At 39.6% G+C, this 72,089-nt stretch overlaps 4 protein-coding genes across 6 annotated transcripts; 1 reads left to right on the plus strand and 3 right to left on the minus strand.

The window, feature by feature from the left end:
* Positions 1 to 9,404: 9,404 nt before the first annotated feature.
* larp6b (La ribonucleoprotein 6, translational regulator b) lies at positions 9,405 to 34,388 on the minus strand. Of its 3 annotated transcripts, none has more exons than XM_039767052.1 (4): positions 34,102 to 34,388; positions 27,364 to 27,516; positions 21,446 to 21,656; positions 9,405 to 11,235 (listed from the first exon to the last, which is right to left on the minus strand). In XM_039767052.1, coding segments are annotated over exons 1-4 (1,482 nt in total). In that variant the 5' UTR covers positions 34,104 to 34,388; the 3' UTR covers positions 9,405 to 10,119. The 3 variants fall into 3 exon arrangements, with proteins under 3 accessions (XP_039622986.1, XP_039622985.1, XP_039622987.1); XM_039767051.1 differs by having other exon boundaries at positions 9,408 to 11,235; positions 21,446 to 21,659; positions 34,102 to 34,382; XM_039767053.1 differs by having other exon boundaries at positions 9,410 to 11,235; positions 21,446 to 21,659; positions 34,150 to 34,380.
* A 2,038-nt stretch (positions 34,389 to 36,426) lies between these two features.
* LOC120536297 lies at positions 36,427 to 39,013 on the plus strand. Its single transcript, XM_039764626.1, has 3 exons — positions 36,427 to 36,807; positions 36,932 to 37,150; positions 38,704 to 39,013. Exons 1-3 carry the CDS (start codon positions 36,605 to 36,607, stop codon positions 38,909 to 38,911), a joined length of 630 nt encoding a protein of 209 aa, XP_039620560.1. The 5' UTR covers positions 36,427 to 36,604; the 3' UTR covers positions 38,912 to 39,013.
* Positions 39,014 to 39,854: 841 nt separating this feature from the next.
* Positions 39,855 to 41,550, minus strand: LOC120538275 (G2/M phase-specific E3 ubiquitin-protein ligase-like). Its single transcript, XM_039767737.1, has 3 exons — positions 41,323 to 41,550; positions 40,708 to 40,922; positions 39,855 to 40,099 (listed from the first exon to the last, which is right to left on the minus strand). The coding sequence occupies exons 1-3, from the start codon at positions 41,379 to 41,381 to the stop codon at positions 39,855 to 39,857; spliced, it is 519 nt and encodes a 172-aa protein (XP_039623671.1). The 5' UTR covers positions 41,382 to 41,550.
* Positions 41,551 to 43,641: 2,091 nt separating this feature from the next.
* Positions 43,642 to 48,986, minus strand: LOC120538277. The gene is made up of 7 exons (XM_039767738.1): positions 48,909 to 48,986; positions 46,290 to 46,596; positions 46,012 to 46,091; positions 45,748 to 45,798; positions 44,807 to 44,898; positions 44,622 to 44,702; positions 43,642 to 43,984 (listed from the first exon to the last, which is right to left on the minus strand). The coding sequence occupies exons 2-7, from the start codon at positions 46,579 to 46,581 to the stop codon at positions 43,642 to 43,644; spliced, it is 939 nt and encodes a 312-aa protein (XP_039623672.1). The 5' UTR covers positions 46,582 to 46,596; positions 48,909 to 48,986.
* Positions 48,987 to 72,089: the final 23,103 nt, after the last annotated feature.

Genomic DNA, 72,089 nt, shown 5'->3' on the forward strand with positions numbered 1-72,089 from the left:
TCCGGAAAACTAGAGCGATGCACACAGAGAAAATCCTGTCGTGTGGGAATGAACTTTTGAATTAGACACTGCTCTTGACCAGTGAATGAGGAGAAGAGACAGGTGTTCAGCTCAAAAACTCATTCCCATGTGATCGTATTTCCTCTGCATGCACTTATTTAACAGTACTTTTAGCAAGAAATGCATGTACATCGCCTGTTGTAGAGCATACAAATGAATAACTTCATACATGGAGTATGCAACACAATTAGTGCAAGATTCACTCATGGATGTTTTTAAGCTGTTGCAGCTGTTGGTCTTCATAGATGCCTGTTCTATCAGAAAGTTGATGTCCATTTTCTATGAAAACAGGACAGTTAATGTTTTTTTTCTTAGTCAACTCTACAACCCACGTAGGATAGGTAACAATACCATTTTTTGGTTGAAGTATTCCTTTAATTTCCTTTTTGAGTGCAGTTTCAAGTTATCCTGGCTTATACAGCGGGGAAAATAAGTATTGAACGCGTCAACATTTTTCTTAGTAAATATATTTCTAATGGGGCTATTGACATGAAATTTTCACCAGATGTCAGTAACAACCGAAGTAATCCACACATACAAAGAAATCAAAATAAATAAGTCCATAAATTAAGTTGTGTGTAATAAAGTTTAATGACAGAAATTTACTGAAATGTATTTAATTCTTAGTAGAAAAGCCTTTGTTGGTAATGACAGCTTCAAGACGCCTCCTGTATGGAGAAACCAGTTGCATGTATTGCTCAGGTGTGATTTGGGTCCATTCTTCCACACAAACTGTCTTCAAATCTTGAAGGTTCCAGGGGCCTCGTCTATGAACTCTGATCTTCAGTTCTTTCCATAGATTTTCAGTTGGATTCAAGTCGGGTGATTGACTCAGCCAGTCAAGCAGCTTTATTTTCCTTCACTGAAACCAATTGAGAGTTTCCTTTGCTGTGTGTTTGGGATCCTTGTCTTGCTGAAATGTCCCCCTCATTTCATCTTCAGCATCCTGGGAGATAGCAGCAGATTCTTTTTGAGAAAGTCCATCCCGGTAGATTTCTCCATTCATCCTTCAATTCTGTGAAGTCTTGCCAGTACCATATGCTGACAATCAGCCTCCCACCATGATGTTCCCACCACCAGACTTCACTGTTGGTGTTTTTGGGGTGATGTGCAGTGTCATTTCTCGTCCAAACATGGTGTGTGCAATGACATCCAAAGAGTTCAATTTTACTCTCGTCTGACCCGACTCTACTCTCCCAGTCTGTCATTGGCTTTTTCCAAATGTTGTGCAGCAAACTTTACACGAGCTTCAACATGCATTTTCTTCAGCAGTGGAGTCTTGAGCGGTGAGCATGCATAGAGGTCATGGCGGTTGAGTGCATTACTTATTGTTTTCTTTGAAAGAACTGAACCTGCTAATTCCAGGTGTTTTTGAAGCTCTCGGTGAGTGGTCCTTGGCTCTTGGACAACTTTTTTGACTCCTCTGTCAGAAATGTTGTGATCGGTTTATGGTGAAATGATGTTCTTTCCACTTCCGAATTAATGCACCAATGGTGCTCACTGGAACATTCAGAAGCTTAGAAATACATCTGTCACCAATGCCATTGGTATGTTTTGCAACAATAAGGTTGTGAAGGTCTTGAGAAAGCTCTGTGCTTTTACCCATCATGAGATGTTTCTTGTGTGACATCTTGGTAATCTTCTTTTTCTTCTTTTGGTTGCTCCCCTTAGGGTTTGCCACAGCAGACCATATCTTTCTGTCCTCTACATCTTGTTCTGTCACACCCATCACCTGCATGTCTTCACTCATCTCATCCATAAACATTTTCTTAGGCCTTCCTCTTTTCCCCTTACCTAGCAGCTCTACCTTTTAACATCCTTCTCCCAATATACCCAGCATCTCTCCTCAGCACATGTCCCAACCAACGCAATCTCGCCTCTCTGACTTTGTCTCCCAGCCATTCAACTTGAGCTGACCCTCTAATGTACCTCATTTCTCATCCTGTCCATCCTCATCACACCCAATGCAAATCTTAGCATCTTTAGCTGTGCCACCTGCAGCTCTGTCTCCTGCTTTCTGTTCAGTGCCACCATCTCCAACCCATATAACATAGCTGGTCTCACTACTGTCCTGTAGACCTTCCCTTTCACTCTTGCTGACACCTGTCTGTCATAAATCACTCCTGACACTCTTCTCCACCCATTCCATCCTGCCTGCACTCACTTTTTCACCTCTCTTGCACAATCCCCATTACTCTGTACTGTTGATCCCAAGTATTTAAACTCATCCACCTTCGCCAACTCTACTCCCTGCATCCTCACCATTCCTCTGACCTCCCTCTCATTCACACACGTGTATTCTGTCGTGATGGTCCTATTGACTTTCATTCCTCTCCTCTCTAGAGCAGATCTCCACCTCTCCAGGGTCTCCACAACCTGCTCCCTACTATCGCTACAGATCACAATGTCATCAACAAACGTCATAGTCCACCGGGACTCCTGTCTAATCTCATCTGTCAACCTCTCCATCACCATTGCAACCTTTTTATAGGCCATTAATTAGGACTAAACCGGCTGATATTCATTTGCACTGATAGGGTGCTATCAGGATTGCTTTCTGAAAACTGACAGTTTTCAGTCTTTTTCTTGGCTTTCTAGGCATTTTTGCACCTCCTTTTCTTCATGTGTGCAATACTTTTTCCCTGTGTCATTCCACTTTATTATACATAACTTTAATTTATGAACTTATTTGTTTGGATTTCTTTGTATGTGTGGATTACTTGGGTTGTTACCGACATCTGGTGAAAATTTCATGTCAGTAACCTCATTAGAAATATATTATTGAGGAAAAACGTTGATGTGTTCAATACTTATTTCCCCACTGTATTTCCACATAGCCTGTGCCAGGACCCCAAATTTAGACTGCAGCTCTCTGAAACTGGGATATGTGCAAATGAAAGTGAGCTGGGGACATAAAAATTGAGCAAGCAAAACAAGTGGTAGTATACAGTAGAAGCAAGAACATTCCACCCCCAAAGTGAAATTACTAGCCATCTCCCCCTAAATCTGCTGATACTTGTCAATCGTTTTTCATGTCTTCGTCTACTTTAGGCACAAACTGATATCAATGGAAAACTCTGTGGCCCTGAACATGCTGTTGCAGTTGACATGGCATCGTAAATATCAATCAGAATGTACCTTCTGACCAGGTAGGAGAGATCCATGACAAGTGCAGTGACATTTAATCCTCCTCAGATGCCACTATATGTGGGGCTGAATTTAGACTGGTTATGACTTAGAATAATCCTGTAGAAACAATTGTGGTCATGACTTAGAAACAATCAAGCACATAAAACCCCTAATTTTTTTTCTTTTTGGGACCACATGATAAGAAGGAGATTATGGGGAAAAATGGGACTCGTAGGGGAGTAGCAAGTCAGAAACATCTGCTGTCTCAGAGTAACATCAGTACTTGTCTCTCCTGGATGATCTCCAAGCCTTTTTGTAGTAATTATCTATGGCCAGATGAGGAAAAAGTTGAACTGTTTGGATGACATAGGCCCATCATATCTGGCATTGGACAAGAAGAACGCCATACCTGCAATAAAACATGGCAGTCATAGTGTAATAATGTGGACAAGCTTTACCGCCACAGTACCTGGAAGACTTTCCATAGTCAAAGAAATCATCAGTTCTGCACTTTACCAGAATATCCATAAGAAAAAAGTCCATTCATCTGAACCTGATGCAGCAGGACAATGCCCCAAATATACAAAAGCAAATCTACAACAGAATGGCTCAGGGGATACAAAATTCGACTTTTGGAGTGGCCAATTCAAACTCCTGACATGAAACCAATAGAGGTGCTATGGCAGGGCCTAAAAACAAGCTTACACTCACAAACCTAACAAAGTGAATTTAAACAATTCTGTGAAGTGGGCTAAAATTCCTCTAAAGACAGATATCAAATGTGTTATATCGTGGAATTTTGCCTTCATACATCTGCTTTTTGGCTCCCCATGTGTACAGTCTTATTTACACGGGGACAGCTGCTTTAAGCAAAGAGACTTGGCATAAGCAGACCAAACAGTTACGTTATACCTGTGCCCTTTACCAAAGCAGGTGTCCGCTGTCTATTGAAGACATTTCTTCTCGGCTGCTAACCGCTGTGGGAATATGGCAGTCACCTACACCAGATGCTCTTATCACTATACCTTGAATATATTTTTATAAAGATTCCCGTGTTTGTTAGTTTGGGTCGCCTACCCTACAGTTACAGTTAACTATATTGTTTTATATGAGTGTTAAGTGTCACCCGTGTACAGCCTTACCTTCATGTGGACAGCTGCCTCAAGCAAAGAGACTTGCTAGCGCCTTCAACACCATCCAACCTCTGCTCCTTAGGGACAGGCTGACAGAGATGGGAGTAGATTCACACCTGGTGCCATGGATCGTGGACTATCTTACAGACAGACCTCAGTATGTGCGTCTCGGGAACTGCAGGTCTGACATTGTGGTCAGCAGCACAGGAGTGCCGTAGGGGACTGTACTTTCTCTGGTCCTGTTCAGCCAACATACATCGGACTTCCAATACAACTCGGAGTCCTGCCACGTGCAAAATATCGCTGGCGACACTGGTATCATGGGCTGCATCAGGAGTGGGCAGGAGGAGGAGGAGTACAGGAAGCTAATCAAGGACTTTGTTAAATGGTGCGACTCAAACCACCTACAACTGAACACCAGCAAACCAAAGAGCTGTTGGTGGATTTTAGGAGGACCAGGCCCCTCATGGACCCTGTGATCATCAGATATGACTGTGCAGAGGATGCAGACCTATAAATACCTGGGAGTGCAGCTGGATGATAAATTTGACTGCACTGCCAATACTGATGCTCTGTGCAAGAAAGGACAGAGCTGATTATATTTCCTTAGAAGACTGGCATCCTTCAGCATCTGCAATAAGATTCTGCAGATGTTCTATCAGATGGTTGTGGCGAGCGCCCTCTTCTACGTGGTGGTGTGCTGGGGAGGCAGCATAAAGAAGATGGACGCCTCACGCCTGGACAAACTGGTGAGGAAGGCAGGCTCTACTGTAGCCACGGAGCTGGACAGTTTGACATCCGTGGCAGAGCGACGGGCGCTGAACAGGCTCCTGTCAATCATGGAGAATCCACTGCATCCACTGAACAGGATCATCTCCAGACAGAGGAGCAGCTTCAACGACAGACTGCTGTCACCGCCCTGCTCCACTGACAGACTGAGGCGACCCCACACTATGCGACTCTTCAATTCCACCCGGGGGCTAAACGTTAACATTATACAAAGTTGTCTGTTATACCTGCATTGTTATCACTCTTTAATTTAATATTGTTCTTTATCAGTATGCTGCTGCTGCTGGAGTATGGGAATTTCCCCTTGGAATTAATAAAGTATCTATCTATCTATCTAGCTGTGCACAAGCAGACCAAACGCTTCTCTGGAGACCTGAGCTACACCTGTGCCCATCCCCAAAGCGAGTGCCCACTGTCTCTTCTCAGCAGCTAACCCCTGTGGGAATGTGGCCGTCACCCACACCAAGTGCTCTTATCACTATAACTTGACCCAATCAAACAATATTAAATTAGTATTGTAAGACATTAGTAAAAATGGTGGCAGCAAAAGTAGGAACAATATTTGAAAAGAGACTTTTAAGTTTAAGTAATGTATTTGATAAAGAGTCTTATTGAAAGTACTTATGCAGAAAATGAAGGTGACGGAAGACGAGCCTTAAAGTCTGGGTGCAGAATGGCGCTTCAGTCTGCAGAGGTCTTTGTCAATTTCTCTGGGCTCTTCTTGCTTTTCTCTCTGCTGCCTTCCTCACCTGCCCAGCATGCGCCTACAGTCGAAAAAGTCTCACTTCATCTCAAATTAACAAGGATTATAAGAATAATCAACCAGAGTTTGCCTTTCTCAGGCTTTTTGTCCATTCTGATTTTAATTACCTCAGGTCTAATAAATTAACAAGCTGTTTAAGATTCTGAAGGGATGATCTAAAAGATACAAGTCCATAAAAGTCTAGAATTTAAAATCTGTAGAAGTTGTTTAAAAATATACACAGTATGTGTCTAGCATGGGATACAAGAATCCAGAATTTAAAAGGCCAAGGAGACTCCATTGAAATAAAGTCAGAAGGTGCAGCTTTTCTAATGGTTGGCTGTTTCTTCAGGTGTCCTTATTGCTGGCAGCTTAATCAGGGGTTCACTCACACCGAGTGTTTTTTTCAGTACATTTTTTTTTTTATTTTAAACTAACCATCCCCTGCGACTTTGCCCACGTGGTAGTAAAACAGGACAGTGAGGAGGGCCCCACCTGGCTCCCCACTCCTTACGTCCCGTGTCTCGGATTAGTGCGAATATATCGCTCTTGCAAGCGAACTGTGATTCTTAGCCTGATGATAGAACTCGCAAAATCAAGCAGAACATTTTAGCAACTTAGAAAAAAAAACCCAATCTAACTCTGTTAAGTAGTTCTCTCGTTCACTAGATAAGCGGAGGTAAGGTACACGCTCTGAGGCTGGAGTGTGAGTCAGGAAGGCTCTGCCCACCTCCCCTCGGTCTTCTGCTTGTCTCTCAGATTTGCGCAAATAAATTGGTATCGCAAGCAAACTATGATACACCGCGCAATGAGAGAAGTCGCAAAACCAATCAGAACGTTCAAGCAAATTATAGAAGAAAACCCGATCTAAATCTGTTAAGTAGTACATGAAAAGCGAACAGACAGACATACAGAAGTTGAATTTTATATAGAGAGATTTAGATTAAAGAGCAGTTCAGTATTGAGACTTGAACATTAAAATGCCTTATTTTTATACTAACTCAAAATTATAGGAAATATTTAATTTTGACTATTAATGCTAAAGGTTCTGCAACCAAGTATTGAGAGTTTGGGGGCTATTACTTTTTCACAGTAGTGATATTAATGTTGCTGTGTGTTCACTTAGGTTTCCTTTCTTTAATAGTGCATTTTGTCCAAATGTCTGAGGCCATTCATTTTGTGAAGAGGGCAATAGAGGTAGGAGATGGCACTGTGCACTATCACCCAACCCTTCAACCTAATGCCCCTGTGCATGCACACGACAATACACTTTATTAAGCCCACAGGAAAATTCAGATGCATACAGCTGCAAAAAAAGCCACAGGACAAATGCAATCACCCAAAATAAACTTAAGTACAGCAGATAGAAGCATTGAATTGCTTGACATCAGTGGACAGAAAAGACCCCCTAGTGGCACTTGTTACAACACCATGGTGAAATGAGCCTGTGGCTAAAAGTGCTCCAAGTGAGTGCCTCCTGGTGAGGATAGAGGGAATTATGCCACCAACATCTTTTCCAGAGCAGCTTTGAGTGTCTAAGGTTTTCCCTGTGATGGCACAGGCTTTCCCGGATACATTTCTGCTTCTTCTGAGGTCAAGTCGCTTCCCTAGGAGACTGCAGTGTAGAACCCCACACTGGCTACTATGGACTGCTAGAACATTTCCAGCAGCTTGCTACGTACATCAAGAGACCCGAGTCTCCTTAGCAAGTCCATGCTGCCTTGTCCCTTCTTGTCGAGCACCACGGTGTTGTCAGACCAGCCCAGTTTCTTGTTCATAATGGAGGAGTCCTCGGACAACTGGCAAGAACTGGTGTTGTGCAGAGGGGTAAGCAGGGAGGGAGACGGGACAGTTCACAGAGGTGCTCTAATATTACACACCACCATTTCTGACACATACACGCTCAGCCTCACAAACTGCTCTCTGTTGGTCAGGTGGTCCATAATGGGACTCTGGTACCCATTAGCTCCATTATAAAATTTTGAGAGCAGGCTCATTATCTCTCTCATATATATATTTTTTTAAATGAGACTGTGTGCCAAGAGATTTAACTATGCCCAGGGCCGGAAATATCAGACAAAGAGTAGATGACAAAGTAGAACAGGGGTGGTGAACTCCAGGCCTCGAGTGCTACAGTGGCTTCAGGTTTTCATTCTTGCCATCTTAATTAGTGACCAGTTTTTGCTGTGGATTACATCTTTTAATTAAACTTGACTCTGGCCCCATAGTTGTTTCTTTTTCTTTAATTAGTAGCCAAACAATAAATGAGACACAAAACAAGCCAGCACATGGTGGCTCCCCTGTGCCCATCACACAATATATGATGTTAAAGAGAGGCGATGGTCTCGGTAAGGTTGATCTCTCAGGTCACCAAAACATTTTGACATTGGCGCTCTTAGAAAGATCAGAAAAACAAGTTTTCGAAATGTGTGCTGTGGCAGAATGAGAGCAGCAACAAGTTATGGGATTAAATAACAGTTTTAATTAACCACCAGAATTGGCTTCTCATTAAGAAAGTGGAGTGAAATCGGTTGGAGCTTGAAGCCCCAGTTTAGCTGGTCGTCTGTCAGCTCGTTTCACATCTCATTTCTGCTTGGCTGTCTTTTAATGAAGAAAAGAATCAATTCAGAGTGCTGAACTCTAAACAGGGCTATTAAAGTGATGCAGTGAAAACTGGTCACTGATTAGGAAAAGGGTTAGAATGAAAACCTGCAGCCACTGCAGCACTCCAGGCCTGGAGTTCACCACCCCTGAAGTAGAACGTCATAAAAAGAGGTTTAAAAACGTTACAGCAGGTTGGAGATAATAAAAAAAAAAAATACTAAAATTCGAAAGTCTCAAACAAATAGTAAAGATTGCATTAGCGCTGACAAATGGAAATTACTCTGTGAAATAATGGAACAGCAAAAAGATTGAATATATTGTTTCAGATTTTAAGTCAGAGACTTGTAGATCGTCTAATTCATGTCACCATCAGGGAAAAGTAGGGTTTCTTCCCAATGAAGAGGCCTATTCGAGAATTAAAAGATTTGTTTGGTGAAAGTGAAATCCACATATGTGAGCATAGTGCAGGCTGGATGGATGGTGAGCAAAGCCCCCTAGTTCAAAATAAATATGAAACATCAGCTACATTACGCATTGAAGAACAAACTTCCATGTACTTGCGTGTACCCTCACCCTTCAGTCTTTTCTGGAATCCTTGAGTGCGAGTCCACCTCTCTTTGCTCTTTTGATCGTGTGGCTGTAAAGCCGGCTTCTTTGACTCATTTTGAGGAGTCTCGCTCCTTTTTTTTTTTGTACCACCAAAATGGTAGACAGTCCCCAAATACCCACAGTTAAAACAATTTGTACTCTTGCAAATAATGCCTGTGTTTGAAAGACCCTCTGCTTTCCTGCTGTATCCTTGTGTGTCAACCTCCCTCGCCAGGCACTTCCTTTCGATTGTATTTAACTGTGCAACCATCCTGAAACTAAATGAATCCAATCTCTCAGAGAGAGACCCGACGCACACAGAAATTAGAATTTTATTATATAGACGCTTCACTTTAGAACACATTTTCACATGGCAAATTTATATAGGACCCAAGATTGTGAACAAACAACTTCAGCATGAATTCCAAGCATATCCATTAAGTCAGTTGCCAAAAATTAATGTAAATTTATAGAAATTCTTATTTCTCATTAATTCACACCAAAAAAACTATAAACATCCATGTTCTTTATTTAATACTTAACTTTAAATTCCACATTAATGCACAGAACATTCAGTGCAAGTCTCCTAAGCACAAAGTGATGGTCACCCCACTGCACCTCCCCTTTCATCGGACAACGCGGATGCTCATACTACACATTTTTAGATAAGTTATTTTAAAACAATCTAGAAACCACCAGTGCCAATAGTTTTACAGTAGGTGCCAGCCCCAAGATGGCAGTGTCAAGAAAAATCATTTACAATCAATTTATGCACAAGAAAATGTCACATCAGAAGTGCAACGGATTGGCAATTTTCGGCCATTTTGTGAAGCCGATTTTACTTGTTTCAGGTACTTAAAACAGTCAAACGTTAGCATGAATTTGTGCCCTTTTAAGCTGGTATACAGACAAATCTTAAATATTGTTCAGGCTACAGATTCAAATGGGCACAAATTTAAAAAGATTCAGTCCATTACGTTCAAGGTGCATTATCAATCAATCGATCAATTGCAACTCAGTCATAACACCAGTTTTCTGGGAACTCCGAGTGGACATCTTTTTCAGTATATGGACTTAATGTCTCAGCACTAATTTCCCTCTACCGATGCAGTTATAGAAGCCTTTAGTTCCATCAGGGCCAAGAGGCTGGCGAATCAGTTTGGTTGGCAGCCCAGTTGAAAGTGGCAACTTCCTTGCAAGAGTGGACGTACAAGCCAGTTTTTCTGAACTGGCTTGGAAAGCAGCCATCTTGCGCCTTTGCACCCAGGGACTACCAACCAGAATGCCGCTATCACAGGAGAAGTCTTCGGATTTCTTGAGCCCCTCAGGGCTGGAGCCAGATGTTGGCCATTGTGACAAGCCAGGGCTGCTACTTAAATCCATAGTAGCAAGGGGTGAAGGACAGACTCCACTTGCAAAGAGCTTGCGGGGCAGGACTGGGCTAGCTAGAGGGCTGCTGAAGGAATTTGGTCGGAAAGAAGATACCATCCTGGGACTAGCAAGAGGACTGCCATACAGGGCCTGTGGGCGGGTTATTGTGCGGATTGGCACCGGAGATCCAGGAGTGAAGTCTGACTCCGAAGAGCTGTACACCGAAGAATCCTCCAAAGGAAATGGGAATCTCTTGGATCGGGAAACTGGCTTCTTGGGTTGCTTGAGGACTTCTAGGGTTTCCTCAAGATCTTCAGATTCCTCTGCCTCCAGGCTACTATTCTTTCGGCGAGTTCCCCGGCCACCTACGAGGACTACCTTAATGTCCTCTCCACTGTTTGCATGCTGCTGGACTTTGAGACCTTCATAGGCTTTTCGAGCTCCTTCAAGGAACTCGTACTCCACTAAGGCACACACTTTGGTGCCCAGCTCAGGGTACTTAAATGCATACTTCTTCAGCTCCATTGGCAATTCTTTACCAGGTCGAAGGATGCGCAATGAGCCGATATTGCCATATTTGCCAAACACAGCCATGGTCTTCTCCATTGTACAGATCTGGCCAGAACCAGATGGCTTATTCACTTGAGAATCATCCTGCAGGTTCCAAGCCAACAGGATTTTGCTAGGAGGAATGGCGAGAAGGGATTCGGGAACAGGCTCTTTTCGCCTCACTTTTGTACCTTCTTCATTGACTTCCAAGATTCTGGAATAACTGAGGGCATGTCTAGTAGCTTGCCAGTCTCTGGTCAAGTACTTCACCTACAGAAGAGCCGAAAAACAAATAGTCAGCGTTACGAACATTAGACTGCAATCGCCTTCATTCTGCCATATCAGGTTATTCCTAAATATTCCTTTTCTAGGGTATCATCCGAAAGAGTAGAGGCCCAGAGCGGATTCATATTCAGTTCTTTACTTTTACAACCCCAAATCAGAAAAAGTTGGGAAGGCATGGAAAATGCAAATACAGTGATCCCCCGCCTATTGCGGAAGTTACGTTCCAGACCCATCAGCAAAAGATGAAAATCTGCGATATATGATGATGATGATGCAGGACACTTGGGAGCTTAAAACAAAACGAAAAGTTCACAAAAAGTTTGCTCACAACAAATCGGACCACAAGCAAGAGAACCGAGATGCGTCGGGGACCCATGCTGGCGGTTATTATATTATAAATTATAATACGTATTGTTCTAACGAACTCTTGTCTAGCACGCGTAGCGACAAATGAAAAGCATATGTACATTTCGTTATGAATTGCAACTGTCTACGTATTTATGTAGCAGTACATTTTATGATTTACTAGTGTATTGCTTAAATGTTATGTATTAGTTATTAAATTGTTATCAAGTGTCAGTAATTATATTATTCTAACGAAATTTTGTCTAGCACATGTAGCGATTGCTGAAAACCATATGCTTTGTTATGAATTGCCTGCAAAGTACACTACAGGTAGGATGTACTAATTTAATTTTTCCGCGATATAGTGGAATTCTTAAAATTTCCTTTGACTTGCAGGCAGTATGAACCCAAGATTTTTCTTGTTTCGTCTGGTCAACTTCATTTCATTTGTTAATAGACATCCATTCTTACCTTTTAGGCCTGAAACACATTTCCCCACCAAAAAAAGGTTGGAACAGTAAAACATTTAGCACTTTGTAACGTCACCATTCCTGCGCACAACACTTAAGACGTATTTGCAGGAAGAATGGGACAAAACACCTTCATTGCGTGGTATCTTCTGTGCAAAAACGTCTGTGTGCAGCAGTATGGGATCATCGTCGTTGCATTTTTTATTTCAAAAATTCTCCACACATTCTCCATTGGGGATGGGTGAGGACTGTAGGCAGGCCAGTCAAGTCCAGCCCCCGGACCCTCTTCTTCCACAGCCATGCCTTTGTAACGTGTGCACGAAGTTGTTTTTGCATTGTCGCGTTAAAAAATTCATGGACATCCATGGAAAAGATGTTGTGTTTAAGGACACGTGTTACTCTGAGATCTCAGTGTACAGTAAAACCTTGAAATTTGTGAGTAACTTGGTCTGCAAGTGTTTTGCAAGACGAACAAAAATTTTTAATTGATAAAACGAGCAAGGTTTTGCAATACGAGTAGTACGTATACACTTTGCCTGCCAAGCATCACGTGATCATAGCTGAGCCAACAGTAGTTCCCTCTCCGTGGGATTGTGGGTAATCATCTCCCATGCTCGGTCTCAGTCGATGTGCCCTACTCATATACACTCACCTAAAGGATTATTATGAACACCATACTAATACGGTGTTTGACCCCCTTTCGCCTTCAGAACTGCCTTAATTCTACGTGGCATTGATTCAACAAGGTGCTGAAAGCATTCTTTAGAAATGTTGGCCCATATTGATAGGATAGCATCTTGCAGTTGATGGAGATTTGTGGGCTGCACATCCAGGGCACGAAGCTCCCGTTCCACCACATCCCAAAGATGCTCTATTGGGTTGAGATCTGGAGACTGTGGGGGCCATTTTAGTACAGTGAACTCATTGTCATGTTCAAGAAACCAATTTGAAAGGATTCGAGCTTTGTGACATGGTGCATTATCCTGCTGGAAGTAGCCATCAGAGGATGGGTACATGGTGGTCATGAAGGGATGGACATGGTCAGAAACAATGCTCAGGTAGCCCGTGGTATTTAAACGATGCCCAACTGGCACTAAGGGGCCTAAAGTGTGCCAAGAAAACATCCCCCACACCATTACACCACCACCACCAGCCTGCACAGTGGTAACAAGGCATGATGGATCTATGTTCTCATTCTGTTTACGCCAAATTCTGACTCTACCTTTTGAATGTCTCAACAGAAAATCGAGACTCATCAGACCAGGCAACATTTTTCCAGTCTTCAACTGTCCAATTTTGGTGAGCTTGTGCAAATTGTAGCCTCTTTTTCCTATTTGTAGTGGAGATGAGTGGTACCCGGTGGGGTCTTCTGCTGTTGTAGCCCATCCGCCTCAAGGTTGTGCGTGTTGTGGCTTCACAAATGCTTTGCTGCATACCTCGGTTGTAACGAGTGCTTATTTCAGTCAAAGTTGCTCTTCTATCAGCTTGAATCAGTCGGCCCATTCATTCTCCTCGGACCTCTAGCATCAACAAGGCATTTTCGCCCACAGGACTGCCGCATACTGGATGTTTTTCCCTTTTCACACCATTCTTTGTAAACCCTAGAAATGGTTGTGCGTGAAAATCCCAGTAACTGAGCAGATTGTGAAATACTCAGACCGGCCCGTCTGGCACCAACAACCATGCCACGCTAAAAATTGCTTAAATCACCTTTCTTTGCCATTCTGACATTCAGTTTGGAGTTCAGGAGATTGTCTTGACCAGGACCACACCCCTAAATGCATTGAAGCAACTGCCATGCGATTGGTTGATTAGATAATTGCATTAATGAGAAATTGAACAGGCGTTCCTAATAATCCTTTGGGTGAGTGTAGTCAACAACTATGAGCAGATACGGCTTACTATAGCATTGTGACCACGTGCGTGTGCGTAAAGCATTTTTATTTTGTGTGCGAGCGAGCGATGAATCGGTTTAATGACAATGTCCCATTTCCGCAAAATCCTCAAAAGGAGGCAAAAGCAATGGTCATTGGATAAGTTCCTTGTTAAAAGTCGCCAAAAAAGAAAGGATTCCAGTGAGCCAACAGACAGCTGTGATTCCATTAGAGTGAAAGTCGTCCTACACAATAACCCTCCTGCTCTCTCGTCTCCCTCACACCAGCCACAATTCTTTTCAAAAGGTAAAGTGCCCGTTAATTTGTTTTATGCATTTTTTACTTTATATTTTGTATTCATCAGTTATATGAATATTTTTCGGTTGTGGAACAGATCGGAGTTTCCATTATTTCTTGTGGGGAAATTTAGTTTTCATATACTAGAGCTTTGGATTACAAGCATGTTTACAGAACGAATTACGCTCGCAAACCAAGGCACCACTGTCTTTTTCTGCATTAATTCAGACATCACAGAAGTATCAATTACCACAACCTCATACCATGACTGACCCTGCAGGCTTTTGGAGTAGTTAACACTCTGGATGGTCCTTTTTGTCTTCGGTCTGGAGCACGCCATGTCCATTTCTTCCAAAAAAAGATCTGGAATACTGACTTGTCTGACCGCCGTACACGTTTACACTGTGCGAGGGTCTGTTCCAGATGTCTCAGAGCAGTCGAAGCCACTTCTGGACACGGTGAACATGAGGCTTTTTCGCACAGTAAAGTTTGAACTCTGTATTGCAGTGCTTGACAAAAGGTTTGCCAAAGTAATCCCTCGCCTATGGGGCGATATCAGCCATTGACGAGTGATGCTTCTTGATGCAGTGCTGGCTGATGGATCAGCAATCACAGGGGTCCGTTTGTGCCCTTGACCTTCTCGCTCTGAAATTCCTGCAGATTCCTTGAATCATTTAATACTATGCACTGTAGAGGGAGAAATATGCAAATCCCTTCCAGTCTTTCTTTGAGGGATATTGTTTTGAAACATTTCAATCTTTCTCTCACACATTTCTTGACAAACTGGGGATCCTCTGCCCATCTTTGCTCCTCAAAGACTGAGCTTTTCGTGGATACCAAATCCGGATTACCAGGATAAATTTTAAATTTTACCCCATTGCTGGCCATAATTTGTCCCCATCCCAAATTTTTTTTGGAATGTGGTGCAGGCCTGGAATGCAGGAATGGATGTATATTAACAAATTAAGTGAAGTTGACCAAACAAAACATGAAAGATGTTGGGTTCGTAATGTCAGCAAAATAAAAGTAAAATTAAGAATGACGGCATTTTCCATATTGTCCCAAATTTTTCTAAATTTGGAGTTGTAGAGAGTTCTGCTTCTTGAGTGATCTGCTGTTAGAATTAAAGTGCTACTGGCTCAAATAGATTTTTAAGTGGTGATTATATACAACTTACTGTACAGGGTGGGCCATTTATATGGATAAAAAAACCAAGCACAACCTTGTTTTTCTTGTGAAATTCTTAATAAATTTGATGTGTCACATGACCCTCTTCCTATTGAAAAAACAAAAGTTGGATCCAAAATGGTCGACTTCAAAATGGCCACCATGGTCACCACCCACCTTGAAAAGTTTTCCCCCTCACATAAACTAATGTGCCACAAACAGGAAGTTAATATCACCAACCATTCCCATTTTATTAAGGTGTATCCATATAAATGGCCCACACTGTATATACTCGTGTTTAAAGTTCTCCCACGTATAAGTCGGGGCTCCATTTTACCGTATAATTTCTGGTATTTTTATAAGGTCGGTTGTAGAAGTTGAATGCGGAAAACTCACACGATTGGTTCAAGAGATTACGATATGCGAATGCCCACCTGAGAGAGTAATCACAGGGCACACAGCCTTTCAACCCACCCCCATGTATTTGTGCCTACATGACCACATGGTAATACCCAAACTATTCCGACACGATGTTTGCATTGTATAGTGCATCTCACACCTGTGGAAGTGAGCCCCCGAGGAAGACAGGAATAGTTCAGTCTTTATTCAGTGACAGAGTACAACATGGATTCATGCTTTGCAAAGCAGAAGAGCAAAGTTCTCGTTTCAAATCAAAGCTCCAATAGTGGCTCCTGGTGTTTGTTTGCAAAACTAGCCTCTGCTCCCGGTGCTTAGAGACCGGCCATTATTTAAAAAAAAACCCAAACCACACACCTTCAGAACGCAATATTTTTTGTGTGTGCATGTCGGTACACTTATGTACACAAATATTGCCTAATATTACAAACAGCTACTTTATTTGAATTTCACATGCTGCAAAAGACTGTTAAAGATAAATGGCAATGTCTCTGTACCTTTCGCTGCTATTCGTCGTCCGAATCTGCAATGACGGCTTCGTTGTTGTCTAGTTCACCATCGTCTTCCTCTTCTTCCAGGTTTGCCGGTATTTTTGGTCAACCCGGCACGAAAATGAAGCAGTTTTAAAAATTGGTATAGCCATATTTCTTATATATGCACCGTGCTGACATGCACATGTATTACACACGCAAAGATACAGATGCTTACAATGTACGCTAGTAGGCAAATACCAAAGACCCGGTTACTGTTAGAGACCGGCTACTATATTGGCCACATCCACTCTGATGCCCAGCGACAATAAGAGACTCAGCATTTATTGGAGCATATACGGTATTTATTTTCCTCACTCTCCCTTACTTCTGAGACAGCATCTAAGCATTTAATCTTATATTACGCAAATCGGCCAACCGTTTAGAGAGGCCCCAAAGGAGGAAAAAAAAAAATAAGGTAATCTTTCCTGTGTCTACATGCTAAAAAAAAGTTGTCATCCAAGGTCAGCTTACTGCAACCCGTCTCATGACAGACGTCTATATGAATAACCTGCCGTTATAACAAAACGGCTTTTACCCTTCAGTAGCTTGCAAGCAGTTAAAAATTTCTTTCACACCCCCTCATACACCTTATCTACGATGGAGCGTCCGATCAGAAGAAAATATGAAGCTGGCTTTAAAAAGTCAAAGTGGCGAAAGAAATTGGTAACTGCGGTGCTGCAACAAAATTTAATGTGTCTGAGAAACTGGTGCGAGATTGGAGGAACCAAGAAATTGTTACATTTTTTAAAAGTGTCATATTTTTTTGAACGGGCGTACAAAGACGGAGTCTGAATTTATCATCAATTTTTCGGGTTTCATGACCCGACTTCTAAGCGAGTATATAGGGTATTTGGACTTGCCTGGCTAGCAGCTTTATTTAATTACCACTTAGCTGCACACTTGAAAACTAAGCCTTCTTTTCCTCCATGATTAACTTGTGCTATTTTGGACTGTGAGGCAGATCAGAGTAGGCATTTTATTTTGTACTGAAGTTTTCATGGTTGCGCAATTCACTGTAGCTTGCATTTCCTATCTGTTTAAGTATTTGAGAACAAAATTAAACCACCACAAACACACCATGTCCACTTAGGGTGAAAAATCTCATGTTTTTCAGGTTGCACAATCCAAATGTTTGTGAGCAAACAATTGGACAACTGTGTGCAAAAAGTGTTTTTTGCTAATATTCTCAAGTAAATACTTCTGGAAAATTGCCACACAGGAAATAAGAGGAACACAACATTGTAGTGGCTGTGCTTTAGCCTTTAATGTCACTTGCACCCGTGTCTGTATAGGTGGTCACTATTTGGATACAAAGGCAGCAAACTCTAGAGAAGTGTTGAAAATGGTGAATGGCAAGCATTTAAAAGCTCCTGGAAAAAAGATACAAAATTTCTGAATTGCTTCGAAACGTACTAATACATCTTTCTGAATGAAGCAAAGAGAGGACAGCTAATAAATTACAGTAGATCAGTTAGACACAAGCTTGACCCCTTCATTTGTGAAGCTGGTTGGAATAAATACCTGCAGTATGGCACTCCAGGACTGAACTTGGGAACCACTAACTGAGAGAAGGCATACACACTTGTAATATCCTGGGGCCTCATGTATAATGGCATGCGCAGAATTCACACTATAACAACATGGCGTACAGACAAAAGCGGAAATGTGCTTACACACAAAAAAATCCAGATGCATAAATCTGTGCGTACGCCAACTTTCAACGTTCTTCCGCTACCTATATCCTGGTCAGCGTGAAAAGTAACGCACGTGCACGCACCTGCTGTCCTGTCCCAACACCTCCCAGAATTACACCTCTTTGAATATGCAAATCAATATAAATAGCCCTTAAACTCGGCCTTCTGTTAAAAGGCAATGGCAAAAGCAAGAGGGAAAAATAGTACATTTTTCTTTGCCTCCACTTGGTATTCGCTGAAATTCTTCTATTTGTTGGTTTAAACAGTGGTATAAACAACAAAAGGAAGTTGATCGAGTGACATAGCATGTCGGGGAAACTTGAAAGCTCAAGTTCACAATGTTGCAGTGCCCAAAATAAAAAAAAAAAAAAAAGAAGAAGATGTCAGATATCAAAGTCACAGTGAAAAGGCGAGTCGTAGCCCACCGTCCGAGTGTCATATAAAAGCTTATTAGGGTACAGAAAAAAAAAAAAAAAAAGAAGAAAAAGGCACACAGTGGGGGGAAAAAAAAGCATGAAATGTCAACTGTAACCTCTAAATTTCCACTTTAATCATGTAGATTTTGTCATTAAAGTAGATCATAAACTTCATCTTAAAATCGTTTAACTAGTTTCTCAATCCCTAACTAAAGTAGAACGTTAAATGCATCATTTTGTATTTGATATTCTATGTCCTGTGTGTGTGAATCACTACGTACTTCCGGGCTTTCTCTTCCTCCGACTGGACACAGAATCCATTGCATTTGTGATGATATTACAGCTCTCTGAATAATTTAAATACCGAGATGTATATGCGATATCATTTTCATGACGATAGGAGTTAAAGCATGTTATTTAACATGGGAACACTGTAGCGCAGTGATTCTTTAGGTCTCACGCAAGATGCTTGCTGCGCCATGCACAATCTTCGATGAAATACTTTATTGTAGCAGTACTGTCTCTTTCAAATGTACTAACCTCTAGTTCTTGTCCTTACTTTTCTTTCACCAAATACCCAATCGCCACACAATTAGCTCTGTAATAGACGTTAAGCCATCTGTAAGCTTAGAACGCAGATTCTTCAAAACTTAGAATAATTAAACACGTACTACGAAGATATTTCAATCAATCTATCCTGCCAGTGTCACGTCAGCACCAGCAAGACTACAGCGAGAGGTAGGAACAATCCATGAACAGAGCGCCAGCGGCTTGCTAGCGCTGCGGCACCGTGTAGTTAAAGTTATCTATATAACATTTTGCTGCATCTTAAATGATATTGTCATCATATGTAAATACACGCTTTATAAAGTGGCGCAGGTTGTGCGATATTATAACTGCATCGCAAGTTTACAGTGGGGTGATTGCACTCAAGTACAAACAGTTCTACAAGGAGCACTTGGACTGATTGAGTGCATTTAGTTTTTGGATCGAAACGGTTTCTGAACCGCAAGGTCCGTACAGGAAAGGCTCTGAAGCGTTTGTCGTATGAGAGCAGTTCAGTAGGCAGTATGGCTGAGGCAGCGTATGCTTGATGCTGTATCCTGATAATTCTCTTTCCGATCCTGTGATTCCCCACTTAGATACAGCGATATAAATACTCCAAGTGGTGCAGTGAGAGTAATATGGAAAAAGATGATCCAATGTGGGATCCGAGGTGCAGCGAGAGTAAAAACGCTAAAGTTAAGGTATTTGGAGTAGTTTGACCATTCTGTGGACCATTACATTGTTACTGGTTAATTACAATCAGATGCATTAAAGTAATAAACAATATGCGGATAATTTCAGCGTATTTATAAAGCCGCATCAGGGATGTGGATCTAAAAAAGAAAGGGTAACCACACAGGAACAGTAGCACTGCTTTGACACTGGGTGCCGCCAGTCTGCAAAACCGAGCGCAGAACTTGCGTACGACAGGGTATGAGGTACCATGGAAATGTGCGTGGCTTTACGCCAAGTTTAGATTTTATACATCGCGATTTGAACGTGGAAATGTTTTTGCTCAACATTTTTGTGCGTACGCATCATTTATACAGGAGGCCCCTGGAGAGGGAGACCATCATTCCACTCCCTACCAAAAGGCACCAAGTAAATTAAGTCCTGAGCAACATGCAGGCTGTGGAAGGTTAAAAGAAAGTCCTGCTTTTATGGCCAACACCACCACAAAGAGGCTTTCCCTACATGTCCAAAGGAGAATCACAATTTGTGTTTGGGTAAGAACCCAGTAGGTGGAGAGATGATCTTCCACAAGCAAGTTGGGACACTGGATAAATGTTGTACATATGCAGTACTTCTCAGGAATGTACATTCAAAACCACTTGTAGTGGATTGTAAAATGACATCTAGCAGATACAGTATGTTTAATATTTTGTATATCTGTCTCTATTTCTAATGTGAAAGAGTATGGAAGCTGGACAAGCCAGTTTTCTAACCCCAGAGATTCATTGATAAGGAACACATCATCTGGGTCAGTTTTATGGTTTAATAGCTTCCATTCTTTCTTATTACACCCACACTAAAGTGGCTGAACTGGGAAGGGGTTTATGCATAAGCTGCGTCACTAGTGAATGACCCAGGAAGAGACAAGTAGACATTCAATTGGTCATTGGAGGTATACCAAAAGAATTTAGAGCAGTACAAGACAAGACTTCCCTTTCTCCACAGTCCCTCTCAGACTCTTGCTATCTTGCCAAGAGGAGACCACCTCTCTTGCTATTCCTCCATGAAGACAACTGTTTTAGCAGCCATATTGAAATAAAGAGACTGCATGAACCTGTTCAGCTAATGAGTTGGCCAAGAAGAAACAAAAACACAACTAGACATTATTGGGCCACCTGAAAACGACACACCTAGCATTATCAGGTTGTATGGTTTCATTTTGCAAAGCCTCATTCTATTTGCTTGTTCGGCACTAGTTATAATAAAGATTACCTATAATAATGCAACAAGAATACCTCCTTTCGGATCATCTTTTTCCATATCTTCCCGTCCTCGTCATCTTGCTCTGTTACACCAATCACCTGCATGTCCTCTCTCACCTCACCCATAAACCTTCTCTTAAGCATTCTTCTTTTCCCGGCAGTTCTATCCTGAACATCCTTCTCCCAATATACCCACCATCTCTCCTCGGCACATATCCAAACCAACACAATATCACCTCACTGTTTCCCCATCTGTCCAACCCGAGACGACTCTCTAATGTAAAACCGTATGACAAACCACTTACCTCGATTTCTCAAGTGCACGCACACACACACACCTTTCCCAGTCCCAACCACCACATATGCTTGTTCACTACTGGGCCTTCTATCTGAAGTGCTTAATTTAAAACGTTCAGAGTTTTGTACTCCTCACATAGGCTTTTCAATCCATCAAAAACATTTGGAACAACATGTCCACCCTCAGAGTGAAGAGTCCCCCTACCTTTTTGAAAGAAGTGATCAGCTTGATGCTGACATATCCCAACTTGTTTCTCCTCACATGTTTCAGAAGGAAAGCATCTTCTGCCAGGTTCTCATCCGAAAGGTAGAACTCCACCTGAGAGGCGATCTTCCTGGCCAGTTCCTCATCAGGTGGCCTCCAGTCACTCCCATCATAGGGCTCATCTTCAAATATTTCATGGTAGTCACAAGAGCTGCTGTTCAGAAAACACAAATGTGCGAGGTATCTTTCAGACACACTTTGAATGATCTACAAAAAAAGGAAACTGTTGGTGCAAAATGGACAGAGCAAGAGCAACAGCAACAATGAATTAAGCATCCAAAGTTGCAGAACAAGTTACAAAATGCTCACATGGAACAACATACAGCTGGATCCAGGAACTTGGTTAATGGCTTTTAAAGGGGAGGCATTATTAGTTTATTTACGTCCTCATTTACTGAAAGACTATCACATTTTTGTAGTCCATGCATTATCAAGATTAACAGTGGTAAATGAAAGTTCTTGCAGATTGATAGATATAGAATGCATTAAAAGTCTTAATTTCACACAGTTCAAAACCGATTCCAAATATACTTGAGGCCAGAGAAAACCAAATTGAACATTTAAGAAATACAAAACCACCATTATCCACAGACCCTCTAATGAACAACTCGCAGTAGCACAAAAATGCAGTGGCATAATGTAGAATTCATAAATCCCAGCAGTAAAGGAGGTGCGGGTCTCTCCCTGAAAAAATGCATTTACAGTAGAACCCCATTTTAAAAAGTTCCAATTTAATGGTTTTTGGACGCTATTATAATAAAAAAAAAAATCTTGGGAAGAGAGAAGAGACGCGACTTCTCACGGGACATGAAAGTGTCTCTCCAAGAAAGACTTTGTGCCAAGAGATTTAACCACGCCCAGGGCCGGAAATAAGACACTAGATGACAAAACAGAATGTCAAAGAAGCTTAAAAATGTTGGCGCAATACACATGCAGAGCAGGTTACAGATAATGGAAGTACGAAAAAGTGACTTGAGCCAGATGTCCCGATTGATTTTTAAACCTCCCTTTATTTTTTTTACAGCTCAGATAAATTTTGCGAATGATCCAAATCTGTCTCATCTTGCATGTACAAAAAATTAAAAAAATTTTGTCCGACAGATACAGTAAGATTGTGGCTGCTGCCTTATTTCACATCATTTCAGTGCAGGTTTGAATTTGTCAGCTCGTGATGGCAAGGAAGAGAACCATGAAACAAAAGATCAGGGGCCTCATGTATAACGCTGTGCGTAGAACTCGCACTATAACATGGCGTAAGCACAAAAGCTGAAATGTGCTTACGCACAGAAAAATCCAGATGCAGGAATCTGTGCGTACTCCAACTTCCACGTTCTTCCGCTACATAAATCCCGATCAGCGTGAAAACTAACGCTCGTGCACGCGCATTATGTAACGCCCCAAATCCTCCCAGAATTACGCCTATTTGAATATGCAAATCAATATAAATCGCCCTTAAGCGCAGCCTTCTGTGAAAAGACAATGGGAAAAGCACGGGGAAAATATAAGAATTTCAGCGAATACCAAGTGGAGGCAAAGGAAAAACATACTATTTGTTCAAATAAACCGTGGTATAATCAACAAAAGGAAGTTGATCGAGTGACATAGCGTGTTGGAGAAACTTGAAAGCTCACATTCACAAAATAGTGCCGGAAATAAAAAAGAAGTCACATATATCAAAGTCGCCGTGGAAAGCCGAGTTGTAAGCCCACTGTCCGAGTGTCATATGAAAGTTTATTAGGGTACAGAGAAAAAAGGCACACGGTGGGGAAAAAGCACAAAATGTCAACTTCAATCTCGACATCTCCACTTTAATCACGTAGTTTATTTTGTCATTTAGTAGAACATTATAAACTTCATCTTAAAATCGTTTAATTAACCAGTTTCTCAAATCACATCGTAATTAAAGTAGCACGTTAAATGCTTTGTTTTGTATTTGATCTTCTATGTGCTTCATGAGTGTGAATCACTACTTGCTTCTTAAACCAGCTCTCTTCCTCCAACTGGACACAGAGTCCATTACATTTGTAATATTACAGCTCTCTGAATAACTAAATACTGAGATGTATACGTGATGTCATTTTCATTATGATAGGAGTTAAAGCACGTTATTAAATATGTGTTTCACTTCTATGAAATAATTTATTGCAGCAGTACAATCGGGGGCGGCACTAGGCTTGTGGTGGCACTGGGCAGAGGAAGAATCAGTGGCTCCTTCGTCGGCCAATGTCAGTAAGGTAGCTTATCACGGTGGATGGCTACGTCCGTTGCGATACTGCATAGCAGCCTCGTGCTCATGACACAAGCATTTATCTTTTGCTGAAATTTGTCGCTGCGTTTTTAGCTGTGTTGTTATTTTCTCTTTCTGTTTTATATTCAATATATATTGGCGTGGCCGTCACTGCAGTCAGTGCTTTTCTTTACCCAAGTAACCGATCGCCACACAATCAGCTCTGTAATAGACGTTAAGCCATCTGTAAGCTTAGCGCCGATTCTTCAAAACGTTTCAAGAACATTGAAATATCTTCGTTGTACATGTTTAATTATTCTATCCTTCACGACACTCCCAGTGAAGAATATAGATTTAAATGAAGTTAAAGTTTTATGTGTATAATTTAACAAACATATTTTGCTGCATTTCACCTTAAAAATGATATCGTCATCATATGTAAATACGCGCTTTATAAAGTGGCTCAGGTTGTGAGATATTATAACTGTAGTGCAAGTTTACAGTGAGGTGATTGTACTTATAAGTCCTAACAGTTCTACAAGGAGCAATTGATTGAGTGCATTTAAAGTTCTTGGGATTAAACTGTTTCTGAACCGCGAGGTCCGTACAGTGGCTGAGACAGCGTATCCTTGAAGCCGTATACCGATAATTCTCTTTCCGATCAGCTGCTGCTGCTGTGATTCACACTCAGATACAGTGATATAAATACGAGTCGTGCAGTGAGAGTAATATGGAAAAAGATGATCCGCTGTGGCAACTCCTAACGGGAGGAGCTGAAAGAAGAAGAAGAAGAAGAAGTGAGAGTAACAACGCTAAAGCAGTTATGGTATTTGGAATACTATGGCTGTTCAATGGACCATTATATTGTTACGAGTTAATTACAATCAGATGCATTACACTAATAAACAATATGCAGTTAGTTTCTGTGTATTTATAAAGCCACGTCAGGAAAATAAGGAGTAACCACACAGGAACAGTAGCACTGCTTTGACGCTGGGTGCCGCCAGTCTGCAAAACCGAGCGGAGAACTTGCGTACGACAAGGCATGAGGTACCGTGGAAAAGTGCGTGGCTTTACGCCAAGTGTAGGTTTTATACATCATGATTTGAACGTGGAAAAGTTCTTAGGCAACATTTCTGTGCGTACGCACCGTTTATACATGAGGCCCCAGATCTGTTGGTGCGAGCACATTTATACCTGCTGGTATGCTGTACCTAAAAACAAACATGACCCAAAAGGACAGCAGACAGGACTGAGGAGCACGGTTTGGATGGGTTGGATCAGGGGCGTAGCCAGGAATAGATTTTAGGGTGGGCCCATGTAAAAATAAGGGCAAAAAAAAAAAAATAAAATAAAATAAATAAATATACATACATCTATTCATATTGTGGTACATTAACATAACTGAATTATTAGGACCACACAAAAGTTAAAGGCAAACAAACATTATTCCTTTGAAGAACACTGCGTCTTCTTGCTATGCTCTAGTCATTTTATAGTACTTGTTCCTATTATTTTGCAGAGAAACATCGAGCCTTTCCCATTATCGCAGATGTTAGAAAGGATTGCGTTATAGTTAGAGTGGTTGGTTGATCAATGGCCGACAAATCGTTTGGTGGGTCTGTCACGGCATACTTATCGTTTGGGGCCATTAAAGCCAAACGTTTCCTCAGATGAAGATGCAATTGAAATGTTTGCTCCATTTACAGTATACATACACCCCCCCACTCATCTATATATCTATCTATCTATATCTATATATATATCTATATATCTATATCTATATATCTATATATATATAAATAATTCACTAAGGCAAGACACCCATGGAAAGCTGGATTCACTAAGCCGCCGACAAGTTAGACACCTATGGCGCATGCAGGAAGGAGCCACGCCGGAGGTGAATCGCCATATGCAGCGTGTAAAACGGTTTGAAAGGGGTATCCCATGGGACCCTGAAAACAATCCTTTACAACTGAGGTTAAAACACAATGAAGTAAGCAGTCTTTAAAAACCGAGTTTTCGGTTACGACGCACGACCGCGTGAACCATAGCAAACTGTTTTTACACGCTACATACAGCAATTCATACAACAAACATGCGTCTACCTAGCTGCTCCTGCAGGAACACGGAAAGTCTACGCGAGTCACAGGTGCATCTGGACTGTGCAAAGATAACGACTCAAGTGACGAGTTGGAGGTGGGCACATGAGCGATGGCGGTCCGCCAGTTTTCAGTCAAGGACGATTGTGTGTTGGTTTGCTCATTGCATTATTACAATGTTGCTTTTCTTACCGATTTTTCAAATGTTAATTTTCTCCCTGTGCTTAAAAATCATTAAAAAACCGGCCTGATTATGCAGTGTATGGTACACCGCGGGTTGGCTAGTATGTTATAATGCACTTGTGCCTGCTAAATGTGCTTCACACTCCCTATTTGAGGGGCTTCTCTTTATTAGTTTATACCACAGGCATATTAAATACAAGCAGGATTAAAACAAATCTTATTGTTGCCAAAAGCAGAAGAGAAAGCAACTGGATGCAGGAAATTACCAGTACAATATGGATATTTCTGGAGTAGTCAAAGATGACGATGGCCTCCACAACCAATTTTTTTTTTGCCATGGCTGCATCTCAGGTCCTCTTGGCGACTGTTCTGTTTTTTTTGTTTTTTTTTTGCAGTTACTCCTCTTTTCCATAAGCTGCTGACTTTTTAAAACTTGTACTGGTATGATCTGTCAAAGTGAAATTGGACCGAATACTCCAAGCCCCTCACAGTCCAATTTCACTTTGACAGATCATAGCAGTACATGCACAAAGATAACCAGCTCTTCGAGGGCTTTAAGGTTTTGACATTTCATCTTGTCAGACTGCCCTTTTGCAATGGTAAGTTTAAAATTTTGTGGATGTCAACTACGAATACCATCCGTCGGTTAGACATTTTTACCTTTTGTTTGTTTCAACTACTTTTACAGAGATCAAAAAGTACAGAATGGTCTTGGCATACTATTTAACATCACGAAATATCTACTTTACAATAAATAAGGTCTGTGTACGGGCATCGCGTCCCTTACAGCAATACAATTGGTCAGTTTGGCTTTGGTGATGCAATCGAAAGAAGTATAAGCATGAGACACACAAGGCACAATGAAAAAGTCACCATTAGGGCCACGAAGTACAACACCGAATGAGAATTAAGAAAGTCTCCTCAAAAATAAAGGAGTCTGAGAAACAGGCTTAATGGTTACATGGTCGAGAGAAGCAATGCCAGTTAAGAGATTCTCAACAAATGCAAATACAGAGGAAAGCGCTGAAGGTTTACGGAGGACAAGAGATAGAAAAGTTTTAAAGTCTTTGAGTTTTAACGCTTTAAAGCATACAAATTAAGTCATATCCCCCCATAGAGATGTTACCAATTTGAAAATCTGCTAGTCCATTTAAAACAAAAAAAAACAACAACAATTAAATTAAAAGCACCCTCTGTTTGAAATTAAAAACTGGACTTCCCTGTTAAATTTTCTTGAAGAATTTGTGTAGCAATTTTAACAAAAAAAAATGTTATATATATAAGGAGATTTTGAATCCATGAGGCCACCAAAAACCCAATAAAATTTATGCGTTTAGAAAACTCACCTGTCCATGCTGTCCAAAAAGCAATCATCCAAAGAGGTGCAAATTTGCAGCGTGGAAGAATCCATGATGGACTGGTCAGGAGGATCAGGGGAAAATGGGCTTGTCAAGTACGAACAAGGAGAGAGCATTGTGCCCGTGAAGTGCCAATGGCACCTGCAGATCAAAGAGAAACAAGTTGGGGGGGGGGCTGGGAGGATCTGTAATACATTACTTAAAAGTGCCTTTCACAGTACAACACTATAAATAACAGTCCAATATGCAAGCAATTAATGAGATCAGCAAAAAGCAATATTAAAAAGTTTTTAAAATTAAAATCTAAACTTAAGTACGTGTATGAAGTTCCAAATGCAGGGCATTCCAGAACTGTGGGACCAATGCACTAAAAGCCTGATTACACATAGGGTGCAGTCTGCACAGTGGAGTGGTTAACAGCAAGGAGTCAGAAGAAAATGGAGAGTGTACATACACACACACTCAGCTAGCTAGCTAGCTAGCTAGATAGATAGATAGATAGATAGATAGATAGATAGATAGATAGATAGATATAAAACACATCTACGCATAGAAGAGTGTATGTGTGTCTGTCTGCCTGGTCTGGAAGAGCAAGGCTACAGCATGAAGCTCAAACAGCCGACAAGGCAGCCCCAAGTTAACAAATTGGAAGAAGAAAGTACAAGGATGCTACAGGATTAAGATGAAAGAAAGCAACTGTTACCAAAGTGAGACCGCTGCCACGAATACACAAGCAAGGAGAAGAATTCGACAAAACAAAACCTTGAAGGAGAACCTCACTTATCCATTAATGACCAACCAATGTGATTGATTGAACTGCCAGTGTCCATGGTTTCAGGGAGCCCCGGCTTACACAGCTAGTATGGACATAAAGAGCAGGGATACCAAAAAACGCATTGCAATAGTCAAGTCGCGAGGTGACAAAAGCATGAATGAGCATCTCAGTTGCAGTATCAGAGAGCAATGGACGCAGCCCTGAAATTTGCTTTAGATGGTGCGACAGGTGGCCACGGCCATTACCTGGCTGGAAGGACCGGGGAAGAGAGCATCGGCAGGGCAATGCCTTCCCCAGGACGCTAGAGAGCAGCCCTCCTGGGAGTTGGAGTTTGGCACAGCCCTGTTGGGTTCCAGGGGGGCCGCCAGTGAGAGCTACAGAGCCCTATGTAGGGCTTTCACCACACCTAGGAGGAATTCCAAGTCTGATTAATGAGCCCCCGGAACACTCCCAGGGCCAACCTTAAAGAGTCGCCTCACTCCATTCAGGGTGCCAGAGTCGAGGAAGAGGGGTGGTGAGGAGACTAGTGGCAGGCACAGACGGACGGACGGACGGACATCATGCTGTAGAGCTGTATATACAGTACTGTGGGGAGTGAGGAAGACGCGCTTCTCCAGCTGTAAATAAAGACATGCTGTGCTGAATTTGTGGGTGATGGTGTGAGGAACTACATCAGAATTAGCCGATGTTAAGAGGGGTGACCATAAGGGGTCAGTGCTAGGGCCTCTGCTAGCGCGTGCCATACATACATACATACATACATCTACACTGTGTGCACAATTATTAGGCAAGTTGTATTTTTGAGGATTAATTTTAATATGGAACAAACACAGTGCTATCAGTCAATCCAAAATGTTAATAAACCTGAAACCTGAATGTTTCACAACGGAAATGTGAGTGTGAACATCATCAGGGAATACATATGTGCACAATTATTAGGCAACTATTAGTGTGCAGATTTATTATGCAACTAAAGGAAAAATGAAAATTTTCCCATCTCACTTGTTTATTTTCATCTGTTATAGTGAGAATAATAAACAAACACCTCAAAATTTACAAATAAACATCTCTGACATTTCAAAAAAATCAATCAATCAATGACCAATATAGCCACCCTTCTTTCCAATAACAGTCATAAGCCTTTCCATTCATGGAGTCTGTCAGTTTCTTGATCTGTTGACGATCAGCTTTTTGTGGAGCAGTGACTACAGCCTCCCAGACACTCTTCAGAGAGGTGGATTGTTTTTCTCCCCCGTAAATCTAGCGTTTAAGAAGTGCCCACAAGTTCTCGATAGGGTTTAGGTCAGATGAGGAAGGGGCCATGTCATTATTCCTTCATCTTTAAGGCCTTTACTGGCTGGCCACGCAATGGAGAACTTCGATGCAAGTGATGGAGCATTGGCCTACATAAAAATCATGGTCTTTTCCTGTATCACTGTTTGAAGAAAGTGTCTTCGAAAAACTGGCAGTAGGTTTGGGAGTTGATTTTGAGTTCATCTTCAATGCAAAAGGTCCAACTAGCTCATCTTTAAAAATACCAGCTCATACCAGTACCCCACCTCCACGTTGGAGTGGAGCTCTGTGCCCATTACTGATCCACAGGTCCATCCATCTGGTCCATCAAGAGTCACTCTCATCTCATCGGTCCATAAAACCTTTGAAAAAATCTGTCTTCAGATATTTCTTGGCCCAGTTTTGACGTTTCAACTTATGTTTCTTGTTCAGTGGTGGTTGGGTTTCAGCCCTCCTTACCTTGGCCATGTCTTTGAGCACTGAACACCTTGTACTTCTGGGCACTCCAGGTAGGTTGCAGCTCTGGAATATGAAAGTACTGGAGGATAATGGGTTCCTGGTAGCTTCACGTTTGATTCTTCTCAAATCTTTGGCAGCTAATTTGCGTCTTTTGTTCTCAACACGTTTCTTGCGACCCTGTTGACTATTTGCAACAAAATGTTTGATGGTTCTGTGATCACACACCAATATCTTAGCAATTCCAAAAGTGCTGCATCCCTCTGAAAGACTTTTACAATTTTGACTTTTCAGAGTCAGTTAAATCTCTTTTTTGGCCCATTTTGCCTGAGGAAAACTAGCTGCCTAATAATTCTGCACACCTTGATATAGGGTGTTGATCTCCTTAGGCCACACCCTCCCTCATTACACAAATACACATCACCTGACGTGCTTAAATCCAATAAGCATTCAAGTTAATACAGCTTGGAGTTGGAATATACGCATAAAAATGATGATATGGTCAAAATACTCACTTGCCTAATAATTGTGCACACAGTGTGTGTGTATATATATATATATTTTTTTTTAATAAAAGGCAAAGCCCTCACTGACTCACTCACTACTAATTCTCCAAGTTCCCATGTAGGTAGAAGGCTGAAATTTGGCAGGCTTATTCCTTACAGCTTACTTACAAAAGTTGGGCAGGTTTCATTTCGAAATTCTAAGCGTAATGGTCATAACTGGAAGCTATTTTTCTCCATATACTGTAATGGAGTTGAGCTGGATGGCCATGGGGGGGCGGAGTTTCCTGTGACATCATCACGCCTCCCACTTAATCACGTGAACTGACTGTCAACGCAGTGCGTAGAAAACCAGGAAGACCTCCAAAAAGCGCTTAAGAAAACATGCATTATATAATTGAGAAGGCAGCGAAACAATAAGAAGCGAGCGAGTGACATATACTACCATATTCATGAGTGCTGCTACTTCGGAAACAAAGCACGGTGTAAACCTACAGTTTAAATTAAGTTCATAGACAGGCTGCCGCTGGCGTTTGTAATTTAGTGCCTGCCCATATAAGGCTGTCCATCAGCGGCAATCCAATAGAAACACTGCCGCTAAAAATTCACGGGTGAAGGACTGTGCTTATGCAGAGGAAGATGAGATGGTCAGGGTGGTGTTTGGCACAAACTCAGCGAAACTGCAAGAGAAAGTTTTAAGTGCCGGGTGTTAGCTAACGTTACATACAGCCGTGGACATCGCACGAGATGGCACCAGCACAGCTGTGAACCTTTGATGCATGAACACCAAGCGGCTCACGTGAACTGACGCAGTGCACCAACAAAAAGCAACAGTTCCAAAGAGTGCTGAACAAAAACCAAATTACACAATTGAGAAGGCAGCAAAAAAATATGAAGTGTGCGATACATACAAGCATATTCATAAGTGCAGCTACTGCGGAAACAGTCAATGTCCCGCTAAAGGAAGACAGTGTCTCTAGCGCCGAGGTTCGATTCCCGAGAGGGGATGCACTGAGTATACATATATATATATATATATATATATATATATATATATATATATATACACACACACACACACACACACACACATATATACATATATATATATATATATCTATCTATCTCAACAACACCCATATCAATAACAAAACAATTACATTAACAATCATCTTACGTTATTTTTAAAATGTTTCTTTTTCATAACTTCTTTAACACACTCTCCGCTATGAAGTGCGGGTATTCTGCATATATATATATATATATATATATATATATATATATATATATATATATATATATATATATATATATAAAAAAAACACAAGATGGTTAAGTTTTAAGATCATACCAAGATAGGTAGATTAGCAGATAATTTGGAATGCATTATATCATCACAGAACGACTTGGATAGCAGACAGGCTGGGCAGATTTCTGGCAGATGAAATTTAATGTCAGTAAATGTAAAGAATTAGACATAGGAAGTAAAAATGTGAGGACTGAATACACAATAGGCGGTCAGTAAATTGACAGTCCACGTCATAAGGATTTAGGAGTCATAGTGGACTCAGCTATCGACTTCCCAACAGCGTTCAGCAGCCATTAAGAAGGCTAACAGAATATCAGGTTATATAGCGCCTTGATGTGTGAAGTACAAGTCACAGGAGGTTCTGTTCAGTCTTTATAACACACTGGTGAGGCCTCATCTGGAGTCCTGTTTGCAGTTTGGGCCTCAAGGTTACAAAAAGGACAAAGCACCTCTAGAGAAGGTCCAGAGAAGAGCGACTGGGCCGATTCAGGGCTACAGGGGATGAGTTAGGAGGAAAGATTTAAAGAGCTGAACCTTTACAGCAGCGTTTCCCAAACTCGGTCCTGGGGACCCCCTGTGGCTGCAGGTTTTTATTCCAACCCGATTCCTAATCCGTGATAACACTGATCTAATTTAATTAGCTGGTATTTTTTTTTCCCCCCTTTGTTTGACATTGAGAAAAAGCACAGCAGCATGATTTTTACATTTATAAGACATTTAGAAATATTTCTGTTTTTGCTATAGACTGAAATGTTTAACTCTTTTGTTGATTTCATTATACTTTGCCCTTTCTCTGTACAGTTTCCCCCCTTCGTTGAATCTTAATAATGACAATTTAAAACGAGCAGATCAGACACCCAGGAAAACAACACTGAATAATCAAAGGCTGCAACTACTTTAGAGTCAGAGCCACTGATTAGTAAATCATGTAATAAACAAACAAATAGAAGAACTAGAAAAGTGGAAGGAAAGTCAAGATGAATACTTTTTTTTTTTTTTTTTAAAAACAAACAAAAAAAACATTCCCGTATAACTACTTGGTACATTTTAAAATTTTTATTATTTTTTTTAACCAAACAGTTTTCTATTTTCTAGATTGTTCCCTCAACACAGAACTTGGGAAATATCAGTTCACCTAATTAGCCCAGCAGTTCAATTAAAACAGAAGCTGGTTGGAACAAAAACCTGCAGCCACAGGGGGTCCCCAGGACGGAGTTTGGGAAATACTGCTTTACAGTTTAAGCAAAAGAAGATTAAGAGGAGACATTATTGGAATATTCATGGGATTGAGACGGCGACTTTAAAATGAGTTCATCAAGAACACGATGAAAACTCGACTTGATGATATATTAGAAGAAATAAGTGAATAGGACTGGCGAGCTTTGTTGGACCGAGTGGGCTGTTCTCGTCTAGATTGATCGAATGTTCTCTGCCTGTCTGTGGGGTTGGGGCGGCTGTATGCGCTCCGGTGGTCCACAATGGGAAAAGGCAACCCTGGTAATATTAATATGTGGATCAAAGGAGAGTATGCTTAATAAGATTTTTAACGCACAAGTGTGAAGTACTGGCAATGTGAGTTTGTCTACAGGGTGGTCCAGATCTAATTATGCAGATCCAGATCGTCTGGATGACTTTGATTTATGCGGGGACGATTCCAGTTCGGCGCAAAGACGATTCTTCATGTCATCAGTTCGCACACTTCTCCAAGGTCCAGAATTTTTCAGGTGATTTTCTATGTAATATAAGTTCTAGCGTAATGAATATTGCATAATTAGATCTGGACCACCCTGTATTGGAGAATCGAACCTTCTGTATTTTTTTTAGACACGCCCAACACTTTATCCACCGAGCCAATCACTGAAAAGATTTTGGCAAAAAATTTGTACATAAATGATAAACAATTGGTAGATTGAACGTCCAAAACGCTAACCGCATGGCCAACGCTACTTGTCATATTAAAACAATTTGACAAAACTTCAAAATTAATTAACCACAGCCACTACATGACGCTTGCATGCATCTCACTTCTTACCATGAAAGACCAGCGTGCAGTAAACGCCGCCGCACATTTTTTTTTATTTTTCTATATCGGCCTTGAACATTCCACCGTTTGAATGAATGCTACAGTACCTTAGATTTACAAAATCCTATCACAAAGTAAACGGGAAACCAGTTTTATACCCTCGGTAACGCCATAAAATAATTTCAGAGACGCTCCTTCTTCGAGATCTGCGCAACTTCACCTCGGACCTACTGCGCTGCAGGACACGACATAAATAGTCGCCAGGAGTTTAGTGACAAAAAAAAAAAAAAAAAGGAACTGGAATAAACGGTCAAAAATAAGCGACACATTTTTATAACAAGTTAAAAAAAAAAAAAACATTAATTACATATAAAATTCTCTTCAAAGAATGACACGATGTGCCTTAACAGCTTACCAAGCAGCCTTCTTCAGACCAGTCTGTGCAGAAACCGCAGCATCTTTCACTCAAGAGAAACTCGGGCGTTTTGCATTTGACTATTGATTTACAACAAAATGAGACAATTAGGTTAATCAGCCAATTATGTGAATCCTCTCCTGGTGTCCCGTATAGCGAGGGGGTTCTCTAGTTCAGTCCCCTCCCGTTAGCCGCAGGTTTTCTTTACTCACGCAGGCTGTTATTTCCCAGTCGCTGCGCTTTCGCATTGTTTGCCGGCACAGCAGGACGGATTTATGAATTTCATGTTTTGTATATCTTGATGATTAAGATTGTCATAGTAGTCTTAATTTTCATTTTTTTTTTTTTTTTAAATTTGATCATCCGCAGTTTGCTAATGAGCGAACTCTGACATTAAAGTGGCTGCAGCCTTTCAGCATTGTGTCCACTCCGCCCGCCATTAATTGTCTTTATTAGGACGTGATTGAGGGAGTCAAATATAAACAGCAAGTTTGCATTAACAGGAAAACTTCGAAAAGCCGTTAAGAATGTAAAACGGGTTGCAAAAAGACAAACAATTCTAAATGTATTCTCATTGTAATCCTGGCACTACTATGCGTTTCTGAATGCAGACAAAAAAACACATTTTAATTAAACAACAGTATCAACTACGAAAAATAGCTGACTGATTGAGAAGCTGATGGGAACAAAAACAGGAGGCACAGTTGACATCCAGAACGCGATCTGAGAATTAAAGGTATAACATTTATAGGAGACTAGCTGTGCTAACCATCTAAGATGGGTTGAGGTAAAAATCAGCATGAACGTATGCAGTGCACCATTTGTTGGATGTATTTTGTAATGCATGCAGTAATAAAATGCATTACATTTGTCATTCCAACAGATGGCACATCACAAACATTAGTAGTAAGGTGCATTACTATAAAGGTTTGTTATGCACTATCTGCTACAATGACAAATGAAATGCATGTCTTTATTATATGCCATTTGGTACGGTGGCCCTGAGGGGCAAAGCGTGAAAAAAACACACACACAATAAACATTAACAAAAAACACGTACAACAAATTAATAAAAACACGCACAACAAATTAATAAAAAAACACATAAAACAAATTAACATGAAACACATAGAACAAATTAGAAAGAAAACGGAAGTGGACTTTCAAAACGGAAATGATATAATTTTTAATTTACCAGAAAGGAGAAAAAGAAGAAGACCTGCACTGGTGGTATTTTTGAAGATACAGAAACATTATCATTATCCGTTTGTCATTTCAGTGTCGTTTTTTAGTATAGTTTCAGCGATTGGTTATAAAGCAAGCCTTGCGTTGGTATTGCATAGTTTTAAGGTGTTTTCAGTTCGTTCCAACATTGTTTAAAATAAACATGTTTTGTCCTTTTTGTGGCACAAATCTTCGGTTAAGAACAGCATATTGCCATAACTGCAGCCGCTCTCTAAGTGTATTGACAAGCGTTTTAGAAAATGATTCAGGTATGTTATGTTTTTAATGGCATACTATATAATAAACTTAAACTGACTGCAAGTAAATGGTAGTGATATATGCATAAGTTAATAACCATTGGGCATATTGTCTAAAGTGGCAGAAATAACATAATATATCGCGCTAAATTCAGTGACGTAGGAAGCCTGAGTATGTCCCGACAGCACTAGGCAAAAGTCTAAAAGTTTTGGACGAGACGCCAGTCCATTTCAGAGCCCATTCAATCACTTTTAGAAGTACTTCTAACGTTGAAGAGGTAAGCGAGTTTTTAGAAATAAATGAAAACCGGGAAACTTTGTAAATTTGTAACTTTGAAAGCAATAATATATGATTATTATATAGTGTCGTTTAATTTTTTATGGGTTACTGTGCTCTAAATATCCATCCACACTAAATAATATACTGTTTTTTAATAGGTGTTGTGAATACCACAGACGTGTCTGATTTAATAAATGAATATTTTCGAAAAGGTCACAAGTACGATGTGATTTTAGATTTCCTCAAGACGCATCATGGATTCAGCATAAGTCTCCGGACTCTGAAAACAAAATTAAGACTGCTTGGTCTTTCGAAGCGAGGCAATTTCACTTCTTTACAGGTAGTCCGTTTTACGATTCAAAGGGAACTACGTGGACCTGGACAGCTGTTTGGTTATCGGACAATGTTTCAGATTTTAAAACAAAAGTATCAGTTGCGAGCTAGAAGAAGTGACGTAATGAAGCTTATGTCAGAAATGAATCCCTCTGGAACTCGAGCAAGGAGGATCCGAAGGTTTTTCCGAAGACGTTATCATTCTTTGGGACCTAATTATGTTTGGCACGTCGACGGTAATGATAAGTTAAAACCATACGGTTTCGCTGTTAGCGGATGCATTGATGGATTCTCGAGAAAAATATTATGGTTGACATGTGGCCCAACTAATAATAATCCAGCAGTAGTGGCATCTAACTATATGAAGGTCATTTATGACCTTCGAGTTGTTCCGATGCGATTGAGAACAGATTGTGGAACAGAAAATGGAATAATGGCAGCAATGCAATGTGCTCTGAGGTCGCATCACAGTGACCGTTTTTCAGGAGAAGCAAGTCATATTTATGGGACATCTACATCCAATCAAAGAATTGAATCCTGGTGGGCACAGTACAGAAAACAACGGTAAGCGCAATATCTTTATTTTAATTAACGCGCCGCACTTGATATAGCCTAGGCTAATTTAAACATTTACGAGTATTTTATTAACATTTTGTTTCGTATGTTTATAACATATGCTTTCTGTTAGTTCACAGTTCTGGATGGACCTTTTCGAAGATCTGAAAGACTTGGGCCATTTCAACGGCAGTCATGAACACAAATGTTTGCTACGCTTCTGTTTCACTGATATCCTGCAGAAAGACCTAGAGGAATGCAAGCAACTATGGAACCAGCATAGAATCAGACCTTCCAGAATGTCTACGTGCCCCCCAGGAATTCCTAACGAATTGTACAGTTTGCCTCACAGGTCTAGTCCCTTTTGAATTTTATTTCATGTAAGGTTGTGTAGGTGGCGTAGTGATTATCATCGTTTCCACATTACAGTTTATGGAGATTTTGCTCCAAATCCATCCTATATGTGCACGCAAGTGTTGCGTTTGATTGGCTGGCAACGGGTACAGTTGTTATTTGTGCCTTTCCAGCCTTGACGATCATATTTATTAACAGCAGTCGTTACTTTCAAAAGTTCTGCTTTTTATAGTACAATATAAGTAAAGCCATAACTCAAGCTGTTGCCCATCATTGCTAAAATCAAAAACACGCTTGTATCATAATAAGAGTCTTAACCAATACGAGATGGTTTTGCCTTAAAAGGACGTAAGACAAAATCGACTGTTTTGATAACAGTGCAACACAGTTGTTAAAACCGTCACCTTTATATTCCAGGTGAGTGGTTTTAGGTTTCTCAAGCACCGAACACAAGGGTGTACTTGGAACGGTTTCTCGAACACCTTTTATCGGTGAGAAGGCAGTTACACTCGTGAGAATAGCATTTCTAGACTCTCACTGGCTTTCTCGAAATGAGTGACACGCGTGAATGTGTGTGAGAATCAGCCTGTTCGTTTAACAATATTATGAAATTCACTAGGAATGAGACCTTCCTCAGTAAGCCGTTCAGTTACCAGAACTTGCAATGCACTGATAGCCAAATAGCGTATGGAATTATGTAGTGATTACACATTTGCAAGTTTACTGTTTGAATGTCCATCAGGGATGTCGCTTGATTTAACGTTACTTTGGCGCTTTCTGCTGTGGTTAGCTGCTTGTGGGATGTGGGAGAACGGAAGAGAATGAAAATGAAAACTGGAGCCTTTTTTGCGGCTGCAATAATAAACCGCTACAAGCATCTGCTCACGCCTGTCTGTTTCTGTGTCTCTAAAGCGGATCAAACAATGCAGCCTTTCACAATACTCTTTAGCATAGCCCTCGATCAAAGAAGGTCAGTAAAATAGTGGAATATAAACATTAAGCCTTAAACGGTTACTTAAATAATGTGAGAGTTCATTTGACACTGGCACTTTGCAATGTGAGGGGTTTCATATTAAGTCTGATTAGTCTGCTTAACGACACACAGATTTGATTAAACCCCTCACTGACGAACCTCGATTCTGCGTTTGTAGGAAAAGATTTGCTTCCCTGTGATGGACTGACACCATGTACACGGATTGTTCCTGCCTTATTGTGGTTCTTTAAATCGTATCTATATATTGTTTTAAAGAAATACACACCTTTTGGTTTTATGGCATAATAATTTAGGCTGTTGTTTATACAGACTATGCACATTCAAACTTTGAGAGTTGGCAACATTTGTAGTTATTGTGTAATTTATCAACATTTACCAAACATGTTCTGATCATTTCCATATATTGGGATATTTAGCAACTTTCAGGCTTTCTTGTTCACTGAGCAAATTAAGGTACTGGTCCTAATTTATTTTTTTTAGTATCAGTTTAAGTATATATCATATTTTTAAGCAAAGATTTAATTTTGCCATTGAATGTTTATATTCCTATATTATAGGTTTTGGTCAAGGGATTGTGGTTTTCATGTTGCACAGCAGCAGCTTCAGGACCTGAGGGACCAATGTGAAACTGTTGGTCTTTGTGGAGATGAAGATATACAAGATTACCTCACATATGTGAAAGAACAATATGACCTTCAAACACCACAAGTCTGGGAAGATGCCCTGGATTTATTCTTTAAGTTGAAGGAAAAGACAAATGTTTGATAACAGCAATACAGCAGATGCAAGCTTTCAGAAAAAGCAAAACATGTATAAGTTAAAAAACACTTAGATCAGTTTTGTTAACTTGTGCAAAAAAGTACTATGGCAAGCGAATTAACATTTAGAGATATCTCAAAATGAATTTCATATATCTTAAAATGTAATTTACTTTTATGATACCTGAAACTCGCCTTAAGAGATCTTAAAATAATTTCCTTCATATTTTAAGGTATGTGCAATACATTTTGAGATATCTCAAATACATTTTCAAATATCTCAAAATAATTGTGTCTGCATTTCAAGATGTCTCAAATGAATTTTCAGATATCTTAAATTGACCTTTTGTGCATTTTAAGATATTTTAAATGCTTTTCAAGATAACTCAAAATCATTTCCTGTAAAACTGCCTATTATTTCAATGGAACGTCTTGTTTATTATATGATATCTTAAAATGTATTTGAGATATCTTGAAATGAGCAGGGAGTGATGTTGAGATATCTTAAAATAGACAGGAAGTCCCATTGAAAGAGTAGGAAATTTTACAGGAAGTGATTTTGAGATATCTCTAATTGCATTTAAAATATCTTAAAATGCATTTCACATATTTCAAAATGTACAGCACATCATTTCAAGATTGAAATCTATTTGAAATATCATAAAATGCTTTTTAGATTTCTTAAAACAGATGCATTTTTAGATATCTGTAATTCATTTTGAGATATCTTTAAATGTTAATTTGGCTTGCCATAAAGTACATAAATTTTGACTGAAGAACTTCAATCTGTAAACCACCAGCAGTAACAATAGCTTTGAACAATGTATACTTTGTATGTGCAAAATACTTCATTTATATTGTCAACCTTATTAATAAAACAGTCAGCCAACATCAATAAATTGCCTTTCAATTAAACAACATTTTGCATTTAAAGATAAACAAATTGTTGATCAATAAAGCCCAAAGCCTGGAGAATTCAAAATTCCAAAGCTAATATGAAATTTGAAACTGTCATATGATGAATGTAGTGGCAAGCATAATGTATTGCTGCAAGTGTTGGCAGTTGGAAACGGGGAATTATCATGCAGGAATTTTATTGTTGGCCTTGGCTCAAATCCCAGTGGTGGAATCATCTTCAGTCCTGTTGCAAACATGACAATATCTTCTAAAGTTGGATCTGTAGAAGAGATGTTACCTTAGGAGGACAAAGGGAACACAACAGAAATATCTTTTAATGATGTAACCATCAAGGTAGGCTAAAGAAATATTCTAACCAAAAATGATAATTTCACAAATAATTTGAGTTTTTATGTTTTGATATTGTTTGCTGTTGGTCAGCATTAATCTATTTGACACCTATTTTAGCAGCAATTTTCTTATCTTTTTTCTCCATAGAAACATGAGATTGAAATTCTTTTCTGTGATAACTACAAATAACACTGAGTAAAAAGCAGCTTTTTAAAATCACTTTTGATTTAAGTATTTCTTTAAACAGAGAACAAAAACATGCCTAATTATGACTGAACAGTACACTGAACAATACACTAGTTCTGATGTTAAGACAATATATTTACTACTTCTTACATAATTTTATTGCCAATTATGATAGTAGTTACTTCTGAAACCATCAAGTACTACAATAATAGATATAATTTTTTTGAAAACATCTAAAACGTTTATTTATGAATTTCAAATTTAAATCTGCACAATTTGAGTTATTAAAATTAGATAACTTTAATATGTAGCAAAATAAACATATCTTTCTATGCCTTTGTATAAGAATAGAAAATCACTGTTTTGCACCTTCAATATCTAGTAGATAATCTGCCCAGTAAGATGCTATCCTTCCTTCTTCGCGTTTCTTGTTGCTACCCGCCACACTAAATTCAACTCTGAAGATGCTTTCAATGAGCTCAGAGCTGAGATTTTGAGTACTGAAGCACAAATAAGGTTCAAACGCTGATGGACTTTCTAGAATTTTCTGAAGCACATCGAGGGTTGACAATCCATCTTTGAATCTATTAAAAAAATAGTTGTCACTGTCATGTTTCACATATATACAGTAAATGTATCTGCCCATTTTAGAGAATCAAAAACTGCTCAGCATATTTGCTTAATTTTATGCTTTACGTACCTTTCAATGCATGCAGCATTTCTTGAAAAGAAGTACCATTTTAAAAAATCTTGCACAACACTTTTCTCTCTCCGATGTCTTTTATGCTATGAAGACATCCAGCCAAAAGGAGTACTGTGCTGTGTTTTGCCATGATGTCTCTCAGGATTGACAAAGATGTGGATGACACTATCTATTTTTAAAAAGTACACTCCATTAAACTCCATTTGTAAACAATAGTTTTACAAAATTTCCATTACTGATATAATGACAATTTATTAATCAAATTAAATTAAAACTCTTACCTCCTGAAGCACATTCTGAATGTCTGGATCTGTGACATCTTCAATAGATGGTGAAACATCTGTTTTACCACAGATGTATTCTACAAAATGTCTGGAGAAAAAGTGTGGAGCAGGGCCACCATGGACAAGTGACACAGCAATTACTCTTCCAATGATGTAATACTCATCCTTGGCAAGTCCTAAAAGTAGACAAAATGGTTTTACCATCTATTTTGTAACTACCTTTGAAATTAAACACACACCGCTCAAAGAAAAACCCAATTAATATATAATATAAGAGCAGGTGTCCATCGATTTTTCTTGTGTGGTATATTCCTGCATCCTTCCATTGTCTACTCACCCTCTACTGTATATACAAGGGGTTAGCTGATTTGTGTGTTTTCTCTAAAATGTTGAAGTTATGTAACATTCTTGTTTATCATAGCACTAGAGAGTGGCAAGTTGTTGCATGTTGCGTGGACATGCAAGTATGAATTTCATTGTACAATTTCACTACTACAATACAGAATTCCTTCATCCTGTCTTTGCCTCATCAGGACTGACTTAAAAGAATTTATGAGGTTGGAACAATGAGGCGATGAAGAAGTATTTTCATAACAAAGATTGGCCGTGTTAATATGAGGTGTATGTAAGGTAAATACAAGTTTATATGAGTCTGGTACAACAGGCATGACACTTTCTAGAAAGGGCCAAGAGAAAGATGTAATGCTCCCCTCCATCGCCCTTGTTACTGCATATCATTCTAATATTTGCAGTGCTGTTAAGACCAGAATGTCAGGCATAACTGGGATATTTGTTAATGGAAGACCTAGAAATTGGGGCTTTTGAAAGTCAATAGAATTACTTATATTATTATGTCTACATTTGTCTCACACTTGCTTGTCAGGCAACTTCCATTGCACCTAAGCCCTATCTGTCATCCCTTACTATCTAGAGGCACTCACCAGCAAACGCCACCTCCATATCTAGTTCCTGCAGTGGGTGAACGTGTCCTCAAGGTTTCAGGGGTATGTTCCATCACATCAGTTGTTTTAAAAGGTCTTGACTCACCTCTTGCTTGCAAATTTTATGGATGGGATTGCACAATATTGAATTTGGGCACCTGAGTATTGCATCTGCACTGTTTGAAGATCGTGTTGTCTTCTTGACTTTGATCTCTAGCACACACTACAGTGGTTTATGTCTTAGTGTTACATTGTTGAATTCTAGCATATTGGAGTAGCATCCATTTATGCTATTGTTCTGTATTATTATTTTTGTTTTGATATTGCATTTTTTGTTACTTTGTGATGTCACTTTGTATATTTTTAGATACACAGTCTGCCATTTTTAAATTTACCATGTGATTGTGGCTGTATTATCATTTTCACTGTCATACTACCACCATCACAAGTTTGCAGTAGTGCTGATCAGCGAGTGTACAAGTTTCTGCATAGTCAAATGAAAATGTGTGCATGTTTTTTTTTTTGTTGTTATATAAGACTCAGAACCTTTGCTGATTTACTGACTAGGCTTCTGGATTGTGTATTGGGCTTTAGTAATTTGATTAGTTGCTTTCCTGGCTTTAACCTCAACTCGTTTATGATTTAGATTATTTTAATTTTATATCCTGGTCCTTTTGAAACTCTGTTTCTCAGAATGTGCCCTTCTCTTTTTTGGCATAACATACATAATAAGAATTAAGAAATAGAACCTTCTAATCTGAGGCTGTGGTTCATTTTCCAGAATGGAGTGGCTTGCTCTCTGCATGACCCAGGTGGAAACGTTGAGACATCCTGGGCTCTGGTTCATATGTAAGGCGATTTTGACTGCATGATTTAGAAATCATTCTTACAAATGATGGTGTTGTAAAAAGGAAGTTAGATCTTTGTGAAAGCTTCTAATTGGCCATCTTACCAGTTTACATCTCCATCATTGACCTTTGAGTAGGAGTTATGGGTATTGAATGAAAGTCTAACACTTGACTATGAGGCCTACTGCTTCTCTGGATTGAAAAGGGCCAATTCAGAGTAGTTTGAAGAGAGAGGGAGTAAGTTAGTATGTTACACTTTTTCCTCAGTAAATGGTTATTGCAAGTAATGTATGGAAGTACTGTAGGTATACAGAGAATCTCTATTAAATTAGACATACATTTGAAACAAAACTATGTTTTACAAAAATTTCAAACATAGATTGTAGAACTCACTGAATACATTTTAAACAGTAACTGAACAGCCACAAGCAAATGACAAATGATTAATTACATTTTAAAAACTACTATAAATGACTAAGACAAATCCTCAAACTGAGTGCAGCAGTTTATATTAAGTATAGTAAGGGTTACCCAGTAAATAAATTGTACTTGCCTGTACTGTCACATCGCAAAAATTTCTCATTCTCTTTCCCTTCAAGTAAACTGTGTCCTTTTATGTGACACATCAACAACTGTAGAAATTCCCTTTTTGGGCCACCTGCATCAATTCCATCTTCATTTATATCGTAATCATCTGTAAATTTCACCAGCATTGTGTAAGTTGGATCATAGGACTGTCTCTTAAATCCACGCAGGGCTCCTTCCCAAAGATCTCCTCTGTTTATATTGAATCTGGAAACTTTATTAGGTAGTATTTGCATGGCCAGATCAGACAAAATTGCTTTCACATCAACTGATGGATCTTTAATACTTTAATAAAAAAAAAGTACAATTATGGGTTGCATTTACTAATACATTCATCAGCCTAGAACAATCATGCACATGTGGACAGCCGCTTGTGATTAATATTGAAAAATACTATCCAACAAGATGGTGGCACAGTGGCGCAGTGGGTAGCACTGCTGCCTCGCAGTTAGGAGACTCAGGTTCACTTCCCAGGTCCTCCCTGTGTGGAGTTTGCATGTCCTCCCCGTGTCTGCATGGGTTTCCTCCCACAGTCCAAAGACATGCAGGTTAGGTGTATTGGCGATCCTAATATGTCCCTGGTGTGTGCTTGGTGTGTGTGTGTGTGCCCTGTGGTGGGCTGGCACCCTGCCTGGGGTTTGTTTCCTGCCTTGTGCCCTGTGCTGGCTGGGATTGGCTCCAGCAGACCCCCAAGACCCTGTAGTTAGGATCTAGCGGGTTGGATAATGGATAGATGGATGGATATCCAACAAGAAAGAATTTCGATGTGGTGTCAAATTGCTATTCCCAAATGAAAACCTGTGACAGCTGATTTACACATACGTCAGTTTATAACAGTTTCATGAAACAAGAAAGGGTGATGGCTTATGGCATTTATAAAGTATCACTGGAAAAAAGAAACAGAAAATAATTTGTCCCCTACCTTACTATGTTTTCAGACTCTTCTTCAGAGGAGCTTTCCTTGTCCTCAATGACAATGGGTGAATAAAAGTCTACGTAGTTGCTGTGTTATGGTAATAATTATGCATTACAAATATTTCAGTTAACAGGGAGAAAAATCAATAATGAAACACAAAATTATGAAAGTTTAATTTTTTATGGTCTAACCTGTAGCACTGTGACCCGGTCAGGGATGATGAACTTGTGGATGTTTCTGTGGTGCATTTGTCTAATTGCTTTTCACTAATTGGGACTGAAATCTAAAGAGGAAAAATTAATATTTGATTCTCAGAACATAACCACATTTATTTGTAGAATTCAGTGTTTTTGCTGTATTTTGGTAACACATTTACTACTACTGAAATCTGAGGTATAAATACAGTCAAGCTTCAAGAAACATAAGTTTAAAACATTTACTCAAAGTGTTTTACACCTTATTGTCTACTGCAACTTAAAAAAAATTACAAAATATGTATTTTGAGGGATTTATTAACTGAATGTATGACAGTGTCATTGGGACCTTTTCAAGGATGAGCAAAGGCCATACCATTTGTACTTCAGAACAGGTCATCCACTGGAAGCTCAGCATGTTCAGGCCCTGACAGTACTTGGATGGGAGACCACCAGCAAAAAGTTGGAGTTGCTGCTGGAAGAGGTGTTAGTGAGGCCAGCATGGGGTGCTTACCCTGTGGCCTGTGTGTGGATCCCAATTCTCCAGTGCAATGACAGGGACACTGTGCTGTAAAAATGGTGCTGTCATTTTGGATGAGACATAAAACCGAAGTCCCAACTCTGTGCTCAGTCAAGATCTCTGGGCATCTTTCAAAAAAGAGCAGTATGTTCCCTGATGTTCTGGTTAAATTGTCCGCCACAGCCTGGCCATTCTGCTCCTCTAATTGTCTATCTCTTTCACTCTTTCACCACCTAACAGTTAATGTGTGGTGAGCATGCTGGTGTAAAAATAGCTGCTGTTGCATCATCCAATTATGTTAAATGTTTATGTTAAATGCTATATAAATATACAAAATTTATATTATTATTATTATTATTACTAAGAAGAGCTGTACAAACAATGACAAACAAGTTAAAACACAAGATTCCTATATTACCTTTTGTTGGTCAGGCTTAGATTCCTCTCTTGGTGAACTATGACATAATGGCTACAACAGATAGAAAAAATGCTCTCCATTATTTCTATTTAATGATTTGTACAGACTAAAAATGTGCAGCTTTTTGTTTGAGCACCTCATTACCACCTTGCTTCAAATGCTACCCACAACCCTGAAATAGATGAACATGTTATATAATGAAGGGAAGGATGGATGGACACACAAGATTAATAAACACATAGAGAATATTATTACAAAATGTACCAAGGTGTCTTCTAAGTTGTCTCTATTCATGCTCCATCTTGGATGAATAATAACTTCGTTGTCAGTCTCATCCCCTTGACCTTCAAAATTAAATAGTTCATAGTCAATGACTAATCAGCAATGTATTAATTACATAAATTGTACTTAATTTGTACAAAGTTAAATTAAATCATCTTTTCTGATATTTCAACTTGATTTTCTGAAATTATGCACATGTATAAAGTCATTAATGTTATTTATTTGACTCTGTTATTGGCATTGCACTATTTTTTACTTACGGAGTGTTTTGTAGTCTTTCTCTGCACAGATGAAAAATGTTAACCTGTTGAAGGGCTTTCCAATTGCATCTTTGAATGATTGAATAGTAAAACTCTCTTCAGATCCAGGAACCTTATCCACTTCTAATCCATCAGAATGGAGAATAACATATGAAATATTAGGAAGATGATGAAATGTCTTAAGCTTTGCTTCTGCTGCCTGAAGTAGCTGTTGTGCAGAACTTTCTGATGAAATCACTAATGGCAATGTTTTTCCTCTTTCCTTTTTAAGTATTTTATCATGGACACTCATGATACCCACATTAACCTGAAACAGAATTTTTTTTACATATTTATAAAAATATAAGTAAAATATTTAAGCTAAACTTTAATACTTAATTTGTAATGCTTTACTCCCCCCTCCCCCCCAATAGTTTTAGAATAATGTACATGTGAGAACCAATCTCAGAAAGTTAATGTTAATGTTAAAATTCACACAAATGTTTGCTTAATTTGAATTGAATACAAATTTCACAGTTACTTACAGGATGTTATAATCTTTCACCACCCATAAGCTAACATGTAATAGACCTTTCTTAGCTATTTCTGTGATTGTTAATTAGGCAGTTAGGAAATAGCTTCTCTGACAGAGGCATGGACTCTCACATTAGCTTACAAAAAAACAGGGTATGCAAGTCTTAAATGAACTTTATACAAGGGAAGTTCAAAAAGTTTCCGCACTTTTATATTTTCGTTGGTAATGGTGAAGGTGGGAGGAGGAGGAATTGAGCATTAAAAAGTTGGTATGATGCTGGGAAAAGGTGACTGTGTAGAAAAGTGATGTCATTTGATTTGGAAATTCGTAATAAATGGAGATAAAAAAAAGTGTGTAAACATTTTATATGTCCCTCATATATATATATATATATATATATATATATATATATATACACACACACACACATACATACATATATATACACACATACATACTGTACATATATACAGTATATACACACACACACACATACACATATATATATACACACATACATATATATACACACATACATACATACATATACACACACATACATGTATATACACACACACATTATACATACACACACACACATTATATATACACGCATATATATATATATAAGTTATATACAACTTTCCCTTTCCTTGTAATCATTTTTAACTTTATTTTTGTGTGAACTGTTTAGCTTTGAATTTTATTAAAACTTTTAAAACTAAGTACTGTGGAATTATTAGATTATGTGTCACACTTTTGCCTGAATCATTCTACGAAGTAAGCAAAACCTGTAGAACCTTGTAAGTTTTAGAAAAGCCCCAGAAAGTACATCATATATTACAAAATCCTAAATCAGGCTTTATATGCTTCATTATTACAAGACATCACTCACAACTCCACACATTATTAATGGATAAAGTTTTATTGTACACATCTATTGAACTATCACACTGTTAATATAAAAAGAGAAACTTTTTGGGAATGGATATGCTTTATTTCACATAGGTGTAAATACAGAACACACATTTGTTAAATTAATACTGTTGATCAGGTATATAGGCTTTTTGAATTTTCTTTTTGTAAAGATAAATTGTATTCAACTGAGACCTCCCATCAGAGATAATACACAGGTCTCAAATGTAACTCTGAGTAGACAGCTTGAATATGCATTTCATTTTAATGGTCACAGAGACCTGAGATTTCAAGGTCAGGTCAATGTTAGACTGGTAAAACTTTCTGATTAGGATCCTGGGGAGTGCTGACATTTTTACTATTGTAGTACAGTATTTGTCCTGGTCAAACAGTAAAGTAAGAAATGCACTATATGAAAAAGAACTTTCAGTGCGTTTTCGTCAAAGCAGCGAGCAGCTGCTCTGCAAGGCCAGTCGAGTAAGTAGCTTCGAATGAGCGGCTAACTTCAGTCACGTAATAAAAAATAAAGCCGTGTGTTGTAACGCTGCTATTACAGATTTGAATTCCAAAATATGTAAAATGTTACGATTCGAAATTTAAATTACTATCTCGACTGAAATGGAGGGGCTGACATGTCGCTCCTAGCTCCAAGTGTGTGTCTGGAAGTTTAACTGGACCTGCAGTGTAAAACCGTGGAAGCATTAAAGCAGTGGTTCTCAACCTTTATGGCCTTATGACCCAGTTTTACTTAGCTATTCACTGATGACCCACACGTATAAATCGAATTAGTCAAATTCACGCAAATATAAACGGGAAAAATAACCGCGCAGTGCTGTTGGTACTGCCGGTTAAAATGGGGTGGAATTGGGAATACATTATAGTGTGAACAATTCAGTCGGTGAAATGACCAAAAGGTCAGAAACACTGGCTTAGAGTGCCGCTAAAATAATCTCGATAAGAAGTCACAATTTCCACCTGATTGAGTCCCATCGCCATCATTTTATAAATAGGTTTTTATCTCCCTAACAAACACTCATTTCACGCCGTCCACGAAAATCTGACTAACAAAGAAACATTGTGATAATTTCACCTAATTGTAAAAAATACAAAATTCTCCATAAATTAATTTGTGAAGATCACTGCTGGTGAATAGTCACACCACAATGTCAACAGCAGAACTCCAAACGTACCTGAACATTTTTAGTAATTCTTCGCTTGACTGATGTCTGAAGCCGCTCACTTTGTTTTAAGCTTCGAAATCTCAGGAACTCCTGTAGGGTAGTCCCTATCTCTGCATTTAATCAGAGTCAAAGAGAATGTTGATTAAGAAACCGCGATAAAGTTTACGCAAACGACACTCCCTGGCTTGATACTTGCCTCTGTGGGTTGTTTCTGATTTTTCCACTGAAGACCCAACAGCGTCTTTTAATTCTTGCGGCAGAAAAGTTACAGATTTTCCACAGCTCTGGCAAAATAATGCCTGCTGAACTATGGAAACGCCACAAAATGGACAAAACATATTACATAACACAGTACAGTAGTGTAAACTAGCGAAATAACAAAATGGATTGAATGGGTGTGTAAAGTTCTAGCTCCCTTCTCCTTTTCTCTTCATTAAAATTATGTAATTTCCGTTTTGAGAGTCCACTTCCGTTTTCTTTCTAATTTGTTCTATGTGTTTCATGTTAATTTGTAGTTTGTGTTTCATGTTAATTTGTTTTATGTGTTTTTTTAGTAATTTGTTTTATGTATTTTTTATTAATTTGTTGTGCGTGTTTTTTATTAATTTGTTGTATGTGTTTTTTGTTAATGTTTATTGTGTGTGCTTTTTTCACGCTTTGCCCCTCAGGGCCACCGTAATTTGGTGTGGGATTCATAAAAGCAATGTTAATGTTTGTTATGCTCCATCTGTTGGAATGACAAATGAAATTGCATATGTCTCAGTTATATGTCGTTCTGTATGGGATTTGTAAAAGCAGTGTTAATGTTTGTTATATAACAAACACACCAAGTAAGCAGACACTAAAAGTGTTATATTAAATCTCTCTCTGTATACAATCCAATGTCTGTTTGTCTGTCTGCTTTTCACCAGAGAACTAATTAACGGATTTAGATCAGGTTTTTTGCTTCAATATTCTGGTTGATTTTGCAACCTCTCTCATTGCGCTCAAGTATCATAGTTTGCTTGTGGTACTGATGTATTTGAGCAAATCCGAGAGAGACACTAGGGGGCACACAGGCCAGCCTTGGGGCGTATCTTACATCTGCTTAGCTAGCGAATGAGAGAACGACTTAACAGGTTTAGATCAGACCTTTTCCTATAATTTGCTTGAACATTCCAGTTGGTTTTACAACTTCTCACATTGTGCTAAGAATCATAGTTCGCTTGCAGGAGCGATATATTCGCACTAATCCGAGACAGAAACTGTAGGCTGAGGGGAAGGGGAAGCAAGACGTCAGGAGTAGGGAGCCAGGCAGGACCCTCCTTGCTGTCCTGTTTCACATCTACACGGGCAAAGCCTTATTCCAAAATGGTTTAAATTCATTTTTTTCCTCATAATTCTACACACAACACCCCATAATGACAATGTGAAAAAAGTTTACTTGAGGTTTTTGCAATTTTATTAAATATAAAAAAACTGAGAAATCCCATGTACATAAGTCTTCACAGCCTTTGCTCAATACTTTGTTGATGCATCTTTGGCAGCAATTCCAGCCTCAAGTCTTTTTGAATATGATGCCACAAGCTTGGCACACCTATCCTTGGCCAGTTTCGCCCATTCCTCTTTTCAGCACCTCTCAAGCTCCATCAGGTTGGATGGGAAGCGTCGGTGCACAGCCATTTTAAGATCTCTCCAGAGATGTTCAATCGGATTCAAGTCTGGGCTCTGGCTGAGCCACTCAAGGACATTCACAGAGTTGTCCTGAAGCCACTCCTTTGATATCTTGGCTGTGTGCTTAGGGTCGTTGTCCTGCTGAAAGATGAACCGTCACCCCAGTCTGAGGTCAAGAGCGCTCTGGAGCAGGTTTTCATCCAGGATGTCTCTGTACGTTGCTGCAGTCATCTTTCCCTTTATCCTGACTAGTCTCCCAGTTCCATCCCCACAGCATGATGCTGCCACCACCATGCTTCACTGTAGGGATGGTATTGGCCTGGTGATGAGCGGTGCCTGGTTTCCTACAACTGTGACGCCTGGCATTCACACCAAAGAGTTCAATCTTTGTCTCATCAGACCAGAGAATTTTGTTTCTCATGGTCTGAGAGTCCTTCAGGTGCCTTTTGGCAAACTCCAGGTGGGCTGCCATGTGCCTTTTACTAAGGAGTGGCTTCCGTCTGGCCACTCTACCATACAGGCCTGATTGGTGGATTGCTGCAGAGATGGTTGTCCTTCTGGAAGGTTCTCCTCTCTCCACAGAGGACCTCTGGAGCTCTGACAGAGTGACCATCGGGTTCTTGGTCACCTCCCTGACTAAGGCCCTTTTCCCCTGATCGCTCAGTTTAGATGGCCAGCCAGCTCTAGGAAGAGTCCTGGTGGTTTCGAACTTCTTCCACTTACGGATGATGGAGGCCACTGTGCTCATTGGGACCTTCAAAGCAGCAGAAATTTTTCTGTAACCTTCCCCAGATTTGTGCCTCGAGACAATCCTGTCTCTGAGATCTACAGACAATTTCTTTGACTTCATGCTTGGTTTGTGCTCTGACATGAACTGTCAACTGTGGGACCTTCTATAGACAGGTGTGTGCCTTTCCAAATCATGTCCAGTCAACTGAATTTACCACAGGTGGACTCCAATGAAGCTGCAGAAACATCTCAAGGATGATCAGGGGAAACAGGACGCACCTGAGCTCAATTTTGAGCTTCATGGCAAAGGCTGAGAATACTTATGTACATGTGCTTTCTCAATTTTTTTATTTTTAATAAATTTGCAAAAATATCAAGTAAACGTTTTTCATGTTGTCATAATGGGGTGTTGTGTGTAGAATTCTGAGTAAAAAATAAATTTAATCCATTTTGGAATAAGGCTGTAACATAAAATGTGGAAAAAGTGATGCGCTGTGAATACTTTGCGGATGTACTGTAGATCCACTAGGTACGGATGTTTTTGTATACTTGGTCCCCCATTTCCAGGGGCTCAAAACTATTTGGACAGTTGACTGACAGGCTGTTTCATAGCCAGGTGGGCGCATACCTCTCATTATTTCATTAACTATTAAGCAGGTAGAAGGTGTGGAGCTTATTCCAAGTGTGGAATTTGCATTTGGAGGCTGTCACTGTGAACTCTCAATATGAGGTCCAAAGAGCTGTGCATTCAAGTAAAATCAGGCCATCATTAGGCAGAGAAGACAAAACAAACCCATCAGAGAGACAGCAGAAACACCAGAAGTGGGCAAATCAACCATCTGGTAACGTTATTAGGACTTGTTTATACTTCAGGCTCAGACTGTGTACACACACACACACATCAGGGCTGGCACACGTGTTCCCAGCATGCATTTGACGTTTCCTCTGAGCAGGTCCTCATAAATTAACACGACACGTGTGCGAGTTGCAGTACCAGCAAAAAGTCAGTTTGCAGTGCAATAAATGTCAGGATGTGATGTCCGAGTCTCTGGTTACAATCTACATGTGACAGAAAGCCGCTTTGAGGATCGATGTGCGCACTTCAATGTTTGATGAATGGTTTAATGTGGTGAAGCAAATTGCCGAAATACAGATGCATTCATGGTGCTTTTATATTCAACTGTCGCATATTCCCCATCATAACGACACGATACATTTTAAAAGTCTCACATACCATCTTCTGTGCCGTCTTTTTTTTTTTGCACCTTCATAGCACCAACAGAATGAACGGCAGCGTATTTGAGCCACAGAGAAAAAAATTAAGGACACAGTGAAAAGGTGAATTTTATTTTTAATCTTGTAGTTTACTTTATCATTAAAGTAGAGCATTGTAAACGTCATCTTAAAACCAACCTAGTTGTTAATCGCTACCTGCTTCTGGGGCTTCCTCCTGAACTGAGAGAAGTGGCAGGCAGCAATCGCCACACATCACATTTATGATATTCCAGCTCTCTGAACATTTAGAATCCTTAGATTTATACTTGATATCACTTTTGTGATGAAACGTATTAACGTATGTATGTTACATTTTACGGATAAATCGTTAATTTCGTTTAAAATAATAAATACTGTTAATAATTATACACATTGGGGTGACACGGTGGCAGAGCGGTAGCGCTGCTGTCTCACAGGGAATCACTACATGTTTTCCTGCTGGGTTTCCACACTGTGTTCAGGTTTCCTTCCAAAGATATGCAGATTTGGGGATTTGGTGTCACTAAAATGACGCCAGTGTGTATGTGAGTGCTTGTATTCACCTTGCGATGAGCTAATGCCCCGTCCAGGGATTGTGTCTGCCTTGTGCCCGATGCTTGCTGCAATGGGCACATCACTCGATTGATGGATTTACTCATTAAACACCCTGTTCAGAGATAATGCATCAAGGTGCCCTCGGAATTTAATGGGTGTTTCAGGCAATTTACAACACAGCGAAGCCGAACTTGTTCTCACCGTGATAATATCTCGCACTGCCACCTGGTGGATTCTTCCAGGTTTATGTAAAGTAGGCGCGCAAGTATAAACAGTAAAACACTTGCGTAGCAGTAGTGTCTGCTGCAACATGAGTCTCATGAAGTATAAACCTGGTCTTAGAGAGAAGGAACGCACTGGAGAACTCCGCAACACCAGAAGGTCTAGAAAACCAATGAAGACAACTTGTTGAACGATTGCAGAATTCTGTCCTTGGTGAAGAAAAACCAATTCACAACATTTAGTCAAACCAAGACCTCTCTATTGGGGGGCAGACCTACTGTATCATTATTAAAGTCTACAATCAAGAGAAGACTTCATGAAAGTAAAGACAGAGGGTTTACCACAAGGTGCAAACCATTGGAAAACATCAAGCATAGGAAGGACAGATTTGACTTGGTATTTGATATTGATATTCTATATGGTGTTCCACAAGGCTCTATCCTGGGTCCACTGCTCTTTTCGATCTACATGCTTCCGTTAGGTCAGATTATCTCGGGGCATAACATGAGCTACCACAGCTTTGCTGATGACACACAGCTGTATTTATCAATAGCACCTGATGATTGCAACTCTGTTGATTCACTAACACAATGTTTTACTTGTGTTTCTGAATGGATGAGCAGTAATTTTCTCAAGCTAAATAAAGAGAAAACTGAAATTTTAGTGATTGGAAATCTATACTAATAAAAGGCAAAGCACTCACTCACTCACTCCCTCCCCGTGTAGGTAGAAGGCTGAAATTTGTCAGGCTCATTCCTTACAGTCTACTTACAAAAGTTGGGCAGGTTTCATTTCAAAATTCTACGCGTAATTGTCATAACTGGAACCTATTTTTTCGTCCATATACTATAATAGACTTCTGCTCGATGCCCGTGGGAGGCGGAGTTATGCCTCCCACGTAATTTAGTGCCTGCCCATATAAGGCCGTCCGTCAGCGGCAATCCAATAGAAACACTGCCGCTAAATATTCACGGGTGAAGGACTGTGCTTATGCAGAGGAAGATGAGATGGTCAGGGTGGTGTTTGGCACAAACTCAGCGAAACTGCAAGAGAAACTTTTAAGTTTGAGATGGCACCAGCACAGCTGAGAATCTTCGATGCATGAACACCAAGCGGCTCACGTGAACTGACGCAGTGCACAGACAAAAAGCAACAGTTCCAAAGAGGGCTGAACAAAAACCGAATTACACAATTGAGAAGGCAGCAAAAAAATATGAAGCGTGTGATACATACAAGCATATTCATAAGTCAATGTCCCGCTAAAGGAATACAGTGTAAAAAAACCCGTGCATGCAGTGTGTCACATCTCAGATAAAGAAGAAGACGAGCTGTTTATTGATGCAGTAAGAAACGATGAATGAAACCTCTTATCTTTACAACGATTGACAAACACGAAATGTAACTTGAACACAACACATCCTACAAATACGAACCTGATTGAAAGAAATAATGATAATCAAATCCTTGATGACAGCAACACTCATAACACTCACAAAACAATTACTGTATATTGACAATCATGTTACGTTATTTTTAAAATGTTTCCTTTTCTTTTTCATAACTTCTTTAACACACTACTTCTACGCTGCGAGCGCGAATATATATATATATATATATATATATATATATATATATATATATATATATATATATATATATATATTCAGCAGCGGAGAAGTAGTGTGTTAAAGAAGCAATGAAAAGAAAAGGAAACATTTTGAAAATAACGTAACCTGATTGTCAATGTAATTGTTTTGTCACTGTTGTGAGTGATGAGTGTTGTTGTCATATATATATATATTTACACACACACACATAAACATATATATATATACATATATACACACAAATACATATATATATATACATATATACACACACACATATATAAACATATATATACATATACATACATATCTACATATATACACACACAGCTATTTCGTATCAGTGCAATACGCTGTTTGTTAAAACGGTTGACTCCCGCTCTTACTTGCAATAACAAATCAAATCATTCAGTTGTCTTTGCTCATATGTCATTTTAGAGCTGGACGCCTGGCATCTTTTTTTGGCCACAGGTTCGTTTCTGTTTGGTGTGAAGTTCTGTGTTGTGGAGAGTCTCAGGATTGCAGGTGCTCATCAGTGAGGCGTCTCCTGTGTGCTGTTTTGTTAGTCTTTATCACTGAGAAGAGCTTCTCACGCAGATATGTGCTACCAAACATGCACAAGGTTCGAGCCGCATGTAGACGGACTTTTTTTGTTCATCAAAGTCACCAAAGCGCCGTGCAAACTCAGTGCGCAGTGCGCTCAGTTTATCAGCAAAGTGTGTCGTATTTGGGAACACCGTAGTGACGACTTGGTTTAACATTACTTGGCAACAGGGAAAGTGGGGCAAGGTGAACTGGTGCATTTGTGTCTCCCATAAAAGCAGCTTCACTTGAAATCACTTTGTGATTGTGCACGGGTTAAAACGTCCGCTGAAGTGTCAGATTCTTATTTAATTATGCTGTTTTCTGTATCTTCTGAATTGCATTCAGGTTACCCTGATGCAAGGCAGCTGAAGCGCTGCATTATGGGATCTGTAGTTTATTGTGTTACCAGCGCTTCATATACCCGGCTTTAATAACAATAATACAGTATATAAAATGATCTCGGGCCGGATATAATTACACGCCGGGCGGATGTGGCCGCGCCCTTGAGTTTGACACATATGGACTAAATAGAACTTGAAAAGATATGTTTTTTCAAATGTGATCGCGCAATTCAGATAGAGTTGACGCGCAGTACAGCCTGCATGCCTCAATGAGTCATCCTCCCCTCGCTCTTACTTTTTTACCGTTCATCTAATGAATACACTGAGTATGGCTTTACCAAAACAATCATTGATGGCGAATAAAGTATCCATTATTCGAGTATGTAGATCGGGTTATATATATATACATATATATATATATACCCGCGTATCGCAGCGGAGAAGTAGTGTGTTAAAAAGGTAGAAAAAGAAAAGGGAACATTTTAAAAATAACGTAACATGACTGTCAATATACAGTATTTGTTTTGTGAGTGTTGCTGTCATCAAGGATTTGATTATCATTATTTCTTTCAATCAGGTTCGTATTTGTAGGATGTGTTGTGTTCAAGTTACATTTCGTGTTTGTCAATCGTTGTAAAGATGACAGGTTTCATTCATCGATTCGTTTCTTACTGCATCAATAAACAGCTCGTCTTCTTCTTTATCTGAGACCTGACACACTGCATGCACGGGTTTTTACACTGTCTTCCTTTAGCGGGACATTGACCTTTTCCACCGTGTGCTTTGTTTCCGCAGTAGCTGGATTTATGAATATGCTTATCAGACGCTTCATATTTTTGCTGCCTTTTCAATTGTGTAATTCGGTTTTGTTCAGCGCTCTTTGGAACTGTTGCTTTTTATCTGTGCACTGCGTCAGTTCACGTGAGCCACTCGGTGTACATGCATCGAAGGTTCCCAGCTGTGCTGGTGCCATCTCGTGCTATGTCCACGGCTGTATTTAATGTTACCTTAGTCTTAAAACTTAAAACTTTCTCTCGCAGTTTCGCTGAGTTTGTGTCAAACACCACCCTGACCATCTCATCTTCCTCTGCATAAGCACAGTCCTTCACCCATGAATATTTACCCGTGGCAGTTTGCTATTGGATTGCCGCTGATGGACGGCCTTATATGGGCAGGTACTAAATTACAAACGCCAGCGGCAGCCTGTCTATGAACCTTAATTTAAAGTGTAGGTTTACATCGTGCTTTGTTTCCGAAGTAGCAGAACTCATGAATATGGTTGTATATGTCACTCGCTCGCTTCTTATTGTTTCGCTGCCTTCTCAATTATAATGCATGTTTTCTTCAGCGCTTTTTTGAGGTCTTCCTGGTTTTCTATGTACTGCCTGATTACGTGGGAGGCGTGATGATGTCACACGAAACTCCGCCCCCACGGCGTTGAAGCTCATCTCCATTACAGTAAATGGAGAAAACTGCTTCCAGTTATGACCATTACGCGTAGAATTTCAATATAAAACCTGCCCAACTTTTGTAAGGAAGCTGTAAGGAATGAACCTGCCAAATTTCAGCCTTCCACCCACACGGGAAGTTGGAGAATTAGTGATGAGTCAGTGAGTGAGTGAGTGAGTGAGTGAGTGAGTAAGTGAGTGAGTGAGTGAGTGAGTGAGGGCTTTGCCTTTTATTAGTATAGATATATATATACACAGTGGTGTGAAAAACTATTTGCCTCCTTCCTGATTTCTTATTCTTTTGCATGTTTGTCACACAAAATGTTTCTGATCATCAAACACATTTAACCATTAGTCAAATATAACACAAGTAAACACAAAATGCAGTTTTTAAATGATGGTTTTTATTATTTAGGGAGAAAAAAAATCCAAACCTACATGGCCCTGTGTGAAAAATTAATTGCCCCCTTGTTAAAAAACATTGCCATTTATCTTTAACAGTCTTATGCAGCATGTGAAATTCAAATAAAGTAGCTCTTTGTAATATTAGGCAATATTTTTTGTGTACATACGTGTACCGACACGCACAAAAAAAATATTGCGTTCTGAAGGGGTGTGTGGTGGTTTTTTTTATTTATATTAAAAATTAATGGCCGGTCTCTAATAGCAGCCGGTCTCTATTAAGCACCGGGAGCAGAGGCTAGTTTTGCAAATAAACGCCGGGAGCCACTATTGGAGCATATACGGTATTAAAAAGTCGAAAGGCTGTGTGCCCTGTGATTACTCTCTCAGGTGGGCATTCGCATATCGTAATCTCTTGAACCAATAGTGTGAGTTTTCCGCATTCAACTTCTACAACCGACATTATACAAATACCAGAAATTATACGGTAAAATGGAGCCCCAACTTATACGTGGGAGAACTTTAAACAGGAATATATACTGTACAGTAAGTTGTATATAATCACCACTTAAAAATCTATTTAAGCCAGTAGCACTTTAATTCTAACAGCAGATTGCTCAAGAAGCAGAACTCTCTACAACTCCAAATTTAGAAAAATTTGGGACAATATGGAAAATACAAATAAAAAATGCCGTCATTCTTAAAATTTTACTTTTATTATTTTGCTGACATTACGAACCCAACATCTTTCATGTTTTGTTTGGTCAACTTCACTTAATTTGTTAATATACAGTGGTGTGAAAAACTATTTGCCCCCTTCCTGATTTCTTATTCTTTTGCATGTTTGTCACACAAAATGTTTCTGACCATCAAACACATTTAACCATTAGTCAAATATAACACAAGTAATCACAAAATGCAGTTTTTAAATGATTGTTTTATTATTTAGGAGAAAAAATCCAAACCTACATGGCCCTGTGTGAAAAAGTAATTGCCCCCTGAACCTAATAACTGGTTGGGCCACCCTTAGCAGCAATAACTGCAATCAAGCGTTTGCGATAACTTGCAATGAGTCTTTTGCAGCGCTCTGGAGGAATTTTGGCCGACTCATCTTTGTAGAATTGTTGTAATTCAGCTTTATTTGAGGGTTTTCTAGCATGAACCGCCTTTTTAAGGTCATGCCATAGCATCTCAATTGGATTCAGGTCAGGACTTCACTTAATTTGTTAATATACAGTGGTGTGAAAAACTATTTGCTCCCTTCCTGATTTCTTATTCTTTTGCATGTTTGTCACACAAAATGTTTCTGATCATCAAACACATTTAACCATTAGTCAAATATAACACAAGTAAACACAAAATGCAGTTTTTAAATGATGGTTTTATTATTTAGGAGAAAAAAATCCAAACCTACATGGCCCTGTGTGAAAAGTAATTGCCCCTTGTTAAAAATCACCTAACTGTGGTGTATCACACCTGAGTTCAATTTCCATAGCCACCCCCAGGCCTGATTACTGACACACCTGTTTCAATCAAGAAATCACTTAAATAGGAGCTGCCTGACACAGAGAAGTAGACTAAAAGCACCTCAAAAGCTAGACATCATGCCAAGATCCAAAGAAATTCAGGAACAAATGAGAACAGAAGTAATTGAGATCTATCAGTCTGGTAAAGGTTATAAAGCCATTTCTAAAGCTTTGGGACTCCAGCGAACCACAGTGAGAGCCATTATCCACAAATGGCAAAAACATGGAACAGTGGTGAACCTTCCCAGGAGTGGCCGGCCGACCAAAATTACCCCAAGAGCGAGAGGCGACTCATCCGAGAGGTCACAAAGACCCCAGGACAACGTCTAAAGAACTGCAGGCCTCACTTGCCTCAATTAAGGTAAGTGTTCACGACTCCACCATAAGAAAGAGACTGGGCAAAAACGGCCTGCATGGCAGATTTCCAAGACGCAAACCACTTTTAAGCAAAAAGAACATTAGGGCTCGTCTCAATTTTGCTAAGAAACATCTCAATGATTGCCAAGACTTTTGGAAAAACGCCTTGTGGACTGCTGAGACAAAAGTTGAACTTTTTGGAAGTCAAATGTCCCGTTACATCTGGCGTAAAAGGAACACAGCATTTCAGTAAAAGAACATCATACCAACAGTAAAATATGGTGGTGGTAGTGTGATGGTCTGGGGTTGTTTTGCTGCTTCAGGACCTGGAAGGCTTGCTGTGATAGATGGAACCATGAATTCTACTGTCTACCAAAAAATCCTGAAGGAGAATGTCCGGCCATCTGTTCGTGAACTCAAGCTGAAGCGATCTTGGGTGCTGCAACAGGACAATGACCCAAAACACACCAGCAAATCCACCTCTGAATGGCTGAAGAAAAACAAAATGAAGACTTTGGAGTGGCCTAGTCAAAGTCCTGACCTGAATCCAATTGAGATGCTATGGCATGACCTTAAAAAGGCAGTTCATGCTAGAAAACCCTCAAATAAAGCTGAATTACAACAATTCTACAAAGATGAGTGGGCCAAAATTCCTCCAGAGCGCTGCAAAAGACTCATTGCAAGTTATCGCAAACGCTTGATTACAGTTATTGCTGCTAAGGGTGGCCCAACCAGTTATTAGGTTCAGGGGGCAATTACTTTTTCACACAGGGCCATGTAGGTTTGGATTTTTTCTCCCTAAATAATAAAAACCATCATTTAAAAACTGCATTTTGTGTTTACTTGTGTTATATTTGACTAATGGTTAAATGTGTTTGATGATCAGAAACATTTTGTGTGACAAACATGCAAAAGAATAAGAAATCAGGAAGGGGCAAATAGTTTTCACTCCACTGTATATATATATATATATATATATATATATATATATATATATATATATATATATATATATATATATATATATATATATATATCCCGATCTACATACTCTCAAATAGACAAACCACACGCCGTGGCGCAATGGTAGAGGCTTTGCCTCTAGTGCCAACGTCCAAGGTTCAATTCCCGAGAGTGGGTGCACTGAGTATGTACGCGCGCTTCCCGATTCATTTTACCCTTGCATCCCTTTGGTTTGAGACGTATGAAAAAATATGCGGTTAACGCAGAAAGACAGATCACCAATTGAAGCTTTATGAATAATGGATACAAAGCGCATTCCTAAGACTGATCGGAGGCAAATTTCATTTCAAAAGACTACCCGATGGAAGCCTTGATAAAAGCGTGGTTTTGTGCAAACTGTCCAAATACGAACCTGATTGAAAGAAATTATAATCAAATCCTTGATGACAGCAACACTCATAACGGTCACAAAACTATTACATTGACAATCATGTCATGTTATTTTTAAAATGTTTCCTTTTCTTAGCACAAGCACAGCTGAGAAGCTTCGATGCATGTACTCCATAACAAAAAATAACGCATTTAATCACACTTTCAATTCCAAGCAAAGGGGAACTTTTGTCAATGCATGATTTTCTGGTACATCGCTGACATTTATGCACACATCAGAGCTACAAAAATGTTAGAGTCGGAATAAAGCGCGTTCCTACGACTGATCGGAGGAAAATTTCATTTCAAAAGACTACCCGACTGAAGCCTTGATAAAAGCGTGGTTTTGTGCACACTGAAAAGCAAGCAAAATTAGATGCATTACAGAAAGCGGACTTTGTGGCTCTTATTGGGGATCATTGGACTTCCGTGGCCGTTAGTAATTCTAATTACATCTAATTACAAAATGTTCAATGATCACACTGTTTTAGTCTAATGTACAAAATAATTTTGGCTGAGGTTATTTAGAGTTTAAAGATGAAGCTGGTCAAATTACCTTTTATGTTTCTGACTTATTTTTTTAAGAAGAAAAACTGCACTTATTGTTGAAATTTTTATTAGTTAAAGACAATACCATTCTGAAAATGTACTTAAAGTACTTAAACTACCACTTTATTTTTAAGTCTGCCCAATTTTAGCCAGGGATGATATTTTTGTTTCTGTTTTGAATTGAAATGCAGTTTAAAAGCATTTTTTTCAGAAATTAAAAGAGCTTGAGTTTAAAATATTCATGTCCATGTCTATTATTTGATTCTGTCGCTAACTAAAACCCTTTTAAATTAAAGAAAAACATTTACGATTTGGGGCAAATTTTCATGTGTGATTACATACGATTAATCAAGATTAATTATTACACAGCCTCTAATTAATTGGATTAATTTTTTTAATCGAGTCCCACCCCTAATATATATGTAGATATATATGTAGATTTGTATATATATATATATATATATATGTGTATATACAGTATATATGTAGATATGTATATGTGTATATATATGTGTGTGTGTGTGTGTGTGTGTGTGTATACAGTGTATATATATATATATATATATATATGCCAGCAACACTCATGACAATGACAACACAATTACATTGTCAATCATGTTATGTTATTATTAAAATGTTTCCTTTTCTTTTTCATTACTTCTTTAACACACTACTTCTCCGCTGCAAAGCCGTGTATTTTGCTAGTAATGGATATAATGAGGTTATTAGAAATAAACTTGATGCATTATGATTAAATGTCAAGACGGAGGTAAAGAATTTAAAGGTAAATATTGACTCTGACCTGAATTTTAAATCACATATTAATCAGATCACTAGGACAGCATTTTTTCACTTAAGAAATATAGCAAAAGTTAGACCTCTTATATCATTGAAAGATGCTGAGATATGAGTTCACGCTTTTGTTTTCAGTTGACTAGATTACTGTAACGCACTCCTCTCAGGGCCACCTAAAAAAGACATAAATCGATTGCAACGAGTGCAGAATGCAGCTGCTAGAATCTTAACTCAGAAAAGAAAATCCGAGTGCATCACACCAGTCCTGGCGTCGCTACACTGGTTACCTGTGTCATTCAGAATTGACTTTAAAATACTGCTGATGGTTTACAAAGCCTTCAATAATCTCACTCCATCTTATATTTCAGAATGTCTGACACCTTACATTTCAAATCGTAACCTTAGATCTTCAAATGAGTGTCTGCTTAGAATTCCAAGAGCTAAACTTAAAAGAAGTGGTGAGGCGGCCTTCTGCTGTTATGCACCTAAAATCTGGAATAGCCTGCCAATAGGAATTCACCAGGCTGATACAGTGGAGCACTTTAAAACACTGGTAAAAACACATTACTTTAACATGGCTTTCTCATAACTTAATTTTAGTTTAATCCTGATGCTCTGTATATTCAATTAATTATCATTCCTATTCATGGTGGCTCCAAAATCAGTACTAACCTCTGCTCTCTCTTCTGTTCTTTTTCTGGTTTTCTGTGGTGGTGATCTGTGCCCTCACCACCTGATCAATGCACCGTGATGTCCCTACATTGATGGATTAAAGGCCAGAAGTCCACGTGACCGTCATCATCAAGTCCTTCCATGAGAGCCCTGAATACAATGAGGACTGATCATTTATGTTAGGTAGAATGCCTAGAGGGGGGCTTGGCGGTCTCATGGCCTCTGAACCCCTGCAGATTTTATTTTTTCTCCAGCCATCTGGAGTTTTTTTTTTTTCTGTCCTCCCTGACCATCGGACCTTACTTTAATTCTATGTTAATTAGTGCTCTCTTATTCTAATTTTTATTTTGTCTCTTTTTTTCTCTTTCTTCATCATGTAAAGCACTTTGAGCTACTGTTTGTATGAAAATGTGCTATAGAAATAAATGTTGTTGTTGTTTTAAAAGCCTGTCCAGTTTTGGAACAACTTTCTTTGGACAAATGAAATTAAGGTCAATATATACCAGAATGATGGACAGAGAGGAGTATGGAGAAGAGAACAACAACAACAACAACAACATTTATTTCTATAGCACATTTTCATACAAACAGTAGCTCAAAGTGCTTTACATATTAAAGAATAGAAAAATGAAAGACACAATTATAAAACAAAATAAATCAACATTAACATCGAATAAGAGTAAGGTTCAATGGCCAGGGGACAGAAAAACAAAAACTCCAGACGGCTGGAGAAAAATAAAATCTGTAGGGATTCCAGACCATGAGACCCCTGACCAGTCCCCTCTGGGCATTCTACCTAACATAAATGAAACAGTCCTCTTTGGATTTAGGGTTCTCACGGAAGGGCTTGATGATGATGATGGTCACGTAGACTTCTTCCTTTTAATCCGTCCATCATTGTTGGAGCATCATGAAGCTTTGAGTAGGTGGAGGTAGCGCAGGCCACCACCACAAAGAAACCGGAAAAAGAAACAGAAAAGAGAGTAGGGGTCAGTACCGATTTTAGAGCCACCATGAATAGTTATTATGATGAATTGAACATATAGAGTATCAGGATTAAGTTAAATTACGATTAAAATAAAGTTATAAAAAGGCCATGTTAAAGTAATGTGTTTTCAGCAGTGTTTTAAAGTGCTCTACTGTATCAGCCTGGCGAATTCCTATTGGCAGGCTATTCCAGATTTGAGGTGCATAGCAGCAGAAGGCCGCCCGCCTCACCACTTCTTTTAAGTTTTGTTCTTGGAATTCTAAGGAGACACTCATTTGAGGATCTGAGGTTACGATTTGGAATATAACGTGTCAGGCATTCCGATATATAAGATGGGGCGAGATTATTTAAGGCTTTATAAACCATAAGCAGAATTTTAAAGTCAATTCTGAATGACACAGGTAACCAGTGTAGTGACATCAAAACTGGAGAAATGTGTTCGGATTTTCTTTTCCTAGTTAGGATTCTAGCAGCTCCATTCTGCACTCGTTGCAAACGATTTATGTCTTTTTTGGGTAGTCCAGAGAGGAGTGCATTACAGTAATCTAGTCGACTGAAAACAAATGCGTGAACTAATTTCTCAGCATCTTTCAGTGATATAAGAGGTCTAACTTTACTTATGTTTCTTAAGTGAAAAATGCTGTCCTAGTGATCTGATTAATATGCGATTTAAAATTCAGATTACAGTCAACAATCACCCCTAAGCTTTTTACCTCCGTCTTGACTTTTAATCCTAATGTATCCAGTTTATTTCTAATAGCCTCATTGTATCCATTATTGCTGATCACTAAAATTTCAGTTTTCTCTTTATTTAACTTGAGAAAATTACTATTCATCCATTCTGAGATACTAGTCAGACATTCTGTTAGTGAATCAATAGAATCAGGGTCTTCAGGAGCTATTGATAAGTACAGCTGTGTGTCATCAGCATAGCTGTGGTAGCTCACGTTGTGCCCTGAGATAATCTGACCTAACGGAAGCATGTAGATTGAGAAGAGCAGCGGACCCAGGATAGAGCCTTGTGGAACACCAGGAACAGGAGAAGGAACAGCTCATGATTTGTAGTCTACCATATCATCTGTGAAACATGCTGGAGGCCGTGTTATGGCCTGATCTAGCATGACTGCCAATAGAAGTGGATCACCGGTGTTTATTGATGATATGACTGCTGGCAGAAGTAGCAGGATGAATTCTGAAGTGTTCAGGGGGCTCTCCTGTCTGCTCAGATTCAGACAAATGCTGCAAAACTGACAGGACTATGCTTCACAGTACAGATGGACAATAAGCATAAACATAATGTGAGAGCAAACCGAGTGCTTTTCAACTCAAAGTAGTGGAATATTATTCAATGACCAAATCAATCAACTGACCTCAACCCAACTGGCCATGCAGCTCACTTACTGACGATAAAACCGAAGGCAGAAAGTCCAACGAACAAGCAGCACCTGAAGACAGAGGCAGTAAAGGCCTGGCAAAGCAACACAAGGGTGGAAACCAACACTTGGAGATGGCCAGGGGTTCAGACTTCAGGCAGTCATTGACTGGAAAAGATTTCAACCAAATAAAAATGAAAATGATCGTTATATTCCAGATTATGTTAGGGGAGGCGTCCAGGAGGCATCCTGATCAGATGCCCGAGCCACCTCATCTGACTCCTCTCAATGCGGAGGATAGTTAAAAATATGTTAAATATATATATAAATATATGTTAAATAGTATGACAAAATAAAGAGATGAGACAGATTAAGAGTTGGGGAGCCTCCCTGTATACTGGCCATAGGTTCCAGTTGCTGAAAACAAGGTCAAAATCAGAACAAAAATCGGATACATTTGACAAAAGTTTATTGGGTTATGAAGCTTTTCAGAAGCATCGTCAAATTTGTCAACATAACAACAGACAACCAAAGAAATGACAGTCGGAGTATTTATGAGGTGGGGATGGAAATTAATACAGAATGTTGGGAAGGAACCGCTGTGGTGGATGGGTAGTGGTGACAACAACAACAACATTTATTTATATAGCACATTTACATACAAAAAAAATGGAGCGCAAAGTGCTTTACAAAATGAAGAATAGAAAAATAGAAGACACAATAAAAAATAAACATAAGTCAACATTAATTAACATAGAATAAGTAAGGTCCGATGGCCAGGGTGGACAGAAAAACCAAAAAAAAAAAACTCCAGAGGCTGGAGAAAAAAAATAAAATCTGTAGGGATTCCAGACCAAGAGACCGCCCAGTCCCCTCTGGGCAGAGGGGACGTCATCAGATGGGGACCAGAGGGAAGGAAGGAACCCGGAAGTGGCTGGCATCTTTGTTTAATTTGTTTGGGTGAACTCACGGCGGTGGATTTTCGTCTTTCCTTATGGAACAAAGAGAGAAAGGTTAGTACACTGCCGTTGTCCCCTGACATGCGATTTCGAACTGCTTGCCGGGTCTTTCAGCTGCTCCCTATGTGCTTGTGCGTGACAAGGGACAAATTAAATTAACAGATGTGATGGAGATCAAGGGAGCCGTAGATGATGTCAGATGTGGAAGGACGGAATTGAAGTCATCAGGACGGGACTGGAAATGAGGTGATTCCATGGAGCCAGAAAAGAGCGTTTCTTCATTGTACCAACGGATATGGAGATCAGTGCATTTGTTGAGGTACGGGCTTTTTATTTGGGCATCTTTTTTTAGATGAAAAGGAGAGAAGAGTGTTAATACCATATCTCAGACCCATATCTCTTGTAATTTCACGCACGATCGAGCCAGCTGACTGGCCCCTAATTGTGCGTGTGTGATAATAGCTTAAATTAAAACCACAGGTCTACACTTCAATCACATCTTGATTACTTAATTTCAAATCCATTGTGGTGGCACACAGAGTCAAAATTATCAAAATTGTATCCCAGTCCAAATACTTATGGACCGGACTGTATGTCTGTACTGTATAACTGCACTTGTCCATCTTGCCCATTCATATGTTTGGTCAAACAGCAGCTAAAGCTCTTGATTGGACCTGCACGCTGTACACTGTACAGTAGATAGAGCTACAGTCGCATCATTGGCTGTTTGGAGGAGAATATGATTTGTGTTAATGAGCAGGTGGACTTACCAGAGTGGCCACCTGAGTGAGTGTAAACTCGCTGAGCAGATATTTATGACCACTCTACTAATCCTGGATAGGACATCTTGCTTGCACCTGAAAGAGCCTCAATTCTTCGTGGCATGGATCCCACAAGATGTTAGAAAGATTCCTTTCGAGATTCTGCTGACCTTGCTGACTTTATTGTATCACACCATTTCTGCTCATTTGTCAGCTACAACATTCATGCTGTGAATCACCCGTTCTGCAACATCCTAAAGGTGTTGTAATGGATACAGATCTGGGGCCTCATGCATAATGCCATGCGTAGAATTCACACTAAAACATGGCGTACAGACAAAAGCAGAAATGTACGTATGCACAAAAAAATCCAGATGCATAAATCTGTGTGCACGCCAACTTCCATGTTCTTCCGTTCAATAAATCCTGGTCAGCGTGAAAAGTAACGCACGTGCACAAGCCTGCTGCCACTCCCAAACTCCTCCCAGAATTACGCCTCTTTGAATATGCAAATCAATATAAATAGCCCTTAAGCTCAGCGTTCTGTGAAAAGGCAATGGCAAAAGCACGGGGAAAATAGAAGAATTTCAGCGAATACAAAGTGGAGGCAAAGAAAACATACTATTTGTTGGTTTAAACAGCTGTATAAACGAGAAAAGGAAGTTGATCGAGTGACACAGAGTGTCGGAGAAACTCGAAAGCTCAAATTCACAAAGTCACACAGTGCCCGAAATAAAAAAGAAGTTGTCAGATGTCGGAGTCGCCATGAAAAGACGAGTCATAGCCCACCGTCCGAGTGTCATAAAGAAGCGTATTAGGGTACAGAGAGAAGAAAAAAAAATAGGGACACAGCTGAACAAAATGTCCAAATGTCAACTTTAATCTCGAAATTTCCACTTTAATCATGTACTTTATTTTGTCATCAAAGTAGAATGTCATAAACTTCATCTTAAAATCATTTAATTTACTAGTTTCTCAAATCCCATTGTAACTGAAGTAGCACGTTAAATGCTCCTTTCTGTGTGTTCTTCTATGTGCTCTATGTGCGTAAAACACTACATGCTTCTTAAACAGGCTTTCTCTTCCTCCGACAGGACACAGAATCCATTATATTTATGATTTTACAGCTCTCTGCATAATTTTGAAGTGCCACATACTTGGGGGGTCAATGCACCCCTGGATGTCAAACACTTTTTTGCTGCACTTTTTAAGTTAATGTCACAATTCACAAAGAAAATTTCATGCAAAGAGCATCACAATTACTGCAACACTGATCATTTTACACACTGCCAATGAACTGTAAAAACTTCAAAAACAACTACTGCAACGGTCAATTATTATATGTGCAAGGTGAAACTGACGCCATTGATGAAATTCAGTAAATCACCGAGCAAACTGCGCTTGAACTGGCTGCACACAGAGGTAAGTGCTGATGATGCTGGCCGGCTAGTCTAGTGCAGCGGCTAAATCCCAGGGACAGTGATGCTGCAGTTCTCCCGGGGCCAGCAGTGGTCATGAGCTGGCTGCTCAACGAATATATGGCACTGACTGATCAGCTCCGGCATGCTGACAAATTGCTCTGTGCAGCGTCTATAGCCGGTTGCGGCATTCAATGAATATATGTTGCCGAATATACTTGGCTCCAGCGTGCTGGCAAATTGCAGTGGGAACCAAATATAGCAGGTTTGGGTGGTTTAAGGGTTAAGATGTATATTTGAGATCATTGTCATAATGATAGGAATTAAAGCATGTATTAAACATGGGGACACGGTGGAGCAGTACTAGCGATGAGCTGGCGCCCTGTGCAGTGATTGTTCCTGCCTCAGGCAAGATGCTTGCTGCGACGTGCACAACTTTCGATGAAATAATTTATTGCAGCAGTACCGTCTCTCTCAAATGTACTAACCTCCAATTCCTGTCCTTCCTTTTCTTTCTCCAAGTAACCAATCGCCACACAATCAGCTCTGTAATTAATGCCAAGCCATCTGTAAGCTTAGAGCGCCAATTCTTCAAAACCTTTATTAAAAATTGAAATATCTTCATAGTACATGTTTAACTATTCCATCCCTCTATCCATCCAGTGTTGCGCCTGTCCCAGCAAGAATACAGCGTGAGGCAGGAACAATCTCAAAACGGGCAACAGATTGTCGCTAGCGCTGTGCCACCATGTCCTCACATGTTTAATTATTAACAATATACATTATTTTAATGAAGTTTAAGACTTATCTGTATAATGTAATAAACATGCTTTACTGCATTTCATCTTAAAAATTATGTCAAGAGCTCCAAGAAGATAGCGCTTGGAAATCTAAATCGACTTAGAAGCCAGTCGTCATCATATGTAAATACGCGCTTAATAAGTGGCGCAGGTTGTGCAATATTATAACTGGAGTGCAAGTTTACAGTGAGGTGATTGTAGTTATAAGTACAAACAGTTCTACCAGGAACAACTGATGGACTGATTGACCTCGTTTAGAACACTTGGGATGAAACTGTTTCCGAACCGCGAGGTCCCTACATGAAAGGCTCTGAAGTGTTTATCGTATAGGAGAAGTTCAAATGGACTGTGCGCATGGCTGAGACAGCATGTGCTTGACGCTGTACAGTAATCCATCTTCGATCGTGGGGGTTGCGTTTCAGAACCCCCCCGAAAAGTGAAAATCTGAGAAGTAAAAACCATATGTTCATATAGTTATTTTTATATATTTTAAGCCCTTATAAACTCTCCCACACTATTATAAACATTTCCCACACAGTTATACAGCATAAACCCTTTGTATTATCTTAGATATTAGGTAAGATTTGTTGAAATTATGTATGTAAACACACTGTTTATATACAGTCAAACATAAATATTATTTTAAAGATATCAAGCGTCTCCAATATCACATATGTTACAGCCATTACGACAGACAGGCCACCAGCAATAAATACGTACAATGCAAGAAAAACTGTATACAGTAAATGTGTGTACAGTGACACTAAACTATGTTCATGTACTAAGTACTGTACGTAAAAAATGAATTAGGGTTAATCACCAACAATGACACAACAACTTGTCCGATAACGATGAGTTTAATTTTACTGCACAACAAAGGAGAGCATCACAGCTCTTCTAAAGGAGCCTCTTCAGGCGACTGTGTAGCACCGCTGTTGTTCTTCTTCTGGCAGTCTTCAATCCAAATCCCTAAAGCAGATTCCATCCAGACTACTGCCTTATTACATCCACTTACAACTCTTTTTGCACCCTGGTTAAAGGACACTGCGGCCGTAGATCTTATATTCTTTTCCTCCTTTTTAAATAAAAAGAATCATGGGCTCAATGATGCCGTAATGGCGTCCTACAGCGGTATAGCTGTTCCCTTTCTTCAACATATTCAAAACTTTTACCTTTTCAACAATCGTTAGCATCTTCCGTTAACGCTTGGGCACGGCCCCTGAAGCAGTAGCAGGAGCAGATCGTTTTGGAGCCATAACGAAGGGATTGACTATGCATAAAGATAAATACAAAAGAGCACAAAAGTTAACTCTTTACACAGTGAAACACGATGATGCTGAATGAGCGAGACGAGACTTCCTGGTTAACGCAGCGGAATCGAATTTGACGCTCCATCGCTGAGCCAATTAGCACACAGGAACTTAACTGCATGCTCTGATTGGGTAGCTTCTCAGCCATCCGCCAATAGCATCCCTTGTATGAAATCAGCTGGGCAAACCAACTGAGGAAGCATGTACCAAAAATTAATAGACCCATTGTCGGCAGAAACCCGTGAAGCAGCGAAAAATCCACATTATATATTTAGGTATGCTTACATATAAAATCCGCGATAGAGTGAAGTCGTGAAAGTCGAAGCGCGATATAGCGAGGGATTACTGTATATCGATACTCCGATCAGCTGCTCTACAGCTGTGATTCCACACTCAGATACAGTGGGTTACCTACTCAGTGGTGCACTGGGAATGACAACACTAAAGCAGTGATGGTATTTAGAATAGTTTGGCAATATGGTGCACCATTATATGGTTACGGGTTGATTACAATGAGATACCTTAAAATAATAAACGATATGTGGTTAATTTCAGTGCATTTGTTAAAACCACAGCTGGGATGTAAATCTAAAAACTAAACGGAAACCACACAGGAACAGTAGCACTGCTTTGACGCTGGGTGCCGCCAGTTTGCAAAACCGAGCGGAGAACTTGCGTACGCTATGGTTAGAAGCTACCGTGAAAATGTGCATGGCTTTACGGGAAGTTTAGGGTTTATACATCGCGATCTGAACGTGGAAACAGGAGTACGCAACATTTTTGTGTGTATGCACTGTTTATACATGAGGCCCCTGGTGAGTGGGTTAGGCCACTGAAGAAAACTGAACTCCTTGTCATGTTCATGAAGCCAGTTTGGTTTGTGGCATGGTGTGTTATCGTGCTTGAAGTAGCCATTAGAAGATGGGGAGGCAGATGATGCCATGAAGGGATATACATGGTCATCAACAAATAGGCCATGGCGGTCAAGTGATGGTTGATTGGTACAAATAGACCAAAAGTGTGCCATGAAAACATTCCCTTCTCCATTACACCACCACCACCAGAAGTCTGGACTGTTGACATACAGTAGGGTGGGTACATGGATTCATGCTGTTGTTGCCAAATTCCTCAGCAGAAATCAAGGTTCATCAGACCAGGCTACCATGTTTCCAGTCTTCAACTATCCAATTTTAGTGAGCCTGTGCCCACCGCAGTCTCAGCTTTCTGTTCTTGCCTGACAGGAGAGGAACCCAATGTGGTCTCCTGTTATTATAGCTCAGCGACCTCAAAGTCTAACATGAGACTCATCAGACCAGTGTAACATTTTTAACATTTTTGTGAATTTCCCCTTGGGATTAATAAAGTATCTATCTATCTATCTATCTATCTGAGACGCTCTTCAGAGTGGTTATCTGAGTGGCCAGTCTGACCATTCACCTCTGACCCCTGCCATCAATAAGGTGTTCCTGTGTGCAGAACTGCTCCTCACTGGAT

The sequence above is a fragment of the Polypterus senegalus genome, chromosome 10 (assembly GCF_016835505.1).
Source record: "Polypterus senegalus isolate Bchr_013 chromosome 10, ASM1683550v1, whole genome shotgun sequence".
NCBI lineage: Eukaryota > Metazoa > Chordata > Cladistia > Polypteriformes > Polypteridae > Polypterus > Polypterus senegalus.

Coding starts and splice junctions, on each gene's coding strand:
- larp6b (XM_039767051.1), bottom strand. Junction 21,660..27,363: donor TTTTTGGACAGCATGGACAG/GTGAGTTTTCTA, acceptor TTTTCTGAACAG/CAGCTCTTGTGACTACCATG. Junction 11,236..21,445: donor TGATCACTTCTTTCAAAAAG/GTAGGGGGACTC, acceptor GCTCTTCTGTAG/GTGAAGTACTTGACCAGAGA.
- LOC120536297 (XM_039764626.1), top strand. CDS start 36,605: ATGAAGGTCATTTATGACCTTCGAGTTGTTCCGATGCGATTGAGAACA. Junction 36,808..36,931: donor GCACAGTACAGAAAACAACG/GTAAGCGCAATA, acceptor GCTTTCTGTTAG/TTCACAGTTCTGGATGGACC. Junction 37,151..38,703: donor TTGTACAGTTTGCCTCACAG/GTCTAGTCCCTT, acceptor CCTATATTATAG/GTTTTGGTCAAGGGATTGTG.
- LOC120538275 (XM_039767737.1), bottom strand. CDS start 41,381: ATGTTTCACCATCTATTGAAGATGTCACAGATCCAGACATTCAGAATG. Junction 40,923..41,322: donor TTCAGAATGTGCTTCAGGAG/GTAAGAGTTTTA, acceptor TTTTTTTAATAG/ATTCAAAGATGGATTGTCAA. Junction 40,100..40,707: donor TTATCTACTAGATATTGAAG/GTGCAAAACAGT, acceptor TGTCCTCCTAAG/GTAACATCTCTTCTACAGAT.
- LOC120538277 (XM_039767738.1), bottom strand. CDS start 46,581: ATGAGTGTCCATGATAAAATACTTAAAAAGGAAAGAGGAAAAACATTG. Junction 46,092..46,289: donor GAAAGACTACAAAACACTCC/GTAAGTAAAAAA, acceptor TTAATTTTGAAG/GTCAAGGGGATGAGACTGAC. Junction 43,985..44,621: donor GAGTCTGAAAACATAGTAAG/GTAGGGGACAAA, acceptor TTTTTATTAAAG/TATTAAAGATCCATCAGTTG.